Genomic DNA, 72089 nt, shown 5'->3' on the forward strand with positions numbered 1-72089 from the left:
TATTAGGTTAGTTTAAATAATGGTACTAGTCTTTGTCACCTCTTTACTCGGGACGAGCAAAGGTTCGGTTTGGGGATATTTGATGTGACCATAATTAGAGCATATTTAGTCCCCGAATTAGCCTTGTTCCCATGCTTTTTAGTGCATACTTGGGTCATTTATTGTCTTTAGTTTTTTGTTTTGCATATTCTTTGAGGTTTTAATCCCTTGGTAGGAAAGGAGTGCAAACCTTGCATTTTCATGGCAAAACGAGACTAAATTGATTGAATTCAATGACCAAGCATCAAGGAGAGACAAGATTAGAAGGCCTTTGTACATACTATAGTAGATGGGCAATGATGAGAAAAGATCCTTGCATCCCCGAGGAAATCCCCAAGGATTTTATGAAGAAAAAGGAACAAAAGAAGAAGAAAGCAGACTGCCCAGCAATCCATGCGTCTTCCCCAGAAGACGCCCGTCTCCATCACCACAATCCATGCGTGTTATCCCCAAGACGCCCGGGCAGCAGCTCCAGAAGACGCCCGTCTTCTCCACAAGACGCCCGGGCAGAGACCACCGAATCCGCCCGTCCCGTGCTAAAGACGCCCGGATTCCAAGGCAGACTAATTTCGTTTCTTCAAGCTTCAAGAAAGATGCCCATCCTTCCAAAAAGACCGGCGTTTCCTTAAGTAGGGACTTAATCGTCATTTAAGCCCTTAGTTAACCCTAATTCCTACACCTAATCCCCACTATAAATACCCCATTAGTCTAATTAGAAGAGCATGTTCTTCTTAGCAATCTTTAGTATAGTTAATATCAATCAAATCTCTATTTAATCTTGTAATCAACAATTAATCAAGTTTTAATACAAGTTTTATTTCCTTAATCTCTCTTTTGTTCATCCTTTATTTTGGGTAATTGAAGATTATTTGGGTTATTATTGGCAGATTGACAACCTTCCAATCAAGCATCAAGTACTTCTTTTATTCTTTGCTTTATTATTGGAATCATTAGTAGGTATAATTCTCTTAATCCCTCTTTAATTATTGTTAATCACTTTCATTTATTCATCATGTTTCACGTTGTTGGTATGATTGACAACCTTGCTAGCATGTTCAACATGATAATGAGTGAGTAGTTCCTTAGCTAGGGTTAATGGGTAATTAGGGGAAACCAACATGGGGAATGATTCATGCTTAAATTAATATGCTTTCATAGTTTATTTTGCTTGCTTGTTGTGATCTCAACTCATGCACATGTTATGTTTGATGAAATGTGAGCCTATGAATCCTTGCATTTTTTACCCATCACCTATCTTTTCAATGAGACTTGTAAGACATAAACCAACTCAAGTCTCATTAGACCATGCATGTTGTTGAGTAGGGAAGACTAAGTCGACTTGTAGGTGTTGTAAAATCTAATCGATTCGGCTCCGGGACCCAAACTTTCCTAGGATTGTAAGATATAAACCAACTCGATCCATCACGACAATAATTGCTTTCTTATAATTTGAGAACATGTTTGTATGATCAATTCCCATGAATCCCCTATGACCCCATGACACCCTAGTGCTTTTTATCAATTGTTTACAACCCTTTTAATTCATCTTGCTTGTTTACTTTCGTTGCTATTTAGTTTAGTGATCTTCTACATCAACTCCAATTGTGACACCCCTAAGACACCACTAGTTGCAATAGAAATCTCGTCTCAATTCCCGTCCCTTGGGATCCGACCTTTACTTGCCTCTTTACTAATTGTAGTGTTGTTTGTGAAGCTATAAATTGTGTTTTGGTCTAGGTGCTCCTAACGACAAGTTACCGAAAAGATATAGTTTCCGACCAATTTCTCCCGCGACCATTCTGGCATAGACCTCACGAAAATAACTACCCTCAAAATAACTACCCTCAAAATAACTACCCTCAAAAGTATTCCCCACAAGAATTACCCACCGAGGAATACCCCTCCAAGGTATCCTCGAGACCCTGAAATTAACGGCATATGGCGGGATGATGTTGAGGATGTCTATGTCATTCCGGGGAAGGAAAAGCGGACGAAGGAAATCGGACATCTCACCCGGTCCGGACGTCCCTATCAGAATCTAAGCAACCCAGCGGTCATTCCAACAACGAATGACCAAATCGTCTCAGAGGTGGACACTTAGCCAAAGGCCCCCGAGAACTCCATCCTGAAATAGCTCCAGAAAGCAAAAGCCGAAATCTCAATTTGGCAACTGATCGCAACATCTTTTGAGCATCGACAGGCCTTGCTGCAGGCCCTTGGGAAAACTAACAGTGCCCTCCACCTCTTCCCCAGAAGAAATAGTGGCACACATGACGAGAGACGCCCCTGATCTGAGCAACCCGGTCGTCTTCTCCGAAGAGGATATTCCCCTGTTCGGAGCCAATCATAACCTGGCCCTGTACATCACCGTACAATGCCTCCAAAAGAATATACCAATGGTCCTCGTGGATGACGGTTCCGCCGTGAATGTCATTCCTCTCAAAACTGCCCACAGGCTGGATATTAAGGAATCTGATTTAATCCCAACGAATCAAGGAGTACGCGCCTACGACGGCACTCGTCGCAAGGTCGCTGGGCTAGTCACTTTCACCGTCGCAACCGGGCCATTAGAAAGACAAACCAGTTTTCAAGTGGTCGACATCGACGCGTCCTTCAACATGCTCCTGGGACGTCCCTGGATTCACGCCGTCAAGGCGGTCACATCTTGCCCCACCAAAAGATCAGGGTCCCCTTCAACGGGAAAACGATCACGATTCCCGCTTCCCCAATCAAAGCAGTCATGAGAAGGGGGGTAGCCTCCCAAGCCATTGAGGAGGACGACAATGAAATGTGAGGTTTCCAAGCCGTAAACACCATAACTGATGAACCTGCAACCTCTGAGTGTGACCCGTTCACCAACCTCACGATCAACCGTATCATGATGCGTAAAGGTTATTTCTCGGGTTTGCCGCTTAATCCACTAAAGAACCCATTGCCTCCCTTGAAACAGGCTAAGGTCCCCAACGTTCCCTTTGGGCTGGGATACGAACCTATCAATGAAGACATCCATGAGATGAACCTCCTAATCAGAAAACGCAAGAAGCACGGAGTCATCCTCCGTCCATACCACCTGACTCTCAACGGATACTTTGTCCCCGAGGGAGAGTCTGAACTCTACCATGGCTTTTCGGAGCCGATCTATGACTCTGTGGCGAACGCTAGATACCCGGGAGTGGAAGTCTTCCAGGACTGCTACTTTATCCCCGACAACATCGAAGTTGCATCAACCGAGTCCAAACTGTCACCATGCCTTGACGGACAAGCTGTCACACTCCTATTTGGGGAAGATAACGTCAAACACCTTGACTATGAGAAAATTATCAACATCGCCCTGAAAGACAACCAGTTCGATCCAACCGCCTTGATCTCCGATACTGGCCTGGAGAAAGCTACCCAGGGCTGGAGGAAAACCATCAAATGGACCGATCTCCAAGGCCGCATTTGTAACACCCCCATACTCCAAGTGTCTTACCAGGACCACCCAGGTATAAGGATGTTACCATCTCGGTTACCCGAGGCAATGATAATCATAAGACAATAAAGAAACATATTTAAATAGTAACTATAATTTAAGTGATTACATATCTCAAACCAAAATCACAAAGGAATTACAAAGTACTCAATCCGTCTCGATAAAACTATCAAGCTACTAGACATCGTCGACACGTGGAAGACTTCTAACTGCAACGTGATGACTCATCCCGGCTATCCCGTACGCATCATATCATACCCGCTCAATAACCGCTCACCACCCCGAATGGATCACCACGCTTTTAAAACATTTAAACGGGTCCGTACTATTTACACAAGTTATATATCAACGATCTGAACCAACACACACTCAAGCAATCATACACAATTAGGCACTCCACTCCATCTCCGTCACCGACCCCCACTGGACCCGAGCCACCGATGGGGGACCGCAGCCGTTCCCACCTAAGCCCCACTCATCGTACCGAGCGATAACCCTGTCCCATTAATGTGCACATCCCCTTCCGTGGAGGGTTCCACGAAGGGCGAAACTAGGGCGTGAAGCCACTCCCTCAAGTGACTCCACTCAGCCGAGAACGCATCTCGAGAATCACAGACAAACAATCACAATCACAACATCAACAACCGTCTGAATCAACCAATTACACTAATCACAAAGACAATCACCACACATTATGTAAGTAATGCGAGTAGGAAACCCTACCGAACAACAACACAATCGACGGTCTCAACAAATTTGTATCAAAATTCCTCTCCTACGAATCCTCCTCCTAACATATAATCATGCAATTGCTACCAATCAAGAAACATAACAAAAACCCCCAATCCCAAAATTAGGGTTTAACGAAACTTAACGAAATACTATAAAATTGGTATGTAGATCTTACCCTCGACGCAAAGACTACAAAGGTATAAAGAACGATGGAATCCGACCTCTCGCGCTCCGGGATTTGTCAACAACACGGATGAATGCGAAGAACGTAACTTGAATCTCCCTTTTAATGTTATTGGGTTTGTAAAGGTGTATTATGAAAGTGACGGAAAGATTTATATATTAATTCGTGTTATTAACAAAACCCGTCGAATTATCACCCGTTAACCGAGCTACTCGATCGAGTAGCTGAGGTACTCGATCGAGTGCCCCCTTACTCGATCGAGTATCAAGGTTACTCGATCGAGTACCCAACAGGTCAGAAACTAATTTAAAACGCAACACACCCTTACTCGACAGAGTAAGGCCTACTCGATAGAGTACCCAGAGACTCATAAAACCGTACTATTACAGTCTTCCCTCCTTAAAAAGAACTTCGTCCCCAAAGTTCAACCCATACATAAAAACAAACATACTAACTCGGTCAAGACGCAACAAAGCTACTAAGAACTTCAAAACAAAACCCCAACTTACAAAATATGAAACCATGATCTCTTAACACCAACTCTACCAACTATTCCTACCTCCACACCTCGCTCACGATGTCGTATCAACTACATCATAAACTCTCCCGACACTAACTCCATACATAACCAACTACATAAACATCAGACGGAATGTTACATTCTACCACCCTTAAAAGGAACTTCGTCCTCGAAGTTTACTCACACTCATAACCTCATCATCCAACTGTCAACACTATCGAAGTATTCTCGCATTCCTAACATCGAACTACTATAAGCACGTCCATGACCTTTTAACACTATCAACCACAACATATACAAATCCATACCTTATGCTACACCAACACTCTACTTCCAAATATACTACCATATGTACAACCATCAAAATCTCTTTTATCGCATCCTACACCTCTTAAGATAAATGTTACGTCCTCGTAACTCACTAATACTAAATCCTAGATATATCTTTTCATTTTCTCATCACCACCGCATGTCAAAGATAATCACCTATAACCTAAACACTCGCCATGCACATATCCAAGGCTTTCTTACTTAAACATTTTTCATACCTCAACTCATACGGCACACCACCTAATCTATACCATAAAACTCGTGGCAAAATCACCATACTAACTCTACATTCTTACTGCAAAACAACATACCTCTCTATGTAAGGCACCTATCTCCCAAAAGCATAACTCACGATCTACACTCGTTACGTACATTCACACTAGATCCTCAAGTTCTTTTCTTTATTACCGCAAAACTCATACAAAACTTAACATGACACTAATTCCCAACACCCGACACTCACTATCCCAAAAACTGATTATGAACCACCTGCAATGTCCAGACCAATAAACAAAGCCTAAAGCCTCATCTTAAAACAAGATCAAAAGTACTGTAATGGCTTCTGACAACTGTGTCCCATCAACAGAATGTCACTATACCATGACAACAACGAAAACATGTACAACTCTCTTTCATATCATACTCTACCCTCATACCAAGACTTAACTGGTAAGAAACATCAATAAACAAAACAACTCTATCTATCTGCACAAACGAAACTCGCGCAGGAGCAACATCAAACAAAACAACAATCTATGTATAACTGGTATGTACTTTCGAAACTCGAATCATAATCATCCCGCCTACTCCACCACAACCGGTGACGGCATCGCAACACCGCCACCAACAGCCACACCACAGTGCGAAAATACCCGCATCACAATATTAAATACCGTGCCCGGCTCACCACCCGAGGCACCACAACCACATCGATAGACATCACAGCTACATACAATTCCCACAAACACTGACTCAAAATAACTTCTCAGACAAAAAAAACTTATTCAAATCCACTTTACTAAATCACATCACAACATATTATATGAATTAAACAGATGACCTCATGAATATCATCCCCTTACCATATCACAGATTAACATGTATCATGAATACATACAAGCATAACCAGTCACGCCAGATCACTCAAATTATTACCCTTTTGAATACCATTCAATTAGATTAGCGTACTCAACATGCATTACAGAACATTCAAATATGACTTTATAATAATCACACTATACCACTTCTTGTGAGGTCAAAACCTCACACAAACATTTATACACATCATAGACCCGTAATCACATCCAACTGGTCAGTCTTGATCACGTAAGTTACCACTCAACATAGGTTACCTGCCGCCCGAGCTTAACTCATATGCCCCTCACCACATTTTCCCCTATTCGCACAACCATCACTTCCTGCCATGTATAACCATACCATTACTATTCGACTATTAGCATCCGCCTCATCTAACTACATCTTATACCCTCTCACAATCATACACAACAATCAGGTCCCTAGCAAATCAACCTCTTTTGAATTGCTACCTTTCTAATATACCATCACTCTTAACCATTAGTCACAAACCATAACACCACCACTGTTCGGACATCAAACCTCTTTCACTCATCTCTAAACATCACGATTTCTTTCCTATCTTCGATTAACATTCCAGATAACTATCATCAAATTTACCAACAAAATTACAACATCATTCCCAATACTATCTTACTCGTATTTTCATCTAACTCTCCACCAATTATCTATTATCGTGCAAATTCTCCACCAACTTCTTACTCCCTTAATTCCTCGAAACTCATGATTAATCATGTTGTCCTGAAATTTCTGTATAATCATTAACTTACTTACTCTTGATAGAATCATACATCTCGACGATTCCTTACTTTTATGTCACATAACTCCGGTCAACATTTTCCTAGTTTTATTCCCCTCATTCTTTTCTTTTACACTCTACAAAATCAATTAACCATTCAACTCCTCATCACTTCTACCTAACTCTTTAGTGTTCCGGTTACTTTCTCACTGCTCCAAAACTCACATCTAATTATTTTATATCGATATCATCTCACTCTTTCTTACCACAAATATTCTCTTATTATGTCATCAATCACCCTTGCCACTAATCCATCCATAGAATCAACGTTTACTGTTCAACAATTGCATCTCCCTTCTTACATCTCTAGAAATCAAAATTCCTTTCATACCGCTAATTGCCCAAGGAAAACCCACAATAGTTTCATCTCTTAATAAGCCAAATCTCCACCCCGCGACATGTCTCCACAAAGTTCACTATATACCACTCTTCTCAACCCCTTTAAAACGAACTTTCATTATGTATATTCTTAACCCACACGGCTCTTAACTATCTCCCTCCATAATTCTTTACACATCTCAAGTTGTCACTATCCATATCCTTACTCTCAATCCTTTCATTCCCACGTTCCTTAGACTCACATCATCCATTACCCACACTCACTTACTTTTACGTTACTCAACACACACTCATATCACTCATCTCATTTCATCTCAGAAAACATGCTCTATGTCTCAATTAAGCCATAACAATCTTCCTTTTCTTTTTTCCACTATCTATTACAACCACGTATAACTCATGTCCTCCCACCGAACTCATACTCACCACAGGTGCCACTCACTACACCACAAGATTGGGTAACTTACGCGTCAAGACCAACATACATGTAAAATAATGCATAAAGAAGTAAAATAAAAACTTTCAATTAAACATAATATGCAACGAATTCAAAAGATAAGCATATGACCCAAAACAGGGGTCACTAGATCGAGTACAGGACACTCGATCGAGTAAGTGACATACTCGATCGAGTAGGTGAAGATCAGAAGCACGTAAAACAAATTACCAGGGCTACTCGATCGAGTAACTAACGTACTCGATCGAGTCCCCCCTACTCGATCGAGTACCAAGGCTACTCGATCGAGTACCTATGCATTTCTCAGCACTGTCCAGTTTTCGTAAAACAATCATAACTCACTCATTTCTTCGTCGTTTTGGGCGTGTGACCTATCGTTAGAATCGTAAAAGGACAAGCTATCACCTCCAATTGGAATCACATTAAAATCATTTATGCATCTCAAGTTATAACAGTTTAAAGACAACCTCCCTATAATCGAAAACACAACTACTTGATTTTACTTCCCAACAACGTAAACGACAACATGGTAAACAAAAACAACTCGATGCTCATAAAACCAGTATCCCTAACCACATGTTACTAACTTCAAAAGCTAAGCAACAAATAACTCGATGCACATATATCATTCAACTTACTAATCACATATTACCCACATGTTTTTATTATATAACTTTACGTAAACAAAATCACAATTATATGACATCAAGTATCATATTCACATATTACTAGCATAACAACCTTATAAAATCTCTTCCATCATACAACATGCGTTATAAAAAAAAAATCATATTATCATGCAACAATTATCGTCTTTTTCCACCAATTATTCATGCTCTTACTCAAACTTTCAGCTATATAAACTCGTACAACACTACCAACAACATATATGTATACATAACTCTATGTATAACTCCAATCAAACAAATTTTCTTTCCGTATTTCTATAATGCCATATCGTAAAACAACTATCATGCTTTCAATCAATAACTTACGAAATCACATCATCACCATCTTTTCTACACATTCCCCATTCTCAACATACATACATCCACTGATTCATGTCACACTTCACTACACAGGTACACACTACACAAGGTAAACACATAGCGATCCCGACTCATATCCCATAGTGACCGGTTCAAAATTGTAGGGCGAGTTCGCGACTTTAGGACGTCTCCCAAGTCTTTGCATTAGCTCCTACAACTTTTACCCCGGGTTCATTTTATTTGACTCCCTATGTTTATTGGGTTCATTGGTTACGAGTTTCGGGATCGTCACTCGATACCATTTGTAACACCCCCATACTCCAAGTGCCTTACCAGGACCACCCAGGTATAATGATGTTACCATCTCGGTTACCCGAGGCAATGATAATCATAAGACAATAAAGAAACATATTTAAATAGTAACTATAATTTAAGTGATTACATATCTCAAACCAAAATCACAAAGGAATTACAAAGTACTCAATCCGTCTCACCGATAAAACTATCAAGCTACTAGACATCGTCGACACAATGAAGACTTCTAATCGCAACGTGATGACTCATCCCGGCTATCCCGTACGCATCATATCATAATCGCTCAATAATCGCTCACCACCCCGAATGGATCACCACGCTTTTAAAACATTTAAACGGGTCCGTACTATTTACACAAGTTATATATCAACAAGATGACAAAGAACAACACAACACAGCTCAAGCAATCATACACAATCGGGCACTCCACTCCATCTCCGTCACCGATCGTTCACTTTGGACCACCACGCCAGTGGGGGACCGCAGTCGTTCCCACCTAAGCCCCACTCATCATACCGAGCGATAACCCTGTCCCATTAATGTGCACATCCCCTTCCGTGGCGGGTTCCACGAAGGGCGAAACTAGGGCGTGAAGCCACTCCCTCAAGTGACTCCACTCGGTAGAACGCATCTCGAGAACCACAGACAAACAATCACAATCACAACATCAACAACCGTCTGAATCAACCAATTACACTAATCACAAAGACAATCACCACACATTATATAAGTAATACGAGTAGGAAACCCTACAGAATGCAAGAACACAATCGACGGTCTCAACAAATTGTATCAAAATTCCTCTCCTACGAATCCTCCTCCTAACATATAATCATGCAATTGCTACCAATCAAGAAACATAACAAAAACCCCCAATCCCAAAATTAGGGTTTAACGAAACTTAACGAAATACTATAAAATTGGTATGTAGATCTTACCCTCGACGCAAGGATTACAAAGGTATAAAGAACGATGGAATCCGACCTCTCGCGCTCCGGGATTTGTCAACAACACGGATGAATGCGAAGAACGTAACTTGAATCTCCCTTTTAATGTTATTGGGTTTGTAAAGGTGTATTATGAAAGTAATGGAAAGATTTATATATTAATCCGTGTTATTAACAAAACCCGTCGAATTATCACCCGCTAACCGAGCTACTCGATCGAGTAGCTGAGGTACTCGATCGAGTTCCCCCTTACTCGATCGAGTATCAAGGTTACTCGATCGAGTACCCAACAGGTCAGAAACTAATTTAAAACGCAACACACCCTTACTCGACAGAGTAAGGCCTACTTGATAGAGTACCCAGAGACTCATAAAACCGTAGTATTACAGCATTCTCAAGATAACAATTGGAGAAGTCCCTATATTCAAGGAGGGAGGTGAAGAAGGATCTGAGACTGAGTTTGAGTCGGAGTCAGAGTCTGTCATAGCTCCTAACGCTCCGGATGTCCCAGTGAAGGTCCCCTTTTGTAATACCCGCCCTTTTAAGGACCCTTTGACCAGCGTTGACTGACCATGGGAGCGGGAGTAGTCTTAGAAAAGTGTGCCAAAACCATCTTGGGCTGCGTATTAAGAGTGGTACTCGATAGAGTAGAGGCTACTCGATCGAGTATCTAGGTTACTCGATCGAGTAGGGGGCCACTCGATCGAGTATGTTGGGTACTCGATCGAGTACCTGGTTTTCAGCGAGGGTTTTATATCGCGTTTTGTTAAATCCGCAAATCACTTCCGCCACTTTCCTTCTATCCTTCAGTCGCCTCTTTCCCTCCCCTTCACCTCAAAACCTCCATGGAAGCCTTTTTGAAGATCCTTGAACCTTAGGAGGGCGTCACGGTGTCGGGTAGCGGTCTCTTCTTTGAGTTTTCTCCCTAATAGGTATGTCATAATCATCATCCGTGTCCTTGTTCTTTTAGTTAGGGTTTGCCTGTTAGTAATAGATGATGGTATTCTGGTTATAGGCGTTGCTTGGTCGCTGGACATGTTATCTGTCGGCATGGATTGGTTGCGGTGGCTTAAAGGTAGGTTCGCCTACTCAGTTTCTGTAGATGGTCTAGCATGTCAGTTGTTGTGATTGTTTGGTGTTTGCTTAGTGTCGTAATTATATGGCAACGATTGTGATGGCGGTTGTGGTTGTTGTCTCTGGTTCTCGAGATGCGTCTCGGCTGAGTGGGGTCACTTGCGGGAGTGGCTTCACGCCCTAGTTTCGCCCTCCGTGGAACCCGCCACGGGAGGGGATGTGCACATTAATGGACAGGGTTATCGCTCGGTATGATGAGCGGGGATTTGGTGGGTGTGGCTGCGGTCCCCATCGCGGGATCGGAGTCCAAAGTGGACGATCGATGTGAGAGATTGGTTGGATTGTCGTGATTTGTGTGTGTAAGACGATAGCATCGTATTGTGTTGTTGGTTGTAGTTGTTATTGCTGTGTCTTATCTCAGTACTGACCTTGTGTGGTTGTTTGTTTGTTATGTGTCTGCCGTGATCCCTTATGGTGAGCAGTCGGTCTTAGCAGGTGTTGATGTTGTTGATAGCTGGAGTCCGGGCAGGGATGAGTCCTCACGAGATATGGCGGTCATAGTGAATAGTCTTTGAGTTGTACCTTTATATTGTATTTTGGTTTAAATCGCTTGTAATATATCTTAATAGTTCTTTTATCGGCATTTGAATATTGCTATCCTCGGGCAACCGAGATGGTAACGCCCTTATATCCTAAGGAAGGCCTAGTTAAGGCTCATCTGAATATGGGAGTGTTACAAAGTGGTATCAGAGCGATGATTTTGGAACCTGTAACAAATGAACATAATGAACGTAGAGAGTCTAATAAAATGAACCTGGTGTATGTGTAATGGGAGCCCCAGCTGATGCTAGATTTTGGGTGAGTAGGCGCCCTCATTTCAAAATCTTGGCCCCATGACACTTAAGCCAGTCACATGGTATGGGAATGTGGAGTCCGTGTGTCTATGTGTGATATGTATGTTAACTGTGCCGGAGCTACCTCCGGTTAAGTCTTTGTTAGAAGTTAGTAGGGGTGTGATGGTAGAATTTGGGCCGTGTAGGATAATTGTTGATGAGATTATTGAAGTTCTTTGAATGATTAGCAAGCTTATAGGATGGTTATGAGATATGTGACGAAGGTTTAAGTGATAGTGATGCGTAAAAATGTGGAATCGAATGTCGTGACATGAAGAGTGAACATGTAGGTGTTTGCTAAAAGTTAACAATGACGGAAGTTGTAAGCGAGTTTATAAATCCTACCGTAATGACTATGATAATAGTTATAGTATAGTTTAGTAATAATCCGAATCATAGCATATGGCAATGTGTATATGCTTTGCTAATCAGTTGAAATTTTTCCGCTGCGTAATATTTGATTAGTGCAAGATGAATTGCTTAGGATAGAATGTAAGACATGATTGAACAATTGTTTGAAAAGTGTGTATTTATGTGATAAGTGAAAGAAAGAATTGAGGTGAATTATATGCTTCAAATTGGAGTGAATATGAGTCTAGTAGTAACATGTGTAGTAAGTTCAAGTACAATATGATGACGTGAATATGTTTATGGAACGTTCGGTAGCAGGTGAACCGAGTTGGGTAGTTGTTGTAGCGTAAGGTGGCATACGCCTTGTTAGTAAGGCGATACGTTGTGCGTGACTAATGATTGTAATACGTGATCGAAGTGATAATTAGTGCCGAATTCCGAACTTAGTTTGGAATCGACACGCGGTGTTATTTTGCAGGTATCTTTGATTTACGTCGTACTTCTGACTGAGTGCTTAACTATACTTGACCGAGTGCGGGTGTTTACTAGACCGAGTAGACCTCACTCGATCTAGTTAGGAAGCTATGATGTCGGGATGTGGGAAAAATTCCTGCAGATACTCGATGATTTAGCTCCTACTCGATCGAGTAGGGTGGTACTCGATCGAGTACCCCAGGCACTCGATCGAGTAGGTTACTGTACAGCGAATCCTACGGGTTTTCTAAAACTCCTAATCTTTATATTTCCTATTCTTCTTCCCCTATATTTCGACACACCTAAACCTAAACTACTCTCAAATTCCTTATTTCCTCTCAAATCCTCTCATACTCTTGGGTTAAGTGGTGATTCTTGGGTTAATTTCCTTGCTTAATTTCGTTTCTTTACTTTGTTAATCAATCAAGGTATGCTATTCTTCTTAATTTACACGATTTATTGTTTTGAATGTGTTAGAGAAGTGAAACAATCTGAAATTCCGATTATTATGATCAATTTGGTGCTTTTAATTGTTGAAACATGATTCACATGCCTTCTTTCCATGTTTGTTGGTGACTAATTGCTGTAAATTAGATTAGAAATTGCAAAATTTGAAATCGAAATTTCTAGGGTTTCCAAAATTAAAATCGATTTTTGGTTGCTTTACAATGGTTAGATGGTAGAATTGAGCCTTAAATATTCTTTATGTCATGTTGGAGGATAGATTTTGATGATTTCACCTTAGAAAGTTGCCTTAAAACTCCGTCTTAAAAGTGCCTCAAATGGAAATTCGTGATTTATAATTGGAAAATTGATGTTGTGAATGACATTATAAGTATAAGTTAAACTTCAATATGATAATAGAAACGATAATTGATGAAAATATGCCAAGATTATCACAGCTGTAAAGACCGTCTGAAAATTCTAATTGAGTTGTTGTTCATAATAGTGAAGGGTGATAATGATATGTTCTAAGTCATTCTTGTCCATGAACTAGTAAGAATACCTCACATGTGATTAGAAGTGTGTTTGGAATAACCTTAGAATCATGCTAAGATATTCGAATTTGTTGAGCATACGTAATCACCATGATAAATTCTTTCACAACTATAGCCTATGAGTAGTAGTAAACTGAGCTTGTATGTCAAAATTTGGAAACCGTTGACGAATGTGTGTACATAGTGTGATATTCAAGGTTAATAGCATGAATTATGTGCTTCACATGTCAAATTTGTTGGTGAAATTGTGTACTTAGCTGAGTATGTGAATTCAAATTACATGAAATAAATATTTGCATGTTTATACAAGTTGCTTGAACATATGCCTAAAGCAGATGCCGAGACTGAACCTTGGAATCCGCCAAAGTAAACGGGGGAGGGGTAACCCACCTGAGATGGGGGAGGGGAGTGGACCTGTGGTACCCGTAGTTCCCGAATACCCTTCAGTTGTTTTTGTTGATTTCAAGCAGAGGGAGCGTTTTGTAGCTTTACAAAAACACAAAATGAGACCTACGAGGTGTATAGACACTACTGTGTTGGAGGATTTAGAGATAGAGACGGATGTCCGTCACATATTCGAGACCTTGGGTTTTACGGGTTTGTATAGGCTGAGGAAGCATACTTACCCTTTTCTTACTTTGGAGTTCATGAGCTCTTTTAGCTATGACCCAGCGGGCCAGACTGTTGAGTTTAGATTGATGAACACCAGCTTTCTGTTGACTATGGATTTGGTTGCCTCTCACCTTAGGTTGGCCAAACCTCCCAAGAATTCTATCACCGACATCCCAGCTGAGTGCGGCGTCTGCCGCCTAATGCCTTGCTTGACTGGGAAGCAAGCTCCCACCTCGAGCAACATGCTGATTAATGACGTTCAGCATGTTACCTTGAGGGTCTTTCTCCGTTCTCTTTCGAACCTCCTCTATGACAGAAAGGATATCAGTAAATTGAATAATCATGAGGTCTTACTTCTGATGTCTTACCTCAACCCGGAGCGGGCCAGGAAAGTGGTCTTTAATGCTCCTTCTATGGTTTGTGCTGCCCTTGCCTTGATGGCTTCTTCCTCTTCCCGGTACCTGAGTTGTGGCGCTATCGCCACTCGGTTAGCTGAAAAGCTAACCTCTTTTGAGGCTTCTTCGGAGTACGTGCCTCTAGCTACCCCAGTGCCTACCATGGATCGTGACTACTATCTCGACCTGAAATGGTTGAGGACCTTGGATGACGGTAGCCTAGCGTGGAGGGTGTGGGGCATGAGTTGGATGAAAATTCCAGCTCCTCAGCACCTCCTACCGACGGAGCCCTTGGAGCCGACGGTAGTGGCGGTGGACTCCGATGATGAGGAGGAGGAGGAGGATGAGGATAGACCCCGCCAGCTGCAGACCTATCTCATCGACGACACCATCCTGGAGGTGATGCCGGAGCCGACGAAGGGCGAGAATGCGGGAGTTGCGGTGGTGGAGAGACCCAGATTGGGGAGGGGACCCCGTCGAGTGAGGGAGAGGGCCTCGGAGACTAGGCCACAGCCGGTAGCGCCACAGCAGCAGCAGCATCCTTTTCCGTGCTACCCTTACCTCGACACCCTAGAGACGCGGTCCAGCTACTTGGCAGATAGAGTGTCATCTACTTTGACACTCCGGAACATGCACGAGATGGCGTACGCTCAGGGGATAGGGACCGAGGGACCGCATCCAGTTTGGTGGAGTGGAGTTGGGGACTACTCAGGGGTTTTCCATTCCTACGGGGTGGATCAGTCGACGTGGGGGGCACCTCAGTCCTTCCCTTACGGTGGCTTGACTCCATGGTACGTGGGTCCAGGAGCAGGAGCAGGAGTGGATGCGGGGATCGGGTCATCGGGAGCAGGTACTTCTGGTGGTGGTGATGATGAGGTGATGTTTGAGCAGCAGCAGGAGGAGGAGGAGGAGTGATACTCCTTGTTTTATCCTTGTTGATGGTAGTTGGTATTAGTGGTTAGAAGTATTGCTAGACTTTAGTAGTTATTTCGTTGAGACTTGATTTTGGACTTGTATTGTGGCCATAAGGCCGGATTTATTACTTACCTATGTTGCAGGATTGACTTTGGGGTCGGGAAATCATCTCGACCCAAGTTATGTGACGGCTATATATATATATATGTGAGTTTATGACAGGTTTTATAAGGAACTTGGCCTGTAGGTACTCGATAGAGTACCCCGTACTCTATCGAGTAGCTGCAGGAAGATGGGATAAAAAGCATTCTGACATGTAGGCTACTCGATCGAGTAGCATGGCACTCGATCGAGTATCGCTACATACTCGATCGAGTAGCACTGTTACAGGAGGTTTTCGAAAATTAAAATGTCCAATTGTTTTATAATTGCAAGTTTAATGTTTAATGTGGCTATTAGTGCGTAGTTACACCTTTGAACCATTAATTTTATATGTTGGAAGTCAAGTTTCGGTTTTATATACATCTTGATAACGATTAGTGAAGTGGTGACGGTTTCTTGTTGTTTTAATATTACAATATGTCATTTTACCATTTATTCATTGAAGTTACATTTCTTCATACGCTGTGCGTGCATTGTTAACGTGCTTTATCGTTGGCGACTAGTTGTCCCGGAGAGTTATGTATGATTTATAATTTAACGAGTTTAGGCTTAGCGAGTAATCTCTACAATAAATAATATGTTTTAACCCATGTCATGAATCAGATAATAAGTAATATGCGTTGAAATTGGGTGGTGAACTTCGGGGACGAAGTTCCTTTTTAGAGGGGAAGAGTAATGTCGCGAAATAAAAAGGCTGTTTTTGAATAATGTTTTGCTTGTTTATAATGTTGTTGGTATTATGTTTTTCTTTAATTACAAAAATTTCTGAAGTATAACGGATTACTTTAGTTCTTTAAAGTGAATGTGGTTGTATGTTTCAAGATTCGGTCATGAAGAAATAGTTATAGTGCGATGAATCGTATTTGAATCACGTGGTCGAGTAACATGGTGGCATTAGTTGTACCACATGAAAGTTGATATGAGACATGTTCTAGATTGATAGTTTGATAGTTGTTACTGCATGTTGGGTGATCATGGGTGGTGATTCGCATTGCGAGTTTGATGTTTTATATATATAATTATATATATAGAATAACGGTTGACGGTGATAACGCTTGCATGACAGTAGTAAGAATCGATAGGTATAAATGTGGACGGTGATGATGATGACATGGGGGGGATGGTATTTCCAAGGAGTTATGGTTTGAGCGGAAAGAGTGGTGAGGTCGTGTTGTTCTCGTGCCGCGAGCGGGAGATAGGTGAGTTGAACTTCGGGGACGAAGTTGTTTTTAAGGGGGGAAGACTGTAATACCCGCCCTTTTAGGGACCCTTTGACCAGCGTTGACTGACCATGGGAGCGGGAGTAGTCTTAGAAAAGTGTGCCAAAACCATCTTGGGCTGCGTGTTAAGAGTGGTACTCGATAGAGTAGAGGCTACTCGATCGAGTATCTAGGTTACTCGATCGAGTAGGGGGCCACTCGATCGAGTATGTTGGGTACTCAATCGAGTACCTGGTTTTCAGCGAGGGTTTTATATCGCGTTTTGTTAAATCCGCAAATCACTTCCGCCACTTTCCTTCTATCCTTCAGTCGCCTCTTTCCCTCCCCTTCACCTCAAAACCTCCATGGAAGCCTTTTTGAAGATCCTTGAACCTTAGGAGGGCGTCACTGGTGTCGGGTAGCGGTCTCTTGCTGAGTTTTCTCCCTAATAGGTATGTCATAATCATCATCCGTGTCCTTGTTCTTTTAGTTAGGGTTTGCCTGTTAGTAATAGATGATGGTATTCTGGTTATAGGCGTTGCTTGGTCGCTGAACATGTTATCTGTCGGCATGGATTGGTTGCGGTGGCTTAAAGGTAGGTTCGCCTACTCAGTTTCTGTAGATGGTCTAGCGTGTCAGTTGTTGTGATTGTTTGGTGTTTGCTTAGTGTCGTAATTGTATGGCAACGATTGTGATGGCGGTTGTGGTTGTTGTCTCTGGTTCTCGAGATGCGTCTCGGCTGAGTGGGGTCACTTGCGGGAGTGGCTTCACGCCCTAGTTTCGCCCTCCGTGGAACCCGCCACGGGAGGGGATGTGCACATTAATGGACAGGGTTATCGCTCGGTATGTTAAGCGGGGATTTGGTGGGTGCGGCTGCGGTCCCCACTAGCGGGATCTGGTCCAAAGGGATGATCGATGTGAGAGATTGGTTGGATTGTCGTGACTGTGTGTGTGAGACTGATAGCATCGTATTGTGTTGTTGGTTGTAGTTGTTATTGATGTGTCTTATCTCAGTACTGACCTTGTGTGGTTGTTTGTTTGTTATGTGTCTGCCGTGATCCCTTATGGTGAGCAGTCGGTCTTAGCAGGGTGTTGATGTTGTTGATAGCTGGAGTCCGGGCAGGGATGAGTCCTCACGAGATATGGCGGTCATAGTGAATAGTCTTTGAGTTGTACCTTTATATTGTATTTTGGTTTAAATCGCTTGTAATATATCTTAATAGTTCTTTTATCGGCATTTGAATATTGCTATCCTCGGGCAACCGAGATGGTAACGCCCTTATATCCTAAGGAAGGCCTAGTTAAGGCTCCTCTGAATATGGGGGTGTTACACCCTTCCCACTGTTTTATCACAAAGTCGTGACTGATTCAGAGGCTGAGTCCACTAGGGTCACCCCTACTCCCATGAAAGGTGACAACCTGGAGCCTGTTCCAGGGGTCACTTCTTCTGTCGTGTCGCCTCTGACTGACCACGAGATGTCTGTCCTTTCCGAGCTTTTCGCTCGTGTCAACTTAATGAACGCTAAGTTTGCTTATGAGTCGTCTCAATTTAACTGCAATGCAATTCTGAATGATTATGAGGAATTTGACTTGAGTGACTACCCACCTCACTTAGCCAAAGAACTTGTCAAGCGGGAAACCAGAACCCCCATCATTGAGGAAACCGAGCCTATTAACGTAGGAACCGACAATACAACTCAAGAACTTAGGATAGGGACAACCCTGGACCCTTCGGAAAGACAACAGTTCATTGACCTCCTCCACGAATACAAGGACGTATTCGCCTGGTCTTACAGAGACATGCCTGGGATTGACAGAGAAATCGCAGAGCACCGGATACCCATTAAGCCCGGGGCTAAACCTGTGAAACAGAAGCTAAGCCGGATGCGTCCTGAGTGGGCCCTAAAAATCAAGGAAGAGGTGGACAAACAGTTCAAGGCTGGGTTCATCAAAGTGTCGGAATACTCTGACTGGGTGGCCAACATTTTGCCGGTACCAAAGAAAGACGGAAGAATTCGGGTTTGCGTCGACTTCAGGGATCTGAACAAGGGGAGTCCAAAAGACGACTTCCCTTTGCCACATGTTGACATTCTGGTGGACAACACTGCCGAACATGCTCTCCTATCATTCATGGACGGGTATGCCGGGTACAACCAGATTAAAATGGTTAAGGAAGACATGCACAAAACTGCGTTCACTACACAGTGGGGTACATATTGCTACACGGTCATGCCTTTCGGCCTCATCAACACCGGAGCGACCTATCAAAGAACCACTACCACTCTCCTACATTATATGATGCACAAGGAGGTAGAGGTATATGTCGATGACATGATTGTCAAATCAAAAGAATGGGACGGCCAGATCAATGCCCTCCGTAAATTCTTCACTCGTCTGCGGAAATATAACATGAGACTAAATCCTCAGAAGTGTGCATTCGAGGTCACCTCCGGAAAACTCTTGGGACATGTCGTTAGCAAAAGAGGCATTGAGATTGATCCAACCAAAATCAAAGCCCTTCAATAAATGCCTCGGCCTAGGAATGAGAAGGAGATTCGGGGATTTCTCGGTCAGGTCCAATACATCAGCCGGTTCATTGCCAAGCTCACTATGATCTGTGAACCGATATTCAAGAAGCTTCGTGCCTCCGACCACACCAATTGGGACGAGGACTGTCAAAAGGTGTTCGACAGGATAAAGGAAATCCTATCCAAACCTCCCGTCCTCATGCCACCCCAACCAGGGATTCCTCTATCCCTATACCTGACTGTTACCGACACAGCCATGGGAGCAATGTTAGCACAAACAGTTGGCAACGAGGAGCGAGCCATCTACTACATCAGCAAAAAGTTCATTGAGTACGAGACGAGGTATACCTAACTGGAAAAGACATGCCTTGCCCTAGTATGGTCAACAAAGAAGCTGCGACATTACATGCTCATCTATACGGTCCACATCTACTCCAAGATGGACCCGGTTAAATACATATTCGAAAAACCCGTACTAAATAGAAGGCTGTCTAGATGGACACTCATCCTATCCGAATTTGATCTCAGGTTCGTACCCCTCGAGGTTATCAAGGGAAGAGCAGTCGCCGATTTCCTAGTAGAAAATCCCGTCAATGAGGATCCAACGACTGAAACATGGTCACTTCCTGACGAAGACATCCTTTGTGCCGACTCCGATGCATGGGACCTATACTTTGACGGTGCATCTAATCTGAGAGGCTTCGGGTAGAAATCCTTCTAATATCGCCAGAGGGAGAACATGTTCCAATCTCGGTCAAGCTAGACTTCGCCGTCACCAACAATGCCGCTGAATATGAAGCATGTCTCATCGGCCTACAAGCAGCCATCACACTTGGCATCAAGAGACTGAGGATCCATGGCGATTCGTCACTCATCATCAATCAAGTATCCGGATCATGGAAAATCCGATCTGACAGCTTAGCTCCCTACCGAGCAAAGATTAATCAGGAGGCCGAATTCTTCGACCAAGTCGACTACTTCCACTTGCCACGAGAAGAAAATCAATTTGCTGATGCCTTGGCAAAACTTGCCACGCTCGTCTATATACCCGATGACATGACATCAATGCCCCTATGTGTCGAAAGACGGAGCGAGCCAGCTCACATCTGTGCCATTATCGACGACGAGGAAAACCATGATGGACCTTGGTACCAAGCCATCCTCAATTACAAAACCAAAAACGAATTCCCTCCCAACTCTGATCAAAGAGGACAAAGAGCCATCCGTTTACTTGCATCACAATTCGTGATAAGCCAAAATCAACTCTACAAAAGAACACCCCAAGAAATTCTCCTCCTTTGCATTGACCATCACAAAGCCAGGAAAGTCATGGGGGAGGTTCACGACGGAGAATGTGGCCCTCACATGAGTGCAATGATGCTTACACGGAAAATCATGCGGCTAGGTTACTACTGGACCACCATGGAAGCCGATTGCCGTAACTACGTCAAACATTGCCATATTTGCCAAATCTTCGCCAACATACAACACATACCACCATCCCTTTTGTACACCACGACATCACCCTGGCCATTCTCAACCTGGGCCATCGAAATCATCGGGAAAGTCAACCCGATAGGCACCAAGGGCCATTGCTTCGTCCTCGTCGCCATTGACTACTTCACCAAATGGGTGGAAGCACAGTCATATGCAGTCTTGACTGCCAAACAAGTGGCCAAGTTCATTCAAAACAACATCATCTGCCGATATGGGGTACCCCACGAAATTATCAGCGGTCAAGGCTCTCACTTCCGGGCGGAAACTCAAGCCTTGCTGGACAAATACAAGATCAAACGACATCGATCATCCCCCTACCGTCCCCAAACTAACGGAGGGGTGGAGGCAGCGAACAAAACTCTTGTTACCATTATCAACAAAATGCAAGACAACTACCGCGATTGGCCGAGAAAACTCCCATTCGCACTCTGGGGATACCGAACCTCCATTCGAACACCGACAGGTGCCACACCCTTCTACCTAGCATACGATATGGAGGCGGTTCAACCGGTAGAGTTAGAGGTCCCATCTCTACGCATCCTACTAGAGAGTCAAGTCCCTGAGGCGGAATGGACTCGTCGAAGGTACGAACAACTCACTCTTCTAGACGAACGACGACTCAATGCCTTGCACAACGTCCAGCTATACCAACGACGTATACAACAGGCATTCAACAAGAAGGTCAAACCCCGAAACATCTGGGAGGGCGACTTGGTCCTCAAGTCAGTTCGAGCACCATTACCCGTCGATCCGAGGGGAAACTGGGCCGGCCCATACCTGGTCAAGAAAATACTTTCGGGGGGCCCGGTGAGACTGAGTGACCTAGACGGGGAAGACTTTACAAACCCGACCAACCTAGACCAACTCAAGAAATACAACCCTTGAACCATAGCAACCAATAACCTAGCCTAGTTTTACAACTAGCATCGACCTCAACCCTTTTCAAGTCAAGTTCCTCAATATGTTCTGATTTGAAATTGCATGTTTTATCGAGTCTAAGCTGCGACACCTTGCCCGTTTCAAATGTCCTTTGATCCGTCCAAAGCAACGTCCATTTGTACTATAAAAAAAAACTCCCTGAACTACGAGCATGGTTTGATTTCACCTCTTCACGTGGATACGTAGGCAGTCCCTCTTATGCCTGAGGGATACAACCACAAAACCCAATCAAATTCACAAAACATTTCGAACTACGATCATGGTTTGATTTCACCTCTCCCGGTGAATACGTAGACAGTCCTTTCTTACACAAGAAGGATACAACCATTCCCACAATCAAAAAACAAAAACATCCCCGTCAAAAAAGAGAAAGGGAAAACCATTCCCTTTCCCACAAAAATACAAAAAATGAGCCTTTCTCCCTTCCCACAAAATACCACTTTCCCAAGTGCAATTGTTTGGGACGATTCAAAATTGAATTGCCTTCACCAAATGGATGGAAGAAACAAGCGTTCGCAATTTTCGACACAGGCAATCCTCTTATTTAATTAATAATGGGAGGGATTACAATTTCAACAACAAATAAAGCTCGACAAGTCTACAACTTGTCAAAAGCTAAGGTGTCAACTAACATACCTCACATAATAAAACTAGCACAAAACACACAACAACTAGCTAGTACAACATAATAAAAACTCACAACAATAATACAACATAATAATAAAGCGGGTAATGGAGGTTTCACTCTTCCATTCTACCCTTGCCTTTTCCTTCGGGGTACATCTTCCCCTTGTTCTTCAAGTTGGCCCGCCTAGCATGGACTTTTTCCTCGGAACGGATCCTCAACGGGTCTAAGATGGCGATGGCCTCCGGTCTAGCACAAGACCCCATATTCGACCCAAGACGAGCCAAGGCACGACCCACCATATTATTGGGGCCGGAACTCCTCCTCTTCGGTGCTCTCATCACATCGGGGGTAGCTCCATCAACAAACTACTCAAAGAAGGCACGGTTGGCCTTGCCAACCTCTCGATACTTCAAGTCGACAACCTTGTCCTTAGGAAACTTGGATCTCTCTTCCAAGGACGGAGCACGTGACCACTTGACATAAGCGGGAGTCACCCATGTCGTGGCAACGGGGTTTGGCACCTCCCAAAGCGGCCGAGTGGCCCACCATCTTTCAAAGAACTCCACAAGCTCGGAGTTCCGGAAAACATTCTCTTTGACAAGAGTATCTTGAGCGGGCACCTTTTGTTGACGCCCCATTTGCCTCATGAGCCTTTCGGGATAAATGAAGGAAACAACCTTCAAGCCCACCACCATCAAAGAACGAGGACTAGCACCCGAAGCGGGCAACCCCGTGAAGGACCTCAAGTGCCACCACGGCACCACCCAACGAATATGAGGACCACCCTCCTCCGCCAATCTTGCGGCCCAATAGGGCTCGGTGGAAGCAAAACTATCCGGATACAACTTCTTCCTCATGGTAAGGTGACGGAAGGAATAAGAAGAAGAATCAACCGGAGGCTCTACATACCTTAGCCTCTCCAATAGCCACACTTGGAGGATCCTTGGCGATCCAAAAGAGGGAGCTTCTCCACAAGAGCCTTCCTTGTCCAAAGCTTGGATAATTTCCCCAAGCACCAACCATGATGGATCTCTACCATGCTCCATTTGCTCAATCACATGGATGAGGGTCATGCTACCATGGCATCTTGGCCCCTCCTTCTTCAAGACATCAACAAAGAGGTACGCATGGACAAGGCAAAATGCAAGAGCCCTTCTCCTAGCCACCTCCGAGACATTAGCATCTAATCGATTTGAAAAGATGTTGATAAGAGCCAACATATCCACACCATGTGGAGCAAGAAGAAAGTTGACTTGGCTTGTTGATAAGCCCAACATGGAGCGGAATTTCTCCTTGTAGCACAACCGAGTCAGAGGAAGCACCGGAACACAACCCGGCCACCCACCAATGGCTCCAACTTCTTCGGCAAGAGGACAAAGCTCGCCTTTCGGGAAAACGAAAACATGATGTTTCGAATCCCAAAACCGAGAACATGCTTCAAGAAACGAAGGTTGCACCTTGACTTGACGAAGCACCAACAATTGACCAACTCCCATGCAAACGAGTTGATGCTTTTCGGGAGGCGACAAATCCCGGCACCATTGTCGCAATGCGTTCTCAAAAGCATCCGTGAAATATTTTTGTGAAAGAAGAAGAGGTTTTGTAGAGATGTTTTTGTGTTTCAGATGATAAAACAATGAAGCGCAAACGTCCCTATTTATACGAAATGATCAGCGAATTTTTTCAGAAAAAGGGGAGAGCCAGCTTCCATCGCCAGGCTGCGCGCGCCTCTTTGAGGCTCCTCCAGGATACCCGTTCTTGACTTGTCTCTTTCAACATGTGTTTTCTCCTGACACCTCAAACCTCCCGCCGGGAACCTCCCGCCTCTTCGGGATGATTCAGGAAATTTTGTGTTTCCTCACACTCACATTTCCTTGTTTTCGCGTTTTACGAAATCCGACTTGGTTTCCATGACGCACCTTTAGACATACGTATTTTTCTTTCTTTTTTTAAAAGGGGGGAAGGGCTAGTCGCCCCGTTCCTTGATGGATCGTTTCCATGTCAGTCGAAATGCCGAAAATTTTTCGCTTTTTCGCAATTTTCCGGCAAAAATCAAAATCGAAAATTGATAACACGACATCAATTTTCCTCAAAATTCAAGCACTCACAAATTCGAGTCTTGACATCAAAAGCCAAATATACTCGCAAAAATCCTTTTCTAAAATTCTTTCCTGACGGTTTGAGTTTTATATTTTTCGAGTCAATCTTCAAAAATGACGATGCAATTTAATTCACGACACGAGTTAATTGCTCAAATTCTCAAATCAATTCCTTTTGAATTTCAAACGTGACGACTTGTCACGGAATTTTCAAAATTCATTTCAAAATCTCAATTTTAACTTCAAGTCATCTTGGTTAATTTTGATTTTCAAACAAATGCTTTACGTGTTTTCAACCAAATGCTTCTACGTGTTTACGTTTTGCGTATGTGCTATCTGTTGCCTGTTTTCTACAACTAACTGTAACACCCGCGAATTTTCTATTTTGGCAATTATAATTTAATTAACCGTTTCATTGTCTTATTTATATTTTAATTATTTAATTTAATTAATTTCATTATTAAACATGATTTTTATAAATATTATATTTTTAAAGCTTAAGTTATACAAAATAAATATTTTGGTCGGATAATAATGATAATAATAATAATATCTCCCGTCTTGAGTTATAGTGGGCTTGAGACGAAAATTCTAGCGGAAACCGACTCAATTTGAGTTGTTGGGCTTTTTATAACTTATGGGCCTTTTCTCCTTCTCTTTTCTTTTCATAAAACCCTCACCTAACACCTCACAACTTCATCTCCCTCTTCATTTTTCTGAAATTCATCTTCAACAACCCTCACCATTTTTATACATCTATCTTACAAATCTTCAAAACACCATAATTTGCTCAATTCTTATCCGATTCAAGTGATTTTCGCGTCTATCTCTTCCTCTCATCGCCCTCCTTCTTTCTAGGTAAGAAAAGATCCGACTTTCCTCCATTATTGGGGCTGTCGAGCCATCCTCTATATGGTACCCTTTTTCTAGTTTCGATTTTTAGTCTTATTTTGTGTTTTCTTATGTTTAGGAGAAAGGTGAGTTGGCCCTAAGTGGATTCTTGCTTGTGAGACGATTACATTAGAGATTAAGAGCAAAAAGGTAACGGTGATGGGTTACTCGACATTATGTCAAATTTGTGTGTTTATATTTTGTAGTTTGTTCATATGTATGTTAAAGTTTGAATCTTTTCTTGTTTCACATGTATGTTGTTGAATGAGTTTGTATGAACAACCATCTCATGGTTGGTTGAAGAGTTTTAAGCATGTTGTTACATTGATTTTCAATTGGGTAAAGTTGTGATGTTTGGATGAATTAATTGTTTGATTTTGGGTCAAAATCTTGTGCTTGAATCCATCAAGATGTGTGACAATTACATTCTTGTGGTTTCTATTAGGTACTTGTGTTAACATGTATATTTAAGAGGAATTTGGGATGAAAAATTGGTAGGAATCGACTTTCGGAAAGGGTAGGAAATTGTCGTGCAAACAGTCCGGTGGCAGGGGAAAACCGCAGGCTCCGGCACCCACCGCAGGCTCCGGCACCCACCGCAGGCTCCGGCCACTATCGCAGGCTGCGGTTTAAGCCTGACCAGTTTTCGTAAAATGGCCATAACTTCTTCGTTACTTGTTTGTTTGAGGCTTATGACCTACCGTTAGAACCGTAAGAGGATAAGCTATCACCTCCAACTGGTTTCACCTCATTATCATGTATAGAACTCAAGTTATGACCGTTTGAAGTTGACCCTTGTTGTAGTCGAGTACTAAACTTGTTGTTATAGATTGGGTTTTGAGTTTCTTGTTGGGTATGCATCTTAACTTTGGTTCTAATGCTTGTGTATGATGTGTTGAGACTCTTTTATCATGGGAGTACTTGATATTTGTTATACTCTTATACTTATACATGCTTCACATGAATTGTTTACGTTATGTTTGTGCAATCATTGTTACTCGTACTTGTGACCGGAGCGTGACGGTTTACATTGTGTGACTACTCGACATTCCTTATTTATTTGCCCTCGGCCATTGGGTCACGATTATGTGCCATTGTTTCCGAGTTGGGCTGTCTTCCTTCCGCCTCTTCGGACCTTGGGGTACGGATAGGTACCATGGTTCCGATTTGGGGTTACTCGACCTTGGGGCACGGCTAGGTGTCATGGATCGAGTCTTGGATACGATTTGGGATTGTATGTCGAATCGGGTGTCGTCCATCCCGAGAGTCTGGCCAGATTTAGACTAGGACCGTATTATGATCGTCGTCCTACCAAGAGGTTGGAGTCTAGAGGTTTGTCTTGTTTTGAGTCAATCCTTTGTAAATGTCTTGCTTGTTACGGTCATTGGCGTGTTCTTATATACGAGAGTGCACGTCTTCTATAACTATTTGTGAGAGTCTTGGTCCTATCGGATACTAGTGGTGAGATGCAAGCCCCTAGTTGCGATATGATCGCCGGGATTGATGTTCCCATCCGTTCTTATGGTGAGATGTAAGCCATAAGTATGAATGTGACATTAGTAGCCACGTCCCGTGCTATGGTTGTTAAGAGGTTTTCAAAGGAATGGCTATTGGTTTCCATCCATGTATTTTCTATTCAATTGATCCGTTGTTTACCTTCTTCATATGATTCGATGCCTAATCTCATATCCATGTTTTGGTTACCTTGAATGCATGTTTAATATAATGTACCATGCCTATCTCATTAAGAATGCAATATGCCTATCTCGTTATGATTATCGTTATATTCCCTTGTCCATATTATTCAAGTATGATGCATGATCAATATGTTTAATTAAGTTCTTGCTTATGTGCATTTTGACATATTGTGGTGGGAGAACCCGAGTTACTCCCCACCGATCGTGGCGTTCATGTTTACATGAATGACGGGTTTGTGATGCAGATTATGGGGAAGACGTGTGAGCTAGCGAGAACGTTGAACCTTGGACCTTAGTTATAGGTTGCTTAGACTCACCTATCGTTAGACTTGTGTTTATTCGTGGGATATCTTTTCCCCAACGCACTTCGTTTTTAATTGTAAAACTTATTCATCTTACTTTTCATTTTCGTTTGATCACTTATGGTGGATTTCACACTTTAAACTTTAAAGGTTTTAAAAATCCCTTATTTTTCCGCTTAGATTTAATAGTTCTTTTGATGCCTCATCGAGGGGTGTCACAGTTAGTATCAGAGAATATGTTGCTCCCGACGCACACACGTGTACCCCGAATTTAAATGTGAACTTGACCTTGAATAATGAATGAGAGATGGGTAGACTTAAGGACCTAAGGTTGTAGTCTGTAGTGTGTTTGCTCTTTGTTAGGTTCTAACATGTTTGTTGATTGTTCTTTAATAATTTGTGTGCCCTTGGATCAATAACCGTAAACTTACCAATGTGGTGATCAAGATTTGGTGCCTATTGCTGAGGATTGAAGATTTGTTCAACATTTGAAGAATGCTTCTACTTCCTCAAAGATGTTTCTCATTTCTTTGTGTATCTTGCCTTATTCTTTATCTCTTGGTGCTTATCCTTCTTCTAAACTCTCTTCTGTTTTGCTTGGAAGCTACTCCTATACCCCATAACTTGTTCCTTGTTCCTTGCTTATCCTCCCTTAACGCCTTTTGATAATACTCTTTCTTTTGAGGAATGTTGACCTTGGTTGGAAATTTGACCTTTGAGGAGATTGTTTGTGGTTGACTCTTAATCCTGGTTTGGAGAGGATTTGATGTTGGAAAGACTTAGGTAGTGAGATGAGACATACTTAATGATTCTTAGACCTAAATCCTTGGTAAAGTGAGTAATCTTGATTGGTGGCATTATTTATGTTGTCAAGTGTGAGTTGCATTTGTTACTAAGGTTATAGAACTTGGCTTGTTGTTTATGGGTGAGATTTGAAAACCTTGGGAAGTGTAGTGAGACGTGCCTTGGGATACTAATGCTTAGTACTTGACTTAAAATGGATGAAACTGAATGGTGGATTTGAGGATGTAGGATTTATTAAGTAAGTCGAGTTTGTGAATGGCTTTCGTAATCACTTTAGATATGAGAGTTTGATAATGTACATGTGACCATATGAGAAATGCTAATTGTGGGATTATTAGTTGGTTTTAGTGAGTGATATTGATTACCACCTGAGGTATGGTATGAGAGTGAGACTAAGGTACATCATTGGAAAGTTTTAGCATTTGTTTTAGTAACTAGAAAGGATAATGGTATGTTGATGACCATAATGGATTGGTGATGTGATTTGATATTAGCTGACCCTTGGGGGTTCTTGAGTTGAGAGAGACTTAGTATTGAGAAGTCTTTGTTAACCCTATGGTTTTAGGAACATTGAGGCTGTGTCAAGTACTTGAGGTAAATGGGTGCTTTTATACTAGAGTGGTAGATTTGCTTTAGAGAAATCCTAATATGTGATAGGATAGGTGAACAACGAATCTAACCAATTCATCAACCCTTAAGCGAGCGTTTATTTTTACCTTGATCAGTCATAGAGGTGTAATCCTTTAAGAGAGACTTGCATATAAAGAATGAGATGAATTGCCTTGACCCTCGTTTTGGAATTTGGTCGTTTTTTTTTTATGATGGTATAATATCCTAATAGGCGTGACCTTGTTAGGGAGAACCTTAAGTCTTAGAAAGTGTATGGTTTAAGCCCTAAAATCCCCCTCGTACCTCTAATCATCTTCCTTCCCTTCGTTCATACCTTGATTAGATTTATTTCTTAAGTATAAAAGTTTACTTGTCGTTTCCTTGACTTGAATACCTCTCTAATTCTAATGTCTCTTACTTGTGTTAACTAGTTACCTTTATTGTTGACTCCTTTAATCTCACACCTCGTCATGTTCATGTATCCCTTTGAAATTTCCTATCATTTCTTGACCTAGTTATTACCCTTTGTTTCTTTAGTGGAGTGATGGCTTTGTTGGCTACGTTGTAGAGTGAGTGAGATGCCCTTGAGGATTCTTTGCAAACCTTGATTTCGTCAAAATTGGATTAGTGGCACTTGAGTTGAGTTGGGTAGGAAAAATTGTATGACAATCTATTTACTTTTGGTTGGTGGTCTTTAAGATTTGGGGAATGTGATCATTTAGGCTTGTGAATTCGGGTGTGAATAAGATTTTGGTTTGGAGTGTTAGAAAGTATAAAGACCTGGAGATTTTGACCTTTGATTTAGGATTTTACCATAGTGAGAACTCCTAGTAGTCGATAGTTGGTTATGTGTGTAACTCTTTTAGTAGTTTTGATATTTCATGGAAATCGTTTATAGATGATTTATATTTGAGAGTTATGGAATCACAATTGTGATGGAGTGACTTGACCCACGGGGTAGCATAGGAGTAAATTGTGAGTATTTTGAGGAAATTTTTGGGAGTTATGTGGTTATGAGTTTAGTGGTTAGGAAGTTTTTGGAACCGTTCAGGGTGACTTTGTTGTTCGAGATTTAAGTATCTAGTGTTTCCTTGTTGCCTAACTTCCCGTCCTCTTTGACCATAAGTGTTTCCGTTCATACCTCTCTTCCTCGTTTATGCTTGCTCCTCCTTTAGAATTTGATGCTAACCTATGGAATTCAATCTTTGATAGCCTGGTAGATTCGATTTCAACTCTTCTCCTAGGAAGTTCATCCTATCTCTTTGTTGGTTAAGTTTGAACCCTCTTAGCGTATCTTGTTTTCATGATATCTAAGTTACTTTTCAATTCATAAAATTTCTAAACGTTTCAAACTACCATTTTTGGTTCGTCGTTAAAGGTTTATGTTACTTTTACTAAACCCTACCTATTTTAAGAGTTCAAAAATGAAAATTTGATTTAGTTATCCTTTTGTCCTACGAGTATAACTCCTTTTATTGATTTTTAATTGCTAAACCCGAGTTACTTTTAACTTTGCTCAATTTCTAACTAGCTTTGGTCTACTTATGATTTCGTTGTCAAAAGTTTAATATTATATTTTCAGGAATTTGACTTCCTTTTTAATTTAGAAATGAAGCCTCTACTTCTATTTTGACCTTTGCAAAAGAAAATTTGAGTGAATTGCCTTCTCTTTTGATTTTGACGTTGATCGGATGTTAGAACTCGTTATTTGAAACGTTTAATAACTTGTTCTGCGCTTGTCGGCGAATGATTTTTGTTTTAAATTTGTCTTAGACTTGGAAAGTTAGCGTTCTTGTGTGCACGACAAGAGCAATTTCGTTCCATGAATGAGACTTATACTTTTGAAAACTCTTCATCAATGTCTTTGAAAGTATTTTGATTTTTGATTTATACAAATGATTTGCTTTTGACCATATCTTTGATTTGGAATGTGATGTTCTTGAATGCGCAACGAGAGCATTTTCGTTCCTTTGATGAGAATCGTTACGTTTAAAATTTTAATTGAGACTTACAAAAGGATTTTGATTCTTACGATAAGTAACCTTTTGAATGTTTTGGTTACCGAATTCAAAATTCCGGTTTTATTTTATACGACATTTCATTTCCATTTTCAAGTTTCGAGGACGAAACTTTTTAAAAGATGGGGTGATTGTAACACCCGCGAATTTTCTATTTTGGCAATTATAATTTAATTAACCGTTTCATTGTCTTATTTATATTTTAATTATTTAATTTAATTAATTTCATTATTAAACATGATTTTTATAAATATTATATTTTTAAAGCTTAAGTTATACAAAATAAATATTTTGGTCGGATAATAATGATAATAATAATAATAATATCTCCCGTCTTGAGTTATAGTGGGCTTGAGACGAAAATTCTAGCGGAAACCGACTCAATTTGAGTTGTTAGGCTTTTTATAACTTATGGGCCTTTTCTCCTTCTCTTTTCTTTTCATAAAACCCTCACCTAACACCTCACAACTTCATCTCCCTCTTCATTTTTCTGAAATTCATCTTCAACAACCCTCACCATTTTTATACATCTATCTTACAAATCTTCAAAACACCATAATTTGCTCAATTCTTATCCGATTCAAGTGATTTTCGCGTCTATCTCTTCCTCTCATCGCCCTCCTTCTTTCTAGGTAAGAAAAGATCCGACTTTCCTCCATTATTGGGGCTGTCGAGCCATCCTCTATATGGTACCCTTTTTCTAGTTTCGATTTTTAGTCTTATTTTGTGTTTTCTTATGTTTAGGAGAAAGGTGAGTTGGCCCGGAAGTGGATTCTTGCTTGTGAGACGATTACATTAGAGATTAAGAGCAAAAAGGTAACGGTGATGGGTTACTCGACATTATGTCAAATTTGTGTGTTTATATTTTGTAGTTTGTTCATATGTATGTTAAAGTTTGAATCTTTTCTTGTTTCACATGTATGTTGTTGAATGAGTTTGTATGAACAACCATCTCATGGTTGGTTGAAGAGTTTTAAGCATGTTGTTACATTGATTTTCAATTGGGTAAAGTTGTGATGTTTGGATGAATTAATTGTTTGATTTTGGGTCAAAATCTTGTGCTTGAATCCATCAAGATGTGTGACAATTACATTCTTGTGGTTTCTATTAGGTACTTGTGTTAACATGTATATTTAAGAGGAATTTGGGATGAAAAATTGGTAGGAATCGACTTTCGGAAAGGGTAGGAAATTGTCGTGCAAACAGTCCGGTGGCAGGGGAAAACCGCAGGCTCCGGCACCCACCGCAGGCTCCGGCCACTATCGCAGGCTGCGGTTTAAGCCTGACCAGTTTTCGTAAAATGGCCATAACTTCTTCGTTACTTGTTTGTTTGAGGCTTATGACCTACCGTTAGAACCGTAAGAGGATAAGCTATCACCTCCAACTGGTTTCACCTCATTATCATGTATAGAACTCAAGTTATGACCGTTTGAAGTTGACCCTTGTTGTAGTCGAGTACTAAACTTGTTGTTATAGATTGGGTTTTGAGTTTCTTGTTGGGTATGCATCTTAACTTTGGTTCTAATGCTTGTGTATGATGTGTTGAGACTCTTTTATCATGGGAGTACTTGATATTTGTTATACTCTTATACTTATACATGCTTCACATGAATTGTTTACGTTATGTTTGTGCAATCATTGTTACTCGTACTTGTGACCGGAGCGTGACGGTTTACATTGTGTGACTACTCGACATTCCTTATTTATTTGCCCTCGGCCATTGGGTCACGATTATGTGCCATTGTTTCCGAGTTGGGCTGTCTTCCTTCCGCCTCTTCGGACCTTGGGGTACGGATAGGTACCATGGTTCCGATTTGGGGTTACTCGACCTTGGGGCACGGCTAGGTGTCATGGATCGAGTCTTGGATACGATTTGGGATTGTATGTCGAATCGGGTGTCGTCCATCCCGAGAGTCTGGCCAGATTTAGACTAGGACCGTATTATGATCGTCGTCCTACCAGGAGGTTGGAGTCTAGAGGTTTGTCTTGTTTTGAGTCAATCCTTTGTAAATGTCTTGCTTGTTACGGTCATTGGCGTGTTCTTATATACGAGAGTGCACGTCTTCTATAACTATTTGTGAGAGTCTTGGTCCTATCGGATACTAGTGGTGAGATGCAAGCCCCTAGTTGCGATATGATCGCCGGGATTGATGTTCCCATCCGTTCTTATGGTGAGATGTAAGCCATAAGTATGAATGTGACATTAGTAGCCACGTCCCGTGCTATGGTTGTTAAGAGGTTTTCAAAGGAATGGCTATTGGTTTCCATCCATGTATTTTCTATTCAATTGATCCGTTGTTTACCTTCTTCATATGATTCGATGCCTAATCTCATATCCATGTTTTGGTTACCTTGAATGCATGTTTAATATAATGTACCATGCCTATCTCATTAAGAATGCAATATGCCTATCTCGTTATGATTATCGTTATATTCCCTTGTCCATATTATTCAAGTATGATGCATGATCAATATGTTTAATTAAGTTCTTGCTTATGTGCATTTTGACATATTGTGGCTGGGAGAACCCCGAGTTACTCCCCACTTTGACCGTGGCGTTCATGTTTACATGAATGACAGGTTTGTGATGCAGATTATGGGGAAGACGTGTGAGCTAGCGAGAACGTTGAACCTTGGACCTTAGTTATAGGTTGCTTAGACTCACCTATCGTTAGACTTGTGTTTATTCGTGGGATATCTTTTCCCCAACGCACTTCGTTTTTAATTGTAAAACTTATTCATCTTACTTTTCATTTTCGTTTGATCACTTATGGTGGATTTCACACTTTAAACTTTAAAGGTTTTAAAAATCCCATATTTTTCCGCTTAGATTTAATAGTTCTTTTGATGCCTCATCGAGGGGTGTCACACTAACGATGCAGGAACTGGTGCAAAGCAAAAGGAGAATCAACAGCCGACAGCGCTCCTCCGAAACACAACAAAAAAAAGCCAAAATCACGAAATAAACCACAATCCAAAAACACATATACAAACCGCCTCATGCAAAATACATCGACACGCGTTCGATACGAACAACTGACCGTAAAAACAGGGTTTAGTACAGACGTCTATCATACAGACACTGGCCTAAAACAAACGTCTATCATACAGACACTGGCCTAAACCAAACGTCTATCATACAGACACTGGCCTAAAACAAATGTCAATCATACAGACACTGGCCAAAGACAACGAACTGGGGGCTATCCGCCACCTACCGAACTAAGCTCTCTTTATCCTCTCAAACGGAAAAGAAAGAGAGGAACAGGGGAAACAGAGGAGCAACAGCGAAAGCAGAGGAGGTTACCATGACGATAACGCTCCGCTCCTGCTCCATGACAAAAAAGAAGACAGTGTCTTGCAGACTTCGGATGATGAGGAGGCCAAGAACCATGATGCAATGCACCATTCCGATACTGAACACCACTCATCAGCCACCCTGTCTATGAGCCACAACGAAAAGGACAAACCGGCCATATCAGCCGCATATCCTCCTCTACTGAAGCATCCTCCACCACCGCCTCGAATACGGCAGCCTCCTCGGCCGCTACAGCCCCTCCGGGATCGACTTCCTCCTCCAAAGCCTCAATGACGGACCCCATAGGTCCCAGACGATACCCTGTGATAAAAAACAAAAACAAACAAAAAATGTCAGCCGAAATTTCGGCATGAAATGGATCAATCCAAACAAAAACACAACCTGCAATACAAAAACAAGGGGCAATCCCGCCCCAAACCATTCACAAAAAAAAAACACACAAAAACGACTCGCCCTTCTTTTCAAGCAAAAGACGAATCAAAATCACAAAAACGGCATTTCAAGACCCATACAAGGTCCGCCAACAACCCAAAATACATTCCCGACACAATGGGGATTTTTATACGGTTCAAAAAGGCAATTCATACGCTAATTTGAGCCCAAACCGGTCAAAATTCAAAAACGACCGCAAAAAGGAAAACGTGATTTTATCACGCCTCAAGGTGACCTAAAATACCAATAAGGTCCATTTCAAGGCAAACTTACTCGATTCAAGCCCAAACAAGCGCTTATTTTGTCAGACGTAAGACCGTCGCAAAAGGCAAATATCCAATTTTGCCCACAAACATCCAGCGAAGGTCCTTAGATGGCAAACACGGGTTTTCCCAACTACAATGCAACCTAGTAGGACCCACTACCCAAGCAAATAAACTTGGCATTGTGAAATGAGACGGTTTTTCGCCTCACTCACGTTTTTCGAGCATAGGGAGCGGGAACGGGGACCAAAATGCAAACTAAAAGCACCCCTATGCTCCTAAACAGGTTTCTAACCTAATGCAAACATCAATTTCACTCGAAATTGGCTCAATCAAAAACGCCCAATTCGATTTTTAGGGCAAAATTCGCCCTAATTCAATCAAGCTAAGGATCAACTATTTTAAATGGATTCAAGAGGAAATACCTACCTTGAGATGACATTGTTGATGAAAGGCAAGAACTCGAACACGCAAGAAGGTCCTTAAATGGCGATTTTGCGGGATTTTTGAGGTTGAAGATGAATAATCATCCGCAGCTCAACCTCGCGTCTTTTTAACAGAAAATAGGGAAGCCGGCTTCCATCGCCAGATGGCTCGCGCCTAAACCAGGCCTCTCCTTGCCTTTTCAATAAATTTGGGCTTTAGCCCAATTTCCACACAACAAATTCGATTTTCGCGACGATATTGAATGTCGTCATTTCCTCAAAAACAAACAAAACCAAATAGTGAAAATTCAAATTCGCTATTTTCAAAAAATTTCAAGCAAACGGCGATCAAAACCGCCAACTTCAAAAATAATGGCGAAAATTCAAAATCGCTATTTCCTCAAAATCCGAATGACGGCAATTAAAACCGTCAATTTCAAAAATAATAGCGAAAATTCAAAAACCGCTATTTCTCCAAATTGCAAGCAAGGGCGGTACATAAACCGTCACTTCGATCAATAGTGAAGATTCCAAATTCACTATTTCCATCACATGTCAACGGCGGCACATAAACCGTCACTTCGATCAATAGTGAAGATTCCAAATTCACTATTTCCATCACATGTCAACTGAAGACATAAACTCATCACTTCAATCAATAGTGAAGATTCCAAATTCACTATTTCTGTCAAATGTCAACGGCGGCACATAAACCGTCACTTCAAACGCTATAGCAAACTCAAATTTGCTATTTTCTTTCAAAATTAGGACAAACGGCGATCAAAACCGCCACTGCAAATTCAAGCAAACGAATGGTGAAGATTCCAAATTCACTATTCCTTCAAATACCAGCAGGGGGGCTTCCTCGCGGAACCCACTCATTCCAAAAATGGTGATAGTGAGAATCCATACTCACTATTTCCCCGGCGACATCACGAGTTCGCTAATTTCAAAACAAGCCCATTCGACGCGGCTGTTCCCATGGTCCATTAACCGACCCTATCAACGGCTGGCGAGCCTTTGTCCGCAAGCATTCAAAGACAAATCCCGAAGATGCCTCGGGTACATTTCCTTATCATTTGGCTGGCGAGCCTTCGTCCGCAAGCATTCAAGGACACGTCCCGAAGATGCCTCGGGTACATTTCCTTACAATGGCTGGCGAGCCTTTGTCCGCAAGCGTCCAAGGACAGATCTCGAAGATGCCTCGGGTACATTTCCTTACCACGGCTGGCGAGCCTTTGTTCGCAAACAAGCGAGGACGTATCCGAAGATGCCTCAGGTATGACTCCTTCTTATGGCTGGCGAGCCTTTGTACGTAGTCTAACGGACTTTAAACGACCCGCACAGACAGTCAACAAACTTTAAACTGTTCCCGACGACAGGTCCTTGACTCGTACCCTCGAGTCGCCTTGGCGTCGCCCTTCCTGACGGCAGGTCCTTGGCTCGAATCCTTTCGAGCCGCCTCGACGTCGCTTGGGTCTCCAAGTTGTAATCTTCGATTGACCTGGGGGCTCTACTTTGACTTTCGCCCTGTCCAAGCCTCAGTCAAAGTGGGGGCTTTGTAGATACCCGGTATCTGCTGAGACTCCAACAAACACCCGATGATTATCGGACTACAACATGTTTTGGAATCGCGGCGTTTGATAGACAGTTTGTGTACAACTTTATGTCGGAAAAATTTAAACGATTTCAAAAATAAAGCATCTCAAAACATTTTAAAAATACCTGGAGTGTTTAATGCATGGCGACGGGGTCGCAATGACACTAACTAGAGTCAAAACCGACACCAAACCAAAAACCGACTCAAAAATTCAAATCCCGACTCCAACAACGAGTCAAACCGAGTCAACCCCAAAAAACAAACATTTCAAACCTTCTATGCTAAGATTTCCCGGATTTATGAATGGTCAAGTACCAAACATATGACTACAAATCCTAGGATAGAACAAATCATGATTGCGTTTGTTGTGAAAGTGACAACACAACTCGAAGACCCGCGACGTGGCTCGCGCCTCTTTGAGTAGCCCAGGTGGCCACGTCGCTCAAAACTCACACAACCACTCATTCTCCTATAAATACCCCTCAAATGGCACCCATTTGAGAGTTACGCGAGTGTCCGCCCCCTCTTTTCTCCCTTAAAATTCTCGACTCGATTTCTAAAGTCACAATCCGACGCGTATTTACGACCTACCGATCGTAAACACGAGCCTTACATATTGTTTGGTACCGTCATCGTGCATTAAACCACTTGACCGACCACTTCGACCACTACACCATCACTAAACTTTTAAAACACTCTTTTTACTTACCAAAACGGTTTTAAACCGAGTTTGTTCCGATCAAACGAGTTGTTACACTTACGTCGGTCACTCGCCATAACCAAACATGTAAGTATGAGGGTGTAAAAATCCTCCTTTATTATGTTTTCATTTGTTTCATGACTCTAACATGTTAATACATGCATAACATGAACCAAAATATGGAATAAACGAGCCAAAATCGATTTTTGTCCGAGGCGAAAGCCCCTTAGGTCGCCAACGCTCGCGCCTAAATGGGGTATTCAGACCAGAAATCAACCGTGTTTGTTCTCGTCATTTCCCTTAATCCATTTTTCATATTTGTAATCGGTTTTTACCATTTCAAGTATTTCTAAAACCTTTTTGTTTCATTTCACATGTTTTAACCATAAAACATTTTTCACCCTTGGTTCCTCATACCATGGCGGTTAAATCCGTGTTTCGGTGATAATATTTGGTTAATGACATTTAGAAGGTATTTTAAAGCCTTTTATTTCTTTTCCTCACATTTTCAAACAAACATATTAGTCACCAACACAAAATCATCCTTGATTCTACATACCATGCCGGATTTTAACCCGGGTACGATGACGAGTATCGACTAATTACATTCAAAATGGACTTAAAACAATTAGTCCATAATCATTTTTCAAAACTATTCATGTCAAGTTTGTCAAATCGAACCCGACACCGAATATTATCAAATAATGATGATTATTCGAGTCTAGTTCTTCAAATCAACAAATGCGGTCTAAACGATCCTTTCAAAATCAAACCGGGTTCAAATACCCATTTTCAACACGTTTTATAACATTTTCTAAATAGTCAGAACACGGCATACAACCGTTGGCTAACCCGCGCCTCAAGCAGGCTCCCCATTTCTCATTTTAAAAACCAGAGGGAGGCCCCTTACACCGCCGGCTGGCTCGCGCCTTTTATAGCCGTCTTGTACAGGGCCTGTTCCCTTCCAGCATTAGTCTAGAATGATCCTGACTCCGGTTAGCCCGGATATAGGACGGATCAGATGACTATTCGATTATTCAAAGCCATATTTGCAAAATTCCTTACTAAGACAAATGGATCATGTTATGCACCCTAAACCTAATACGGTAAATGGATGTTTAATTTCCGTCTTGCATGCAAATCAACCATTAATCCAACTCGACATCTTATACTTGATACTTGGATTAAATCAACCGACTTAAAAAGCTCTCACGTATTAGGTTTAAATTATTGGATGCGCATTCATGCATTTAAACCGTTTTATCAACTTTTGCTTTCAACAAACCAAGATCGATCAGTAGAGGCCGCTAAATGCGGGCGGGATTGGGTGTCTGATTAAAGGGCTTCCCAATACGTACCTTCACCTCTTACTCAGAAACTTTGGATAGTGGACAACCTTATCCAGGGCGTACGAGAATCATTCTAGAGATAGGATGCTAAAGAGGGACGATTTCCTTATCTTTAGTACCTATGTCAAACGCTGCTTTGTGCTTTGATTTGACCGAGGGATAAAGTGGATTTCGAACGGGTTCCAGGCATCCCACAATGGTGGAGACTCCGAACATCTCTAATCGTTTCGAGACCCTTACCGATACGAAACCGACCAATCTAAAACGATCCGGTCGAAAGCATTTTTACGCCGCCGAGCGTGTCTTTCAAAAGACCGCTGCATGTCCACATATTGGCTTAGCATGCAGGTGGCCCGTTACTACAGATTGGTAGGTAGCCCAAATCCGCAGACCGAGACGTGGCCCATGCCCACACTATCAAAACCCTATCAAAAATAAATCTAACCGGCTATAAATAATGTAGCAGAGGTAAGTCGGTATCGTATTCCACGGGGAGGCTGCTTGTAGTCTATTTGTCTAACTAGGTCTGTCGGTGTCACTGGGTTGTTTCTTTGTTTGAAGTACTAAACTAAAATAAAAAGTAAAAACAATAAATAAACTAAAATCTCTGTAAAAGTAAGATGTGATCAAATAGAGGAGAGAAATGCTAGGATTGTTGGTTCACCATGGTTTTCTAGGGATCCAATCTAGGGTCAAAGGTTGGCATAAACTCGGTCTGCAGGGTAGTGAAAAGGTCCTTTCGGTCCGCTATTCGCCCTAAAATATTACTAACTTAGCTTCCGCCCTCATTAGAATGCCCTAATATTCACTGCAGATGTTACCCCTCCCAATATTCCAATCCAGGTCAAGGTGTACCAAATTAAGTAGCTAAAAGCGTCGACTCAAGCAGCTAATTACTATTAAATGCGGTGATTAACAACACAAACCTAATTCAGCCTAGCCTAATCACCTAATCCTAGTCTCCCTAATTACCATGGCTCCACTATGTCCTAGCATAGAGGAATTCAGCTACTCATAACGACGATAAAACTAACAACGATAGATAAAACTATACTATACATGGTATAAAGATGAAATAATAGACAAGAGAATTAAATATTTGCAAAAGGAAATAAAACTATGAATTAAAGAGAGAAAGGAATTACACAGTTGAAGATCCAAGAAATAGCGCAGCAAACGTTGAACAAGAGTCTAAAAAGTAAAGACTGATTAAAAGATTAATGAAGAGATCCTAAACCTAATTAAGTCTCTCCTATTTATAGGGGAGATATTTATTAACCTAAAAACGATAATTAAGATATTAAGTAAATAAGGTTTACGCAATAAAATCTTGCGTTAGATATCAAAGTTGATCGAGCACTTATAAACTTTTCGATCAATTAATCTCCAGCCCAAAACCACTCGGTCGATTACAAAAACTACTCGATCGATGATGTGACTAATATTTGAGCACATTTAGTCCCCGAATTACTATGCTTTATAGTGCATAATTGGGTCATTTACTATCTTTAGTTTCCCATTTTGCATATTCTTTGAGGTTTTGTTTCCTTGGTAGGAGAGGAGTTCAAACCTTGCATTTTCATGGCAAAATGGAGCTAAATTGATCGCATTCAATGACTAAGCATCAAAGGGAAGACAATACTCGAAGGCCTATATAGATAATAAAGTAGATTGGGCAATGATGAAAGGATCCTTGCATCCTCAACAAGATCCCCGCGGATTGCTGAGGAAAGAAGAGAAGAAAAGTGTCTGACCCAGGATCCGAGTGGATTGCTGCCAATCCGAGTGTCTCCCTACCCAGCAATCTGAACGTCTCGATAGCAAGACTCTCGTCTTGAAGCCTCATAATCCGAGCGTCTCCCTCAGTGATCCGCTCGGATCTTCTTACAGGAACCACCGTGCCAGCTTCCTAGACGCTCGGGACGAGCATATCCATGTGGGACTAGCAAAACGGAGATGCGCATCTCCTTGGAGAGGAGCACTTCCTCAACTTTTCTTAAGGGTCTTAATAGTCATTTAAGCCCTTGGTAACCCTAATCTTTGTACCTAATCTTTAGTATAAATACCCCTTTGTACTACCTAGATTATCATCAAGTCTTAAGCAATCTTAATACTCTCTTAATCAAGTTGTAATCAATTAGTAATCTCATCTTAATCTTGTAATCAACTCTTAATCTAGTCTTAATACAAATCTCATCCCTTAATCTTTCCTTAATTTCTCTATTGTTCATCATTTATTTTGGGTAATTAGAAGATTATTTGGGTTTATTTGGAGGATTGACAACCTTCTATCAATCATCAAGTACTTTTATTATTCTTTGCTTTATTATTTGGAATCATCTTCATAGGTATAATTCCCCCTTAATCCTTTTAATTATTGTTAATCATTTTCATTTGTTAATCATGTTTTGCCTTGCTAGTATGATTGACAACCTTGTTAGCATGTTAAACTTGATAATGAGTGAGTAGTTTCCTTAGCTAGGGTTAATAGGGAATTAGGGGAAACCAACATGGAGATTGATTCATGCTTAATCTAATAAGTTTTTATAATTAATTTGCTTGCTTGGTGTGATTCCAACTTATGCACATGCTATGTTTGATGAAATGCGAGTCTATAAATCCTTGCATTTTTTACCCATCACTTATCTTTTCAATGAGACTTGTAAGACATAAACCAACTCGAGTCTCATTAGACCATGCATAAAGTTGGATAGGGAGGATTAAGTCGACTTGTAGGTGTTGTACAATCTAATCGATTCGGCTCCGGGACCCAAACCTTCTTAGGGATTGTAAGATATACACTAACTCGATCCCATCACAACAATAAGTGCTTGCATCTAGTAGAGAATATGTTTGTATGATCAAATCCCATGAATACCCTGTGAACCCATGACACCCAAGTGTTTTAATCAATTGTTTACATCTCATTTTAATCATCTTGCTTGTTTTTATTGCTTTACTTTTATATTGTTGATTAGTTTAGTTGATCTCCTATCTCAAGCCAAATTGTGACACCCTTAGACACAACCATTTGCAATTGAAAATCCTACATCAATACCCGTCCCTTGGGATCCGACCTTTACTTGCCTCTTTACTAAGAGTAGTATGTGAAGTTATAAATATTGTTTTGGTTGAGTAACTTTTGACGAAGAGTTTTACAACAACACCAAAAAATGGCGCCGTTGTCGGGGACGGTGTTAACTTTATTTGATTTTAATTGTTTTTAGTTGTGTCTTTCTTTACCTTCGGGAAGTTAAACTCCTCAAGGTTTGTTCTAATTGTTTTCGAATTGTTTGATATTTTGCATGTCTAGGAGATCACGAGGTAACTTGTTACCCATTGATCTTGAAATTGAAAGAACTTTGACCAACAATAGAAGACTTGCTAGAAATACTTTGAGAGGTATTGGTGAGATTGTGGACATTCAACCAAATAATATTGAGTTTACCAACCCTTTTGCAAGAGAAGGAGAGGATATCCCAACACAAAACCAACCCACATTGCCTAAATTTTCATCACATTCCATACCAACCGTGGAGAACCTACAAAATGGTACTCCTACACCACAACATTTAACCGGTAATTTCATTGTCAAATCCGCATTCATACAACTAGTTGAAAGAAGTCAATTTGGGAGGATGCCTAGTGAATACCCTCATTCTCATATGGAGACTTTTTGTCACTATTGTGATGCGATTTCTCAAACCGGAGTTACTCAAGACCAAATTTGATGGGTCTTATTTCCTTTTTCTTTGATTGGTTCCACGAAACAATGGTTGAAGAGCCTAGATAAGGCTACTCTTGGTATTGACTCTTGAAAGAAATTGGCACTTGCTTTCTACAAGAAATTATGTCCTCCGGAAAAGACTAACATGTTGAGAGACCAAATCACCAGGTTCAAATAAAGGAATGAGGAATCTTTGTATAAAGCATGGGAGAGATTCAAGGACACTTGTCGATCTTGCCCACACCATGGACTTAGTGAGTGGTTCCTTGTACAACAATTTTGAAATGGTCTATATGAAGACTCCCGAAACATTCTCAATATGGGATCAAATGGTATGTTTACCGAAGTTGATGACAATCAAACATGGAACAAGATTGAAGAAATGGCGGTCCATAACTCACAATATAGTAGACCTCGGAAGGCTACTAGAGGAGGAAAGCATGAGGTGGACTCCATTACTCAATTGAGTGCTCAACTTAGTGCTCATATTGACACCATTAATTTGAAGTTTGAGAAGGCCATGGCTAAACTTGAAGAGGCCTCCAAATCATCCAAGCAACATGTTAATGCTATGGTAGCATCATCATCAATTCCAAGTGGAGTATGTGAGAGTTGTGGAACTTTGGGACATGACCAAAGTGAATGTAGGGGAACAAGTGAACAAGTAAATGCTTTCCAAGCATACAAAAGTGGCACCCCTTATTCCAACTATTACAATAAAAACACCAAATTCCATCCCAATCTTTCATACAAAATTCAAAATGTTCAAAATCCTCAACAAGCATACACCCCACCTCCAATGAGAAACCAAGCTCAAAGACCCTTTAACAATCAAAACCAAAGTTATCAAAATCAACCTCCATACAATCAAACAAATGACCAAGGTTTTGATGTTCAAAAAGCGGTCCTCCAAATGCAAAAGAACCAACAAGAATTGTTCACTCAAATACAAAAGGATAGTCAAGCAAAAGACGTCACCTTCAACAACATACTAGCTCACACAAAGATGTTGGAGACACAAATGTCTCAATTAGCATCTTCTAGTTCACAAAGACAAAAGGGGCGAAGAGGTCCGTTGATGAAGATGTTGTGAGTGCCATCCATTTGAGGAGTGGTACAAGGTATGAAGGGCCGAAGAGGCCCGTTGATGAAGATGTTGTGAATTCTAGTGAGAAGGAAAGAGTTATGGAAGACTCTAGGGAAGAAGAACCCACCATTCAAGAAGTTTCAAAAAAGGACGAAGAGAAGGCTAAGGAGAAAGAGCCTATTGTGATTCGACTTCCATTTCCAAGTCGTCAAGCTAAGCCTAATTTTGATGAACAACTTTGGAAGTTTATGGAGATTGTGAAGAATTTGGAAGTCTCAATTCCATTTACGGAATTAATCAATCACGTTCCGGCCTATGCGAAATACATGAAAGATGTTCTTACAAAGAAGAAATCCATCCGGAAGCTTGAGACTATTGCTTTCACTAAGGTGAGTAGTGTCATCCTACAAGGAAGTTCACCTCCAAAACTAAAGAATCCGGGAAGTTTCTCTATTCCATGCACCATTGGCAACACCACAATCAACAAAGCTTTATGTGACCTTGGGGCGAGTGTGAGTGTCATGCCATACTCGGTGTGCAAGAGGCTAGGAATGGGAGAGCTCAAGTGCACTAATATCACACTTCAAATGGCGGATCGATCAACGAAGACACCTTTAGGGGTATGGTAGGATGTGCCGGTAAGAATTGGCAAGTTCTTCATTGAAGGGTAATATCCGTATAAAACCCATAATTTGAAGGATTATAACGCAAATTTAATACGTGATTTATAGTCATAAACGAAAACAACAATGAAACGATAAAGATAAGAATTAACCTTCGGTCCTAGTGCAAATTGGCAATGAGAGATCAAAGTAGATCTCCTCCTAAATGATGCACCCAAGATTGTCCGAGAAATGCCCTTGTGCTAGAATGAATCCTCTAATTGCCTTGCAATATTGAGAGGATTATTTTGTGAGTTTTGCTTAGATGAGAGATCTAGGTTTCAGAGAAAAATAATCTCCAAAACCCTAGTTTTTTTACAAATGAAATGCTTAGGTTAACAAAAGAGAGAGAGCCTCTCTTTTGTTCTCATGATTCGGCCAAACCGAGTCCAAGGGGAGGAAATGGGCTTTCATTTCCTCTTCATCTTAACTCGTAGTCCGACATGTAATTCGCTAAGTGTATATGACGCGGTTTCATTATAAACTGTCATCGGTTATCGGTAATTAAAGCATCAACTAATAATACGGGTTAGTTGAATTATTAATACATGTCTGACAAAGACAATATTGTATAATTATATTCAATATACATTTAATTAAATATAAAACGCTTATATTCAATTTTACGAATTAATCGCTTAATTCACCTTAGCCATTATTATTTAATCCGTATTAAATAAAATATCTCAACATCACATTTTGACTAATTATTAGTCAAATAACTCGAACTAACTGGTTAGTCAAATTTGGCATCTACATGACCGTATTTTCATACCGTCACATCTCTCAAACGTATCCTATAGGTGTGACTTTTAGGGACCAGTTGATCACCGCCATCCGTATGACAATAACGTCAAACTTATCTAGCAAGCCAACCGTTATTGATAAACGTGGACCAACGGATTATGATACAAAAGTATACCCTTTGATCCTTTTAGAGATTTATAAGTCCTTGCACTAATCGTAAGGACACCAGCCCCAACAAGCTCCCACTTGTCCGTACAAGTGTATGTGCAATGACGTTATCCGCACTAACTGGAGGACACAGCCTCAACAAACTCCCACTTGTCCGTACAAGTGTATGTGCGATAACCGATTCTCATATTCATTTAAAATTTCTCCCACTCAATGTAAAACAATTTGCAGATCCGGATCCGCAAAGGTCGTATTTTACAATCGATCCGTATCCGCAGTGGTTTCCCAGACTAGAGAGTAACTTAACTGATAAAACGAATTCGTATTCGAGCATGGCCATGCATTTCGATTCTGACTCCTCGAGTGGCCCTGAGAAATATCGAGTACCTGATAAAGGCTGAATATTTCCTACAACTCGAACTCCTTCCGATCTAAGCACAAAGATGAAATGACCTTAAAACAATCTACTTGGCCCCTGTTACGGATGACCGTGAGAAAGAAACCAAAGTCACCCAAAATCGTCGTAGTCTCAAGAGACGACAGATAGTCAAAAGAATCGACTCTTAGGATCACAATAGAGGTCCTATCCACGACCGGGCACCGAATGTTGTAAAACATTTAGGACTCCACGTTGATGTCACAATTGTGTCCTACGAGATATCCGTATAAATCGCCTCTGTGATTGGTCACAAACCTTGTTGACTTATGGCTCGTTGAACCCACCATCAACCAACGTCACAAAATAATTACCTTGAGTTATCAGCTCACGTGGGTAATTAAGGACCATAAAATATAATGTTTGTTCAGTTCACTTTGTGGTGTTCAACATTTGTCGTACAAATCCACATGAAAAACAAAATATATATATAAAATATCAAAACGATGATGTCGTATAGAGTACAAAAGCGAATGAATCTAATCCATAAAAGAGTACTACAACTTAGGAACACGTTTAATTCCCATGGAATGAACATGCCCTTCATGCTTATCTTGTCGTAATGGTTTAGTGAGAGGATCTCGCTATGTTATCATCTCGTAGCAATCTTTTCTATCACTACTTCCTTTTGCTCCACGTAATCTCGGATTAGATGAGCTTTCCGTTGTACATGTCTAGACTTGTTGCTAGACTTTGGCTCCTTAGCTTAGAAGATGGCACCTCTATTGTCACAATAGATGGTGATCGGGTCATTCGAACTAGGCACTATCGATAGTCCATGTAAGAATTGACGCATCCATATCGCTTCCTTTGTAGCTTCGCACGCGGCATAGTACTCGGACTCGATCGTAGAATCTGTAATGTGATTTGTTTGGAACTCTTCCACTGATCTGCAGCGCCATTAAGAGTAAAAACGAATCCAGGAGATTTTCGAGTCATCACGATCCGTTTGGAAGCTAGCATCTGCGTAACCGGTTGCGCATAGCTTTTGTTCGCCTCCATAAGTCAATGCCCAATCTTTAGTCCTCCGTAGGTACTTAAGAATGTTCTTGACAGCCATCCAATGTGATTCACCTGGATGCTGTTGGAATCGACTTGTCATACTCAATGCATATGCCACGTCCGGACGTGTGCATATCATGGCATACATGATTGATCCTATAGCCGAGGCATAAGGAATCCGTGTCATGCGCTCTTTCTCTTCCTGTCTCCGTGACCGAGACTTGCTCAAATGCACCCCTGGAGCCATAGGAAGAAACCCCTTCTTGGAGTTAGTCATGCTGAATCTCTCTAGGACTTTGTCTATGTAAGACTCCTGACTGAGAGATAACATCCGTCGTGATCTATCTCGATAGATACGGATGCCTAGAATTCTTTGCGCCTCACCCAGATCTTTCATCTGGAAATGGTTTTTCAACCATACTTTCACCGAAGTTAAGAGAGGTATGTCATTCCCAATCAGAAGTATGTCATCGACATACAATATTAGGAAGACAATCTTGCTCCCACTCGACTTGATATAAAGACATGGTTCCTCTACCGATCGAGTAAATCCATTTTCTTTAATCACTTGGTCGAAGCGATGATTCCAACTCCGAGATGCTTGCTTAAGTCCATAAATGGAACGCTTAAGCTTGCACACTTTCTTAGGATGTTGTGGATCGATGAAACCTTCGGGTTGTACCATGTACAACTCTTCCTCCAAAAAACCGTTTAAGAAGGCGGTTTTCACATCCATTTGCCAAATTTCATAGTCATGAAAAGCGGCAATTGCTAAGATAATCCGAATGGAACGCAACATGACTACGGGTGCAAAAATTTCATCGTAGTGCAAACCTGGCACTTGGGTGAAACCTTTAGCAACTAGTAGTGCTTTATAGATATCTTGTTGACCTTCCACAGAATGCTTTATCTTGTAAAGCCATTTGCATTAAAGGGGACGAACCTTAGCAGGTAAGTCAACGAGATCCCATACGTTGTTCTCATACATAGAGTCCATCTCGGATTCCATGGCCTCAAGCCATAGCTTTGAGTCAGAACTAGTTATGGCACCTTTATAGGTTGCGGGTTCACTACTCGTTAAGAGTAGAACGTCATCTATGTCATGTTCCTCGACCATACCAATGTATCATGCGGAGGAATAGAGACTCTTCCCGACCTCCTAGGTTCCTCAGGAACATTCACCGCAGCCGGGATTGAAGGAATTGATTCCTCCAATGGTTGCTCGGTATCTGGTTCTGGAATCTCCGACAGGTCGAAGGTTCTATCACTCTTTGCATTCTCGAGAAATTCCTTCTCTAAGAATGTCGCACTAGCCGCAACAAAAACACGTTGTTCGGTTGGCGAATAGAAGTAATGACCAAGTGTTCCTTTAGGATAACCTATAAAGTATGTCATGACCGATTGCGGGCCGAGCTTATCCTCGTGTCTCCACTTGACATAAGCCTCGCAGCCCCAAACCCGTATAAAGGACAAGTTAGGGACCGTTCCCTTCCATAGCTCATATGGAGTCTTGTCAACAGACTTTAGACGGACTTGATTAAGTATTAGAGCAAATGACGAGAAGAAGAGCATAACCCCACAATGAGTCGGGCAACACGGTGTGACTCATCATGGATCGAACCATATCAAGTAATGTTCGATTTCTCCGTTCGGACACACCATTCAAATGAGGTGTTCCGGTGGAGTTAATCGTAGGGCAATCCCACGGTCTTTAAGGTGTTGATCAAACTCGTGAGAAAGATACTCGCCACCACGATCCGAACGCAGTGTTTTAATCTTTCTACCCAATAGGTTCTGTACCCTATTCTGGTATTCCTTGAATTTCTCAAAGGATTCACTTTTGTGCTTCATTAAGTAGACATAGCCATATCTATTCGTGAAAGTGATGAAATACCTATAGCCTTCTCGTGCGGTGATTGACATAGGACCACATACATCCGTGTGTATGAGTCCTAATAGGTCAGCAGCGCGCATTCCAACACCTTTGAAGGAAATCCGAGTCATCTTACCGATGAGACATGATTCACATGTGCCAAATGATTGAAAATCAAAGGCCGAGATAGCTCCATTCTTGATGAGAGCCGTTTTACGTGTTTCTCATTAATGTGTCCCATACGGCGATTACCATAGATACGTTTGATCTTTGTCACCAACCTTTAACTTTTTATTCATTACGTGTAATATTTCGGTGGTCCGATCTAAAACATAAATTCCGTTCATGGAGACCGCCTTGCCATAAATCATATCGTGTAAAGAGAAAATGCAAGTATTATTCTCTATTACAAATGAAAAACCAAGTTTGTCAAGTGCGGAAACTGAAATAATGTTTTTCAAAGACTGGTACATAATAGCGATTATATAAAAATAACTCAAATCCGCTAGGAAGTCTGGATCACGTATGTTCCCCTTGAGACGGCGAAAATCGTGTGCATTCCCAACACGCAGTCCACCTCACCCTTTACGAGGGGTTCGATGTTTGAGCCCCCGCACATGATTACACATGAGAACCACAACCAGTATCAAGTACCCAAGTTCCGTAACTTGCGTGGTTAATCTCAATCATATGAATAAAAGTAGAAGAAGAAGACATACCAACAGGTTTAACACGACCTGCCTTTAAGTCCTCATGATAAACAGGACATGTACGCCTCCAATGCCCAGTCTTGTGGCAATGATGGCATTCCATGTTTTCATTCTTGCTCTTTGTCGCACCTGATGAGGTGCTCGACTCACCAAGCCCACTCTTACCTGGACCCGACTTCTTGAACTTCGGTTTACCTCTGCTAGGTTTGCACGAGCTTTGCCCTTACCCTTTCCCTTGTTTGTTACAATGAGAACATCCTGTTTTACGCTCCCACTGAACTTCATGTCCTTCTCGGTCCGCATGCGAGAAGGAGTGCGATTCATGGGGACTTTTCTTCAAATCATTCATATAGTAATTCGCTCTAAATTGCGAAAAACCATCGTGGAGTGAGTGAAGCATGCGGTCAATAACAATGTTCTCGCTGATCTTACAATCAAGCGTCTCCAGCTTCTCGACATTCTCAATCATGCTGAGAATGTGTGGGCTAACCGGTTGGCCCTTCTGGAGTCTCGCATCAAAGAAGCGAGTGGTATGCTCATAGGTCACGATTCTCGGTGCTTTCGAGAATTCCTTGGTGAGCGTGGTGAAAATCTTGTTTGCACCTTGGGCTATGAAGCGTTTCTGCAAATTGGGTTCCATTGCAAAAATGAGTACGTTTTTAATCGCACCCGCTTCCAAGGCGAAATCGTTATACTTGTCGATCTCGTTAATTCCAGCCGTGGGGCCTGGTTTGATGGCATGGGCTCAAGCGAGAAATTTGAGCTTCCGTCGCAGCGGCGGCATTCCGTAATGCTGCCTCCCAGTCCGCGAAGTTTGATCCATCATTCTTCAGTCGAGTTGACTGATTCATCTGATTCATGAAGATCCGAAGCCAGGACTCACGGTCCAATGTGGCACTTGGCATTGGGTCGTTCAAGTGACCAGCCATATTGTTATTAGCAGTTTATGTGAACGTGATCTACACTGAAAAAGAAAGAAAACGCAAAACGAAATAAGCAACTCATCGAGGTGATTTAAGTCTATTAAAATTTATTTTAATCGTGTAGACTCATTGCACTTGTATAATTGATCTCCCTCAAGAATAATACAAGTGATCCCAAGACTCAATTTCCGTAAATTGATAAGCCAACTGTTTAGCTAGTTCTTCCGTAAAAACTCTTGGTCGATAGATTTCCGTAAATCCTATCTATAGTCCACCATGATCACAGGATCGTTTGCGAGTGACCATAGTGTTGAGATAAAATAAGTCAATCGGTTCCAACTTACCCGACGTAGAAGGGGTCATATTATGCCTACCGACGAAGAAGGGATTCATTGGAGTTTGACCTATAAAGACCGTTCTCAATTTTTGTTTATACGAGGAAGATCCCATCAACTAAGTTTCAATTCATTTTAAGTGAACGAATAACTAGCAACCGCGTGAATGAATTAATTTAGATGATGGCTTAAATCGTGTGACATAAGAATGTCATAGAAAACTAACGCGTGACCTCTACATGAGTCAGTTTTCATGCAATAATTAGGTGGTTTGGTTTTAGGCGGAAAATGATGCATACTATCGTTACGATAAAATAAATAAATGAATGCAATACGTAAATAAAATTCCTAGTGTGGCCTATCCTAGTAAAAAGAACATAATACAACTTTGGAATCCACCGTTGGACCCGAAAAGCTTATCTTGATGTTCCATCTTTGTCCATGTAGCAAGAGTGAGCATCCGGTCTCCTTCTTTAGTCTTCTCAAAATTACAATTAAAATTTACAAAATATAAACCTATTTACATTCTAAATAAAAACTGTAATTAAAAGAAATAAAAGGAGATACGAGATCTCAAAATACAACCAAGACCGTGTTCCATCATTACGGTAACACGTTCTACTAAGGCCACACTAAGTTACAACCGTTTGCAAAAATAAATAAATACGTAATTAAAAGCATTCAAATTAAACAGGAACGATAAATAAAATGCATCAACTAAATTAAATTTATTCGTGACATAATTCCGTAATTATGTTAAATTATCCAAACCACCAAAGATAATTAAAATTATGTGACAAAACTGCTTCATCAACTTAATTTTAATTCATGATAATCCGTTACTTTAAATCGTTTTAAAGTAACTAAATTGTTCGTGGGTGAACCGTTTCACTATCAAGCGAGTGCATAAATCCGTATTATGCAATAAATGGCCGAAAAAAATTTTTTTTTTTTTTTATTTAAATTCTGCTTATACCGAGAGCAAAACAAAAAAAAACAAAACATAAAAAAAAAAAAAAAAATTTCTGTTCTTCACGGCCAAACCGTGAAAGACCCATTTTTTTTTCTTTTCTAGCTGCTCAATGCCGTGAGCAAGGAAAAAAAAAACATCAGCTGCTTAAAAAAAAACGTAAGCAACATCAACCGACACAAAATCGATTTGACAAAATCCAATTGCAATTTGAACATAATCCGGATTAAAACAAAATTACAATTGACATGATCTTCACATATTGTTATAATTATCGTTTAAAACAACAATTCGCAAAGAACAAATCGAAAACAAAACAAGAGATCGAACGATCTAACAAAAATGTGTGGCACGCAAATCAATGCAAAAACGCAAAACAAAACAGCCGTGACAAAGGCCACACGGTTTTCAAAAAAATTTTGGCCGAGACAAAAATTTTTGTGCCGCATTTAAATTTTATGCAAACATTTTGATGGATCTTTAACATATTGCGATGAATATCGATTACAAAACAATATGCAAAGATCAAAATGAAAACAAGACAAACAACAACCATCACCGTGTAAACTTGACACGGATCCCAAGGCACAAAAAAACGCAGTAAACGCAGCAAAAAAAAAAATAATGTCGTGATGAATAAATGGCTGCCGAGACAAAATTTAAAGAAAAATCCATCGATTCAAAATTCGTTTGATGAAAATCACATAGAAAAATTTACGTGGCCTCGCTCTGATACCACTTGAAGGGTAATATCCGTATAAAACCCATAATTTGAAGGATTATAACGCAAATTTAATACGTGATTTATAGTCATAAACGAAAACAACAATGAAACGATAAAGATAAGAATTAACCTTCGGTCCTAGTGCAAATTGGCAATGAGAGATCAAAGTAGATCTCCTCCTAAATGATGCACCCAAGATTGTCCGAGAAATGCCATTGTGCTAGAATGAATCCTCTAATTGCCTTGCAATATTGAGAGGATTATTTTGTGAGTTTTGCTTAGATGAGAGATCTAGGTTTCAGAGAAAAATAATCTCCAAAACCCTAGTTTTTTTTACAAATGAAATGCTTAGGTTAACAAAAGAGAGAGAGCCTCTCTTTTGTTCTCATGATTCGCCAAACCGAGTCCAAGGGGAGGAAATGGGCTTTCATTTCCTCTTCATCTTAACTCGTAGTCCGACATGTAATTCGCTAAGTGTATATGACGCGGTTTCATTATAAACTGTCATCGGTTATCGGTAATTAAAGCATCAACTAATAATACGGGTTAGTTGAATTATTAATACATGTCCGACAAAGACAATCTTTGTATAATTATATTCAATATACATTTAATTAAATATAAAACGTTTATATTCAATTTTACGAATTAATCGCTTAATTCACCTTAGCCATTATTATTTAATCCGTATTAAATAAAATATCTCAACATCACATTTTGACTAATTATTAGTCAAATAACTCGAACTAACTGGTTAGTCAAATTTGCATCTACATGATTTGTATTTTCATACCGTCACATCTCTCAAACGTATCCTATAGGTGTGACTTTTAGGGACCAGTTGATCACCGCCATCTGTATGACAATAACGTCAAACTTATCTAGCAAGCCAACCGTTATTGATAAACGTGGACCAACTGATTATGATACAAAAGTATACCCTTTGATCCTTTTAGAGATTTATAAGTCCTTGCACTAACTGTAAAGGACACCAGCCCCAACATTCATCTCGGTGGACTTTATTATTGTTGACATGGAGGAAGACTCCAACATTCCTATCATTTTAGGAAGACCTTTCTTACACACCGCGGGAGCGGTGATTGACGTGAAACATGGAGAACTCACACTTGAAGTGGGATATGAAACAATCACTTTTAATCTTGATAAGACAATGAGAGCTCCCCGACTACATGAGCCGTGTTTTATGGTTGATCATTATAGCCGAGAAAATGATAGGAAGAAGTTGGCATCTCAATGCAAGGAACAAGCTATGGGTAAAGAATCATCACCCATATGGGAAAAGAAAATGGGTAATCTCCAAGATGCTCCATCCAAAGAGCAAGAATGTTTTAACAAGAATGAGAGCTTGAATAGCTCACCACCACTCATGACAAGAGAAGAAGAAGGCCTCATTGGCCATAATGACAAGAAGAAAGAGGAGTTGTTCTCATCAACTCATGATACTATTGGGGAACAAGTAGATGAACTATGCAGTCTATGGGATGATGAGTTTGAAGGGTTAGTCAACCCTTATATTGGTAATGCTATGACCCAAGACCAAGGCTTTGGTGACCATTTCCACTCAAGTCACCACAATGAAGAACACAATGTGCAAAAGTCTATTGAAGATTTTTATAATGACAATGAACAAGCCTTCGATTACTTCTTCAAGGTGTTGAGCAACATCAACAACACCTTGGCTATGCCCCCTTGACATCTCATACATGGATGAGAGTGATGGGTGATGTCGTCGGGTCACATCCAATCAAACACATTTATAATACTCAACAAACAACTAGTTAGCGGTAAGTCGAGGTCGATCCATTGGACGGTGTGCTTTGGGTTCTAAGTCTATCTATCTCAATTTATGGTAGTGTCACAATTTGTTTGGGTTTGTAGTTGTGTCCTAGGCTAATGCAAGCAATAAAGTAAAACAAGTAATAAAAGGAAAGATGTAAACAAATGATTAAAAGTGCTAGGATATCATGGGGTCATAGGGGATTCGTGGTGTTGATCATACAAACATGTTTACAATTATAAGCAAGCAGTTAATGTTGTGGAGGAACCGAGTTGGTTTATGTCTTACGGTTCATAGGAAGAGTTGGGTCCCGGAGCCGAATCGATTAGATTGTACAACACCTACAAGTCGACTTACTTTCCTCCTATTCAACTTCTATGCATGGTCTAACAAGACTCGAGTTGGTTTATATCTTACAAGTCAAGTTGAGCAGATAAGAGATGGTAAAAATGCAAGGATTCATAGGCTTAGCATTTCATCAAACATAACATGTGCATAAAGTTGACAACACAACAAGCAAGCAATTTGATTATGAAAACATATTAGATTAAGCATGAATCAATCCCATGTTGGTTTTCCCTAATTACTCATTAATCCTAGCTAAAGAAACTACTCACTCATTATCATGGGAAACATGTCATTAATGGTGTCAATCATCACAAGTATAAACATGATAATATAATGAAGAAATGAACAATAAAGATTAAAGAGTAAAGGAATTATACCAAACTTGAGATGATCCAAATAATAAAGCAAAGAATAATAGAAGAAACTTGATTGATTGATGAAGGGTTGTCAATCCTCCAATAATAACCCAATAATCTTCAATTACCCAAAAGTAACTAACTTGAACAATAATTAAGGAAAGATTAATGTGTAATTTGTGGAAAGATTAAAGAGTAATCTATTCTAATCTACTCCTAATCTAATCTAAGAGAAGGATTGATTTAACCTAATGAAAACATGATAAAAGGATCCCCCCTTTGATTATTTACAAGTGGGGTATATATAGTAGGGATTCACTAGGTTAACTAAGGCTAAATTAGTAATTACACTTTTTAGATTTGAGCAGGGAGACGCCGGTATTTTTCGAAGGAAGGGCTTCTTTCTTTGAAGCTTGAAGAAACGGATTTGTGCTGGACTGGAATCCGTGCGTCTTAGGCATGGGACGGGCGGATTCGGTGGTCTGGGCCCGGGCGTCTTTGAAAGAAGACGGGCGGATTCTAAAGATTCTGTCCGGGCGTCTTTGGGGGAAGACGGGCGTCTTCTGAGAAGACGGGCGGATTCCTGAGAAGACGGGCGGATTCTCTTCCAGTGAATTTTCTTGTTTTTCCCAGCCAGAAGACGGGCGTCTTGTGGGGAAGACGGGCGGCTTGAGGGGAAGACGGGCGTCTTGGCGAACAGCTTCTTTGTTTGAGCTCGGATTGTAAAACGGACTTCATTTTCTCATCCGAACTCCTATTGGAGTGATTCAAAAGCCTAGATCACTTATTTTTTCGACGCCGAACCATCTAGCATATTTTCAGAGCCAAATGAGCAACCCTTGGTTCGGTTTTCGAGCGATTTCTTCTTGTAATGCCTTCCCTCTCGTCATTCTTACTTTTAACCCTTTGATCCTTCTATATACACTTTATTCCTACATCTTTGGTCATCATTCTTGCCTCCTCTTCATACTAGTCCATCTAATATCATCAATAAGCTTCCAAATATGCACGAAAGACGGGAATTTCCGCCTTATTATCTCCTTTTCTACAAAACATATGAAATGCACTAGGAAAGCAAATAGGAAGGATTTGACGGATAAAATGGTCATAGAATGTTATAATAGTATGCAAAATAGGCTCAATTAGGGGACTAAATGTGCGCAAATAATGTTCACATCAAATATCCCCAAGCCGAACCTTTACTCGTCCCGAGTAAAGAGGTGACAAAAACTAGACCTTTATTTAAACTAACCTATTAATATAACCGATGTGAGACAATTAGCGGGTCTCACTCCGCCCCTTCAACTCACAACAAGACAACCATGAGGTAGGATGCCTTCTTGCAAGGCAAGGTGGGTCTTGCCAAAATGGCGACACATCCAATTATTAAGCACACGAAATCAAGTAATGGATGCATCTACAAAAGAATAGCCAATTTCCTCATCTAAGTGGCGGAAATTATCTACAAGGGAAGCAATTCAAGGGTACACACTCCTTCATAGATGCAATTTCATCAAACTACTAAGCCTAGAAGGATACCAATAAATCACCTCCAAATTGTGTCAAGCTAGGGTACCTTTGTCCTCAATCGTTAAATGCTTTTGTCAAGAATAGACTCCCTATGGTGTTAGAAACACTGGAGGATCGCGGAATTCCCCCTCTTGCCTAGACAAGAAGAAGGGTCGTCCCCTCTCTACCATGCACAAAAATGGATACGATGGATAAAGGGATCAATAGATATTTGAGTTTCACTTGGGAGTTTGCTTTGTTGTTGTTTTCCCCCCAATTTCTTGTGGCATTTGACATTTGAGAACACTTTCTTGCCATTTCTTTTTTATTTTTGGCATTTCAATACTTGACAACTTTTCAACTTTTCTTTTTGAACATTTTCAAAGTCACCCCATATGTAGTGAGGGTGCCTTATATTTGAAGCATAGGAGTTCTATTTTTGCTCCTATTTTCATTTGATGCATTTTTGCAAACTTTCTTTCACTTTTCATTTCATTGAACTCAAATTGATTTCTTTTTGTGCCCATTCCCTTTGATGACAAAAATATGGTAGAACATGGATGATGGATGGATGGATGCATGGTTTCAAGGGTCACCTTGGAATAAACGGTATCCAAGGAGTTATCACACCACAAGGTACTCTTGACTAGGCCTTAATCCATGGGTCAAAGGATACTAGCATGACACATCCTAGGGTGTTTTACAAGTATTCTAACAAGCAAAGTCTTAAGAAGAAAAAGCATCTACTAGGGCCTCTATACACTTGTCAAACTTCCCAAGTAGACGGTTTCGCAAAATTTTTCTAACATGCAAACTATATGTCATGATGCAACTATCATATAAACATCCTAATGCAAGTGATTCTACCAACTAATATGACATATAAACTAAATGCAAGTCCTAAGTTCACATTGTTATACCGCATCAATCAAAATAAAGCCACATAGTCATTAACATAAAGAGGAAAAAGGAGATTGGAAAGATCATACCATGCGGTCTTCAATATCCTCATGTCTCGGATGTGGCGTAGTCGATCAATGTGAACAAGGATGAACAAACAATATATACAACAATATATACACGACTACACTACAAAGGAAATGAACTTGTTTTTGGATTTTTCAATTTTTCAAATTTTTATGGTTTTTGATTTTATGAAATTAAAGAACATATTTTTGGGATTTTTCGAAATTTTTCAATTTTTATGTATTTTTGGAATATAAATTCCCATCCCCCACTTTATTTTGGACATTGTCCTCAATGTACATGTAGGAGTAGGAATGAAAAAGAAAAGCATGTTTTTGGATTTTTGATTTTTTTGAAATAAAGTACAAATGCAATGATATGATATGAATGAATGCATGCTCTAACTAAACGCAATTCTATATGACATATATAACAAATGAATGAAATCTAAACTATACTATATGATGCATGTTTTAAACTATGGTCACTTATGATCAAACCTCCCCAAACCGATTTAAGCACTATTTCTAGTGTAGAAAAGGAATAGGTTTGGTCATTAGTGCCTATGCATGAATTCTAGTCTATATGCAACTATCTACATGAATCATGTAAGAAATATTACATTGCAACTATACTATATGAACTAACTAATGTAAATGCATTATGAAATATAATACAAATGCAAGCTAAATGTATATGTATATAACTAAATGCAAGTGTAAATGTAATGCAAAGTTAAAGGAAAGGATATCTTACAAACGGTGGTTTGAGGGAGGACTCCACCAAACTCATTCCTTGTTGCCATGGTTATTGATATTGTCCATGTTGCTCAATGCTCTCAATAACCGGTCAAATGCTTGGGCACAATCCTCAAATAAGCATAAATACGGTTTGTTCCAATTCAAGATGAAGCTTGGCCAAGGGAGCTTGTCACTTATTCTCTTCTTCACATTACCCTTAGCACTTGAGTCTTTGTAATGCTTCAAACCGATAGGCCCATGATTCTTGTCAACATAAGGTATGAGGTGTGGTTCATATTCGTCCGGAGACTTCCACTCACCACCTTCTCCTTCAATTTTTGTGATGATGATAGCATTTGGATTTATCAATCCTTCAAGAATAGAAGGAGAATTCTCATAGCATTGATGATCGGGTTCCTTGGAAGTGGACATTGTGGGTGCCAAATTTCCACAAGTAACTTCACGTGCAAGTTTCTCTTTGAGTTTTTCCACCAAGTACCCCTTGTATGATGCTTTGACCTTTTGAAGAAGTTCCACCATATCCTCTCCAACAATCATTGGCTCCATGGTAGGTGCCAAGTAGTCTTCGTGGACAATAGGGAAGGGACATTCATCTTCATGATAAGATATCTCAAATACTTCAAGGATAGGCTCCTCAAGCAAGGTGATATCACAAGTCCATTCCTCTCCCCTATTCCAAAGGTCCTTGTAAGACACGTATTCTTCATAAGCTCCTTCCTTAGGCACGTTATCATCGCTATCTTCATACGAATCATAGATAGGGGCTTCATTCCTCTTCACAAACTCTTTCTCCAACACCTCAACATCCACTTCAAATGACACACCCTCATACTCACAAAGGTTAAGAGTATTTGGCTTACTCAACCTCATATCTTCATCATCAAATACCACATTTTTATACTCACAAGAGCTCAAGGAGATTGGCTCTTTCCACTTCTCATCAAAGGTAACTCCTTCAAACTCACATTCATGGTCAATGTCTAAAGAGTGGTGAGGGGTAGTTAGTTGGGTTTCTTTTATTTGGGCAATTTGAATTTCCAACTCCTCACTATGAGTAACAATGCCTTGAAGAACAATGTCCCTTCTTTGGCTCTCTTCTAGCATTTGTTTGAAGAAGTTTTGTTGATCTCCCATCATTTGGAGAATCACATTTTGAGTGGGTTCATCTTCTTGTTGTGGGTAGGTGTGAAAGTGGTTGTATTGTGGCATTTGGAACTGGTTGTAAAGTTAGTTTTGGGTGGTTGGTTGTTGTGGGTATTGGATGTGGTGATTTTGGTGGGGAAAGTTGGGGTAGTAGTTAGGATTTTCATTGTATGAGGTGTAAGGTAGGTTTGTGTTGACTTGCTCCTCAAACTCCTCATACCCATAGTCATACTCAAAAGATCCACCACATACTCCATGTACCAAGTCTTGGGTCATCATTATAGCCAAGATAAAGATACAACTACAAACATGGGAACTACACAAAAACGGTAAGAACAATCCTTGAGGAACTAGTTCCTCAAGGTGAAAGAAAAATCAAAATAGACAAACAAGTAAGAACTTAATCACATAGCACCATCCCCGGCAACGGCGCCATTTTGATGTGGCATGCGATGTCGTCGGATCACATCCAATCAAACACATTTATAATACTCAACAAACAACTAGTTAGCGGTAAGTCGAGGTCGATCCATGGGACGGTGTGCTTTGGGTTCTAAGTCTATCTATCTCAATTTATGCTAGTGTCACAATTTGTTTGGGTTTGTAGTTGTGTCCTAGGCTAATGCAAGCAATAAAGTAAAACAAGTAATAAAAGGAAAGATGTAAACAAATGATTAAAAGTGCTAGGATATCGTGGGGTCATAGGGGATTCATGGTGTTGATCATACAAACATGTTTACAATTATAAGCAAGCAGTTAATGTTGTGGAGGAACCGAGTTGGTTTATGTCTTACGGTTCATAGGAAGAGTTGGGTCCCGGAGCCGAATCGATTAGATTGTACAACACCTACAAGTCGACTTACTTTCCTCCTATTCAACTTCTATGCATGGTCTAACAAGACTCGAGTTGGTTTATATCTTACAAGTCAAGTTGAGCAGATAAGAGATGGTAAAAATGCAAGGATTCATAGGCTTAGCATTTCATCAAACGTAACATGTGCATAATGTTGACAACACAACAAGCAAGCAATTTGATTATGAAAACATATTAGATTAAGCATGAATCAATCCCATGTTGGTTTTCCCTAATTACCCATTAATCCTAGCTAAAGAAACTACTCACTCATTATCATGGGAAACATGTCATTAATGGTGTCAATCATCACAACAAGTATAAACATGATAATAGAATGAAGAAATGAACAATAAAGATTAAAGAGTAAGGAATTATACCAAACTTGAGATGATCCAAATAATAAAACAAAGAATAATAAAAGAAACTTGATTGATTGATGAAGGGTTGTCAATCCTCCAATAATAACCCAATAATCTTCAATTACCCAAAAGTAACAAACTTGAACAATAATTAAGGAAAGATTAATGTGTAATTTGTGGAAAGATTAAAGAGTAATATATTCTAATCTACTCCTAATCTAATCTAAGAGAAGGATTGATTTAACCTAATGAAAACTTGATAAAAGGATCCCCCTTTGATTATTTACAAGTGGGGTATATATAGTAGGGATTCACTAGGTTAACTAAGGCTAAATTAGTAATTACACTTTTTAGATTTGAGCAGGGAGACGCCGGTATTTTTCGAAGGAAGGGCTTCTTTCTTTGAAGCTTGAAGAAACGGATTTGTGCTGGACTGGAATCCGTGCGTCTTAGGCACGGGACGGGCGGATTCGGTGGTTTGGGCCCGGGCGTCTTTGAGAGAAGACGGGCGGATTCTCTTCCAGTGAATTTTCTTGTTTTTCCCAGCCAGAAGACGGGCGTCTTGTGGGGAAGATGGGCGTCTTGGCGAACAGCTTCTTTGTTTGAGCTCGGATTGTAAAACGGACGTCATTTTCTCATCCGGACTCCTATTGGAGTGATTCAAAAGCCTAGATCACTTGTTTTTTCGACGCCGTTCCATCTAGCATATTTTCAGAGCCAAAGGAGTAACCCTTGGTTCGGTTTTCGAGCGATTTATTCTTGTAATGCCTTCCCTCTCGTCATTCTTACTTTTAACCCTTTGATCCTTCTATATACACTTTATTCCTACATCTTTGGTCATCATTTTTGCCTTCTCTTCATACTAGTCCATCTAATATCATCAATAAGCTTCCAAATATGCACGAAAGACGGGAATTTCCGCCTTATTATCTCCTTTTCTACAAAACATATGAAATGCACTAGGAAAGCAAATAGGAAGGATTTGACGGATAAAATGGTCATAGAATGTTATAATAGTATGCAAAATAGGCTCAATTAGGGGACTAAATGTGCGCAAATAATGTTCACATCAGAGAGTTTGGTGGATTCCTCCCTAAACCACCATTTGTAAAGATTCTAACCCCTTAACTTGCATTTTACTTATTGTATTGCATTTTTTGTCAATTTTGGATTTGTATTTTTATGCTTTGATCAAGATTTTCATTTTGAGAGAAAGTGAGGGAGGGACTTATATGTTTATTGATGTGTAGTGTTTTGATATAGTGTGGGGATAGCAATTGCCTAGGCTATCCAAGCCTTCGTTGTGGCCCCACAATGAAGACCAAAGGAATGAAGAGTAAATGACTTGGGTTATACGAATACGCACGGGTGGAACTGAATCCGTGAGGTACAGGGACAATCCGAGCGGCCCGACAACAATCCGCTCATCCTGGATGAAAAATCTAAGCATCATGTAAGAAAATGCTCGTCCTGAGAGAGCTGGAAAGGAAAATTTTTCTCTGACAGAAGATCCGAGCGTCTCCTAAAGGAATCCACTTGTCTCCACCAAGACGCTCGTCTCAGTGAGGATCCGCTCGTCTTGCTTCTATTAAAATCTGGGATTTCTCCCTGGCCAAGAATCCGAGCGTCCACAAAAGAATCCGCTCCTCTCCCTTCAGAAAGACGCTCGTCTCCTGCAAAAGACGCTCGTCTCAGCACGGGCTTTCTTTTCTTAAACAGCTGACAGAGAATCCGAGCATCCCGACCACAAGATGCTCGTCTCCCCTGTTGAAATTCAAATATAACGGGACTAACCCCCCCCCCCCCCCTTTTTCCTATTTCATTTTACTCATTCAAAACACAAACACATCTCCAAAACCCCCCAATCCCTCCATCCATCAAAATCAATTTTCTCAACCAAATTCACCCAAATCAATTCCAAACTCCCTCAAAACTTGAACAAATCACTCCTTTGTCAACAAAAAGCAATTAAAACACCAAAATCCTCAAAGTTTGAATCGATTTTCTAGGGTACAAAGGCAAAATTCGAATTTCCTAAATCGATTTGGGTCTTATTGAAACTTGAGGAATTCAAGCAAATCTTTGGGTGTTACTACATACAAGGAGAAGAACAATGGCTAGGACCAAAGGTGGAAGCAAGGCACCTACAAAACCAAACCTTTCCAAAAGGCAACAAGCACTTCAAGCGTCAAAGGCTTTGGTGGTTCAACAAGCAAGAATGGAAATTCAAGAAACTCCTATTCCTATGGTAGAAACTACTACTTCTACTCCGGTTGTTGAGCAACTACATGATTATCCGGAGGTAATTTTCACATCCGATGCTCATAGGAAGAAATTTGTATCCTTGCTAAGAAATCTATCTTACCCACCAAGTTTATATGCCAAGAGACCTTGACCAAATTGAGTATCTTTGAACAAACCAAGAATTTCTTCGAGTCCATGGGATTTCTTAATTTGTTTAATATACAAGAATTGACCTACTCATCCCTCACCTTGGAGTTTTTAAGCTCATTGAAAGTTACAAGGGTAGAGACTCGAACGAATATTGAATTCCGCATTAAGAATGTTGATAGGAAAATGTCCTTTGCTGAGTTTGGTAAAGTTTTTGGCCTTAGAAATGACTTGACCTATGTGAAGAAACCCGTAACAAAATATGATCCCGCTCCTTTATGGAAGGCTATTATCGGAAGAAAGTTTACATCTTACCATGATTGTCGCGCCCTTTATGTCCATCATCCGGGCATAAGGGTGTGGCACATGGTTGTTGGGCACACTTTGATTGCTAGGAAGGGAACAAACCACTTCACCGAACTTGATTTCATCTATCTCGATTCGACCTTGAATGTTGATAGAAAGTTCACCACAAAGTACAAAATTCTTCAACTTTTAATTGAGAGGTGGCTTAATATCGATCATGGCAAGGAAGGTGCGGCCTTTATAGTAAATGGGGATTGGTGACTTGGTTGGCAAAACACTTTAACCGGGACTTCAACAAAGATGGTACTTATAAACCGGTTAAGGGAGGCCACCTCATTGCTTTAGCCACTATGGTTCACAAATTCCATTGGGTCAAGAATGACACACTTGACAACAAATTCGGGTAGTTAACAAAAGATGCTAAGTCCTTAACTTTACCAAACAAAATTTGCTGACTCAATGTCCATAGGGCACACTACCTTCTCCCACTCTCCGAGGAAGCTGATTACATAATATAACACCAAAGGGAGTACATTGTCGAGCCCTCCTCCTCTATTATCACTCCACCCTGCCCATTCACCTACCATGAATTTCGACTCGAATATGTTACGGCGGGGAATGATTACTTGACTCTTTTGATGCAACAAATGCACAAGCAAGCCCATGAGGATCGAGTCGATGAATATAGAGCACAATATCCGCCTCTCTTACATCTAGCTAGGCAAGGACTTCTTGACCCATCTTGTCCTTTGCCTAGTTGGGCGGATAAGGAAGTTTTCTTTCCTAGTGCTTCTAGGGGTGTTAGCTTGGGTGAAGAGGAGGTTGTTGTTGAGAGTGGTGGAAAACAAGATGAAGGAAATGAAGAGAATGAAGAAGGTGAAGAAGAAGAGGGTAGTGAGGAAGAAGAATAGAGCTCGAGTGAAAGTGGTGAAACCTCCGGGTCTATGGAGGTAGATGAGGATGACGATGCTAGTGAGAAAGTCGGAGATGATGATGGAGATGGGAGTGACACCGCCATGGGCGATGATTGAGGATTAGCAAGCTCTTGGGAGGGTGCCACAATACTTTGTGATTTTCCTACACCTCCTTTAGCTTTGCTCATTTCTCTTGTTTTCATATATTTCTATTCTTGATCATGAGTATTTTCATTGTTCCCACCATGTAAAATCCAAAATGAGAATTGTAGTTTCATGCATAATATCCTTATGCATGAACTCCCCCAATTTTTGACATTAGAAATAATGTCTATTTTGGTTTGGGGAAGTTTATGCATATGCTATTGGGAGTTAATTTAAATTATGCTCTCCAACCAAACAAAAATTCATGCATCATATAGCATAGCATAGTTGGCATTCACTTTTGTATATATATCATATAGTTTACATTTAGTTTAGAAATCATGCATTTCATATAGCTTGCATAATTTCCTATCATATTGGCCATTGAGGACAATGCCCATACAAGTGTGGGGATGGGAAATTTTAACATGACTTTCTAAACAAAAATGATAAAAATTGAAAATTTTTGAAAAATACAAAAACATGTCTTTTTATTTCATAATCATAAAAACCATAAAAAATTGAAAAACCCAAAAACATGTTCATTTCCTTCATAGTGTAGTCTTGTATATATTGTGTTTGTTCATCCTTTTTCACATTGATCGACTACGCCACATCCGAGACATGAGGATATTGAAGACCGCATGGTATGATCTTTCCAATCTCCTTTTCCTCTTTATGTTAATGACTATGTGACTTTATTTTGATTGATGCGGTATAAATAATGTGATTATAGGATTGCATTTAGATTATATGGCATACTAGTTGGTAGAAGCATATATATTAGGATGTATAAATGCTAGTTGCATCATGGCATATAGTTGCATTTAGAAAAAATTTTGTGAAAATGCCTATTTGGGAAACTTGACAAGTGTATATAGGCTCTTGTAGATACTTTTTCTTCTTGAGACTTTGCTTGTTAGAATACTTGTAAAACACCCTAGGATGTATCATGCTAGTATCCTTGACCCATGCATTAAGGCCTAGTTAAGAGTACCTTGTGGTGTGATAACTCCTTGGCTACCGTTTATTCCAAGGTGACCCTTGAAACCATGCAACCATCATCCATGTTCTACCATATTTTGTCATCAAAATGGGAATGGGCACAAAAACTGTTCAAATTTGAGTTCAAGAATTGAAATGAAAGTCAAAAAGTTTGCAAATGCATCAAAAGGAAAGAGGAGTAACAAAAATGAAAACTCCTATGCTTCAAATATAAGCACCCTCCCTACAAATGGGGTGACTTTAAAAATGTTCAAAAGAAAATGCAAGAAAAAGTTGAAATTGTCAAGTGTTGAAAATGCCAAACATCAAAAGAAATGGCAAAAAGAAATGTTCTCAAAATGTCAAATTCCATAAATTGGGGGCGGGGGGGGACAACAACAAAAAGCAAACTCCCATATGAAACTCAAATACTATTGATCCCTTTTCCATCGTATCCACTTTTGTGCATGGTTGAGAGGGCACGACCCTTCTTCTTGTCTAGGCAAGAAGGGGAATTCCGCGATCCTCCAGTGTTTATAACACCATAGGGAGTCTACTCTTAACGAAAGCATTTAACAATTAAGGACAAAAGTACCCTAGCTTAACACAACTTGGAGGTGATTTATTGGTATCCTTCTAAGCTTAGTAGTTTGAAGAAACCATATCTATAATGGAATGTGTACCCTTAGATTGCTTCCCTTTAAGATAATTTCCGCCACTTAGATGAGGAAAGTGGCTATTCATTTTTGTAGATGCATCCATTTCTTGTTTTGTGTGCTTAATGCTTGGATGTGTCGCCATTTTGGCAAGCCCCACCATGCCTTGCAAGAAGGCATCCTACCTCATGGTTGTCTTGTTGTGACTTGAAGGGGCGGAGTGAGACCCGCTAATTGTCTCACATCGGCTATATTAGTAGGTTATTTTGAATAAGGGTCCTAGTTTTTGTCACCTCTTTACTCGAGACGAGCAAAGGTTAGGTTTGGGGATGTTTGATGTGACTCATATTTGAGCACAATTAGTCCCCGAATTAGCCTCGTTCCTATGCTTTATAGTGCATAATTGGGTCATTTACTATCTTTAGTTTCCCATTTTGCATATTCTTTGAGGTTTGTTTCCTTGGTAGAAGAGGAGTGCAAACCTTGCATTTTCATGGCAAAATGGAGCTAAATTGATCGCATTCAATGACGAAGCATCAAATGGAAGACGATACTAGAAGGCCTATATAGATAATAAATTAGATTAGGCAATGATGAAAGGATCCTTGCATCCTCAACAAGATCCCCGCGAATTGTTGAGGAAAGAAGAGGTATTGTATTCCACAGGGAGGTTTGACAAGATCCTCAACAGATAAACGCCGCCTCCCCGGCAACGGCGCCAAAATTTGTCACGACTATAGCAACCCTATCAAAAATAAACCTAACCGGCTCTAACTAATGTAGCAGAGGTAAGTCGGGTATCGTATTCCACAGGGAGGCTGCTTGTAATCTATTTGTCTAACTAGGTATGTCGGTGTCACTGGGTTGTTTGTTTGTTTGAAGTACTAAACTAAAATAAAAAGTAAAAACAATAAATAAACTAAATTCGCTGTAAAAGTAAGATGTGATCAAATAGAGGAGAGAAATGCTAGGATTGTTGGTTTACCATGGTTTTCTAGGGATCCAATCTAGGGTCAAAGGTTGGCATAAACTCGGTCTGCAGGGAAGTGAAAAGTTCCTTCCGGTCCGCTATTCGCCCTAAAACATTACTAACTTAGCTTCCACCCTCATTAGAATGGCCTAATGTTCACTGCAGGTCTTACCCCTCCCAATCTTCCGATCCCGATCAAGGTGTACCAAATCAACTAGCAATAAGCGTCAGCTCAAGCAGCTGATTACTGTTAAACGCGGTGATTAACAACCCAAACCTAATTCAGCCTAGCCTAATCACCTAATCTTAGTCTCCCTAATAACCATGGCTCCCGTATGTCCTAGCACAAAGGAATTTAGCTACTCATAACGACGATAAAACTAACAACGATAGATAAAACTATGCTAAACATGGTATAAAGATGAAATAACAAACAAGAGAATTAAATATTTGCAAAAGGAAATAAAACTATGAATTAAAGAGAGAAAGGAATCACACAGTTGAAGATCCAAGAAATAGCGCAGCAAACGTCAAACAAGAGTATAAAAACTAAAGACTAATTAAAAGATTAATGAAGAGATTCTAAGCCTAATCAAGTCTCTCCTACTAATAGGAGAGATATTTATTAACCTAAAAACGATAATTAAGATATTAAGTAAATAAGGTTTACGCAATAAAGTCTTGCGTCAGATATCAAAGTGTTCGATCGAGCACTTACAAACTTCTCGATCGATTAATCTCCAGCCCAAAACCTCTCGATCGAGTACAAAAACTACTCGATCGAGGAACACCAAAAATCCACTTCTCGATCGAACATAGCAGGAGTTCGATCGAGTGGTCCTCACCATCAAAAAGGTCTCGATCGAGCAACTAAGTCAACAAAAGCTCTCGATCGAGTTAACTGCTACTGAATCAGTATATAGCTCGTTGATTTAGCTTCCAAAGCGTCTTCACGCATCCCAAGGCAGAAGTATTTCCGCTCCAAATCTACTCATCTCCTATATGCACGCTTGGGAGACATTAAAAGGCTCAATTCCGTCCTCTTTGGTACATTCCTGCAAATAAGACAAAACAAACCAAAGTATACGACTCGGGGGACATTTGTAGCATAATACTACGTAAAATACATAGAAATGCGTGCAAATAAGGCTTAAAAAGATTATATGAAATTCACGCATCATTGTTGGTGTAAATAATCAACGAAATTTCGTACATTTATATTAGTATTACCTTTACCTAATGTACCCTTGCATATTTTCACCAAGGAAAATGAGATGGCGCCACCCGGTGGCACTCAATTTGAGCGCCACCGGGTGCATTTTCGTAAATTTGTTAGTTATTTTGCTTTTCATCCATCTAAATTTGAAATTCAAGCTAAATAGTGTTAAAAGGGTAATATAGGAAATTAACATTATTAATTTAATTGTAACAATAATGATAATTATAAATATTGAAAAAAAAAATCCCAAAGATGTAGGCGTTTTAGGTGGAACAATATTCAACGGTCTAGCACCATTGAACCAAGAGTAGTACCAGCTATAAATAATTACAAATCCCTAATAGAAACTAATTCAAGGCTTTGGCATACTGGCTACTGCATTAGGGAGTTCAGGAGTGCACGTGTTCGAGACTCGTCCACTAAATTTTTTTTATTTTTTTTTTAAATTTTGTTTTAGCTAGAATTTTAATATTAAATGTGTTATTTTGCGAATTATAGTGGTTAAAACGAACATTTTTATTGGACCGTCTTGCTTTTTTTTTTTTTTTTTTTTTTGACAGCTGTAAAAGAAGGTACGCCTAGCTATTCATGGCCTTACAGGCAAGACCATGAGCATTCTTATTAAAGTCCCTAGGAATATAGCTAATAGACAAACAATGGAAATAAGTACTAAGCGAAAGGATATCATTAACGATCATCTTAGCAAGATGATGAGGTTTGTGAATGTCTGCCAGGGCCGCCACAAGTGAGAGACAATCCGAGGAGATCTCCAAGTGCAGAACCTTTTGTTTCACCGCCCAAATCAGTGCATCACGTAGCCCTAATGCTTCTGCCTGTAACGGTGTTTCCGCCTTTACCCCTTTCCCTTCCTGTACAAGGAGATTTCCTGTTGCCGAGACCACAACCCACCCAATCCCCGCTTTATCCCTCGATTTCCATCCTGCATCCACCATAATGCGCACCCGATCACAATTTCCCATAGACGATACAAGATTAACTGGTTTACTATCCCGTATCCACTGCATCCTTTCCTCCTCTAGCTCAATCATTCTCGGAATATCAACCCCCCGCCTCTTTTTTCCATCCACAAAAGCTTGGTCCGCAGTTCCAACCAGATTTGACCATATCTTAATAAGCATAACCGGGTGGAAATTATCCCCTTTGAAGACCAAGTTATTTCTTACACTCCACAATGTCCATATTGCTGTCGTAAAACGTATAACTCGCCTTTCTGCATCTTGTAACTTAACCAAATAGTTTACCCAATTAATGATCCATCGTCCCAGATCCAGATTTTCATTATCACTTACCCTTATTCCTAACTCCATGCATGCCCAAAACCTTTTAGCCACCTGACAATCGCGAAAAAGATGCTCCATAGATTCCATACTCATCTCGTCCACCGAGCATAATTTACAAAAAGAATCGATGTGTATCCCCCGTTTATCGAAGTTGATACCTACGGAGAGAGAATTAGTGACAATCCTCCACAACAGGATCTTCCACGTCATAGGCCCTGGCAAACGCCAGAGTCGTTTCTTACAGAAAAGTTTACCATCCTCATCCACTCTTGTTTTATCGTTTTGAGACCCCTTCCGATCCATATAGTTTTTAAACACAACGCCATATGCACTTTTTACAGTGAACTCACCAGTCGCACTATGCATCCAGAAAATCTCATCCTCAGTCATAGAAGGGCATAGTGGTAAGGCCAGAATCATTGAAGCACATTCCTCAGAAAAAATATTTCTCACCAGGTCTTCCTTCCAACAATTTATATCCCCCGACATATTTGTAGCAATCAGATCATTAATTTGTAAGTTATACAAATCTACCGACCGTATCGACATCAAGTCATCCTTTGGTTCTGCCGCTCCTCCATTGACCCAATTATGAGTCCATACATTCAGCTTTGAGTTGTAACCTGGTTTCCATCCAATATTGTCACAAACAACATCCATACCATACATGACACTTCTTACTCCCCATGACAGATTAGTGCCTCTTTTTCGTCTTAATAGTCCATTCTGGGATCCTTCATTGTCCAACACCTTTCTCCTAAACACACGACAGAAGAAAGAATCATCCTTTCCCAAGAGCCTCCAAGCATGTTTTGCGAGCATTGCTTGATTGAGACACTTAATATTCCTAATTCCAAGACCTCCATCCCTCTTCGATAGGCTAAGGAAATTCTGACTACACCAGTGTATGGTTCTCCCTGTCTTACTACCCGCCCACCAAAAATGTGACAGAAGTGAGTTAATCTTATCCGTCACACTTACCGGTATTTTGAATACCGATAGAAAGTAGTTTGAGAGGTTTGATAGTACAGAAGTAATAAGGGTTAACCTTCCTGCTGCAGATAGAAAAATCCCATTCCAAGAGCCAATTCTTTTCATGACATGCTCTATAAGGCCCTTGAACAATTGTCTTTTTGAACCTTGTAAATCAGTTGGGAGTCCAAGGTACTTACCGAGACCTTTGTTTCCTTTCACCTTAAGCACTCTCGTACTCCTCCGTATTCTTGCAAGCGTCATACTTGGACTAAAAAGGATTCCCGATTTAGCTTCATTGATAACTTGTCCAGACACTGCACAATACTTATTCAGCAGCCGTCTTAAAGTTTGTGGTCCATTTTGTTTGTCTTGGAGAAAGAACACCGTATCATCCGCAAAGAATAGATGTGTAAGCTGATTTTCCCCAGGGTAAAGACAGATTCCCTTGAGCCTTCCCTCGGAATGGAGCCGTTGAACATTGGACGACAATACCTCCATGCATAGAACAAACAAAAAGGGGGACAATGGGTCACCCTGTCGAAGACCACACTTCGGCTTAAACATGTCCATAGGAGCCCCATTAAACAGGACTTGGTAAGAAACACTATTGACACAGTTCATGATAAGAGTCACCATTTTCCTAGGGAGCCCTACCTTTATTAAGACCTCCTCCAAAAAGTCCCATCTCACCCGATCATAGGCTTTACTCATGTCAGCCTTAAAGGCTAGTCTTCCATTTTTTCCTTTTTTATGAGATGTGATTTTGTGAATTGCTTCGTGTGCCAACAAAATGTTATCCGAAATTTGCCTTCCAGGGACAAAAGCATTTTGAAAGTCACCAACCAGATAATTCATTACCTTGGCTAGCCTATTTGTAATACATTTCGACACAATCCTCATAAAAACATTGCAAAGGCTGATAGGTCGAAAATCCCCCACCTCCTCTGGGCTTTCACATTTAGGAACAAGGGCAATGAAAGTACGATTCATTTCTTTTAAAACCATACCCGAGTTCAAAACAGAAAGAATCGCCTTTGTAACATCCTCCTTGATAATAGACCAGCATCTTTGGTAGAAAACTCCCGGTATCCCATCCGGTCCTGGCGATTTAAAAGCACCCATTTGAAACACAGCTTTACGTACCTCTTTTGCCGTGAAAGGACGTCCCAACCAATCCACATCATCTTCTCTAATACAACATGAGTATCCCTCCATAATCTTTTTTAGGACATTTTGATGATTGGATGGTAGCCTCAGTTCCACCGGATTATAGAGTTCCACGAAAGAGTTATGGAATAAGAGACGTACCCTCTCCGGTTCATACTCCCAATGTCCTGACTGATTCTTTATACCATAAATAAAATTTCTTCCTGCCCTA

At 40.6% G+C, this 72089-nt stretch overlaps 1 long non-coding RNA gene and 1 other non-coding gene across 2 annotated transcripts; one reads left to right on the forward strand and one right to left on the reverse strand.

Annotated features, from left to right (window-relative positions):
• Positions 1–31737: 31737 nt before the first annotated feature.
• On the forward strand, positions 31738–34098 carry LOC141631088 (uncharacterized). Its single transcript, XR_012537584.1, has 3 exons — positions 31738–31935; positions 32048–32119; positions 33884–34098. It is a non-coding gene; the product is annotated as an uncharacterized LOC141631088 (long non-coding RNA).
• A 9165-nt stretch (positions 34099–43263) lies between these two features.
• On the reverse strand, positions 43264–43370 carry LOC141635422 (small nucleolar RNA R71). Its single transcript, XR_012540114.1, has one exon. It is a non-coding gene; the product is annotated as a small nucleolar RNA R71 (small nucleolar RNA).
• Between the last annotated feature and the right edge of the window lie 28719 nt (positions 43371–72089).

Source organism: Silene latifolia, chromosome Y (assembly GCF_048544455.1).
Source record: "Silene latifolia isolate original U9 population chromosome Y, ASM4854445v1, whole genome shotgun sequence".
Lineage (NCBI taxonomy): Eukaryota > Viridiplantae > Streptophyta > Magnoliopsida > Caryophyllales > Caryophyllaceae > Silene > Silene latifolia.